We start from the raw sequence: 72,089 nt of genomic DNA, 5'->3' as shown, positions 1-72,089 counted from the left end.
CTAGCAGGGCCTCAAAAATTCCCGATGCAACAGTGTACTCTGTAATCAGGGGACTTTATCATCAATAAAGTTTTTTATTTTCAAAGGCATTCAGACTCTTGACTTTCAGCTGACCTCGATTTGATTGGACTTGAAGTCAGCACGCTTACTCGACTTAGGGTGACCACTATACCCTACTAACGTAGCAATCGGCTAAAGTCGGCGATGACTTGAGTCGGTGCGACATGCTCACGCTAACTCGACTTAGGGTGATCACTATACCCTACCAACGGAGCAATCGGCTTAAGTCGGTGATGACTTGAGTCGGTGCGACATGCTCACGCTTACTCGAGTTAGGGTGACCACTATACCCTACTAACGGAGCAATCGGCTTAAGTCGGTGCAACATGCTCACACTAACTCGGCTTAGGGTGACCACTGTACCCTACTAACGGAACAATCGGCTTAAGTCGGCAATGACTTAAGTCGGTGCGGTATGTTCACATCCACTTACCTTAGGGTGACCACTATGCCCTACCAGCCAGGCGATTGGTTTAAATCGGAAAACAACCTGAAACCAGCATAACACTTTTACTTTTACAACTGTTCAGGGTGACTGCTATACCCTAACAACAAAACAATTAGAACTCCAGGAATAAAAAGAACGTTTTACTTGTTGGCATCATGGGCACTTTCTAGCGCCCTGCTCACAGAATATTCGAGTTATAACATAACCATCATGTCCACATAGAATTCATATTACATCAATTGTTGTGCAGGACATCACTGCATCGAAACATCTTTGTTAGCAATGTCTTTCACAGGAGCGACAGAAGAGGAAGGACGACTCGAAGCATCGGGCGCAGCCTTGTCATCAGTGACAATATCCTCAGGCTTTGTCCATAGCCTTGTCGCGCTGAGCCTTCAAGATAGCGCAATTGTCCTCTGAAGCTTTGATAGCCAGTCGAGCGGCCTCTAGTTCCTGAGCGACAAGCTTCTTGGAAACACGCAAATCCCTGATGATGGAATCCTTGGTCGATAGCAGCTGTCTGAGTCACAAAACTTCATCTTGGGATACTTGCAGCTCACGACGATGATGATCCAGGTCTGACATAGTGAAGCGGTGGCTCCTTTCCAAAATAGTCAAGGAGTTACTGGCGTCACGGTATAACTTGTCCAGATTGTCATGAGAGGTCGCGAGTGCTCGTTTCTCGTCCTACGAGCAAGAAGCAACATTCAGCATCCAGTCAACAATAAGCATGGCAAAGTCAACCAAGGAAGTTTACCTCATGTGCCGTCCTTTCAGAGTCAAGCTGGGAATTGAGGGAGGAATTCAAAGAATGCGTGACATCCAAAGAAGCAGAGGTTTGGGCCAAGTCGACTCGACTTTGAGAATACTTCTCCTCAAGGTCAGAGCACCGTTGGGTCAACTCGGTCCGACTTCGAGAATACTTTTCCTCAAGGTCAGAGCACCGCTGGGCCATATCCGACAACGCAGCTGAAAAGGGATGCATGACTAAGAACAAGTTGATCAATAAAAACAACTAAGGAAGCTGTAAGGTCACTAATCAGCGTTTGTTGCCTTCAAGTCAGCAATCTATTTCTGGAGCAACAATGGGTTCCACTGCATTAGAGACAGAGCTTGCTCTAGAACAGTGGCACCGCAGGATCTCAGCTGGGCAGACACTCCATCAACAAAAGCCTGTGATCATAAACAGTTGAGCAGAAGAAAGATAATTCACTGATATGAACAATGAAAGGCAAGAAGTTGACTCACCTAAAGATTGGATAGGAACAATGGTAGACCCAAGGCATGAGGAGATGTATCATGGCTCGATGGGGGAAGGTCAGCAGGAACAATCTGAAGGGCATTATCAGGGGTGATCTCAGCCCCACCAGCAGACAGCAGGCTCCTCGCATCTAGTTCGCCAACCTCTAAGGTGACTTGTCTGGTTAAAACCGTGGAAGCACGTACCGTCGTCGCCCCATCGGAACGAGGTGGGGACGACCCAACATGGACGTCCATGGAGATGTGGCAAGGAGAGCCCACCTGAACACCCTCGGGGGCTGGGTTGCAGTTTGCGCTACCCACCAGAGCCGGATCACTACCGGCAATACCCTTGGGGGCTGGGTAACTGCTAGCACCACCCTCGGGGGATGGGTCTTCTGCAGTAGCCACCTTCATGGGAGTCGGGTGACTCAGACCAGCGTCTCAGCATTGAAGACTGCCCTCCAAAGTCGACGATGCACGAGACACCGCTCGGGTTACCCCCTGCCCACCGTCTAGGACCTCTGAATAGAAAGTCGGGACATCATCGGCAGTTGGCTCTGACAGCATATCTTCGAGGACGACTTACTCTAGTGCTTGATCAAAATCTGATATTGAAAGTCCCTAAAGACTGACAAGAGTTGACAGAGCTGGAGAAGGAATATCACTACCCCCCTTGCTACCTCTATAGTGTCGGCTGTTCTTGCGGATCAGCGGGATTTCTTCTTCTTCCTCCTCTTCGTCTTCATCAAATATGAAAACAGTAGTCTGTGCACGATCACAACCCTTGGCATCAACCTCAGGAAGGCCCTCTGCCGGTACCTCATCATGAACCGAAGAAGAAGGACCTGCACCCTGGTCCAAGCATGATAGTCGCCGAAGCCGCCTCTTTTTTCTCTTTTCCTCAACAGGTGCAGTCGGCCGGCTCACTCGGTGTGTACGCTTTGGGCGAGCACCATCGGGCTTCCGAGTCTCCACCGCTTCACCAAGTTCTTGTCCAGTTGTGATAGCCATTGGCTCGGTATGGGTCGAGTCAGATGATTCCCCAGCCAACAAACTAAGCACAGCATCTATCTCCGCGTCGTCAGTGCTAGCTGGCATCTCAAAATGAGTCTGCCTCTCATCCTTTGGAAGACTCCGAAGTGGGGCAATCAGAGCCTCAATGTCCTCAGAAGAGGGTCGCACTCTAAGACCCAGACTACCATCACGAGCAGGAAGGTTGGACACAAACTCGAAAAATGGCCTATGTGGTGGCAGGTTCCAGGTAGAATAGGCAACAGGAGCACCGACGTTTGAAACTCTGCCCCTCAGGATCATATCCAGTCGGCTCATCACATCTTCAGTGGGGATTCTCTTGTTCATAACCCGGGTAGAATCGTTGATGCCACTGTACAAATAAGCAGGGTATGCCATGTCCTTTAAAGGCTAGATGTTCTTGAAAACGAAATCAGCGGCCACAGCCTCAACAATCAGACCTCTGTCCTTCAGCAAGCAAACCTCGGCAAGCAGTACTTTAGCCTCTATTGTCTCCGAAGGGGTCAGAGATTCTACCCAACTCGGTGTGCGGACATCTGGCTGGCTCCCAGACCGAGGGGGGAGGGACTTGCAGTGGTTCTCCATAATGGACCACTCGAGACGCCACCCCTTGATGCTATCCTTGAGGGGGATGTTGAGGTACTCTGTTTTCCTCCCGCGATGAAGCTCCAGACTCGCGCCGCCAATGAGCTGGTGTTGTCCCCCAGCCATCCTCGGCCGACAATGATACAGGTACTTCCAGAGACCGAAATGGGGGAGAATACCGAGATAGGCCTCACACAGATGTACAAAAATGGAAACTTGCAAGATGGAATTAGGGTTTAGATGGGTCAAGTTCAGTTTGTAGAAATCAAGGAGGGCGCAGAAAAAGGGAGAAACGGGAAGAGCAAGGCCATGAATAAGAAAGGGAACGTAAACGACAGATTTGTGGGTATCCTCTGTCGGAACAGTGACCCCGCGGCAAATTCACCAAGAGTAGAGCTCTTTTGGAAGTAAAACCCCAACATTGACAAGGTGAAGAAGGTCAGATTCTAAAATAACAGACATGTGGTTATCCGCGAATGGCAACTAGCTGTTGGGGTCGATGGGCGGGATGATTGCCGCAATGGAGCTTTGTCTCTTCCATTTCGGCACCATCATAATCTTGCAGTGGAACGAACAAGAGCGAGATCTCAGGGAAGCGGAGGAGTGGTTCGAGGCGGAAATGTGAAGTTAGGGCTCGAAAATCAAAACTGCATGTCGGCGCGAGTATAAATGGGGTTTCCCGGGTCGGGCACTATTTCTAAAAAGTGCCAAGTCATTACTCGGGAAAAGCTAAGTTCCAAGCGTCAGATATGACTTGGCGGTTATCTCTAAAGCGCCAGCAGTGTCAGCCATCGCTCGATAGTTACCTCCAAAACGCCTACAACATCAGATATGACTCGACAGTTATCTCCAAAGCGCCAGCAGTGTCAGCCATTGCTCGGCAATTACCTCCAAAACGTCGGCAGCATCAGATATGACTCGGTGGCTACCTCTAAAGCGCCAACAGTGTCAGCATGAACAATGTGCGCCAAATGTTGGAACTTGCTCTCCTGGGCAAGTAGATCCAACGGGGGAGCGGAAAGAGTGCAAGTCAGGTTTAACTCGAGATGGCAATTGCTCTGTTAATCCGACCTCTAAAGGGCACTGTACGGGGGTATTTATAGGTGCCCGAGTGTCCAACGTCCTAATGTAAGGACGTTTATGCCCTTGGGCACCTGGACTATCCCCAGAATATTCCCATAAGGGAGGGTTACAGACCGTCATTACAGAAAAGCTATTACAAATCAGGCCCGTAACACGCTTCTCCGTGCGGGGCCTATTACAGTAGGCCGAATCCCACGTGGGCCTCCAGGTCGGGTGAGGACGTAGGATGGAGAGACTTCGTCGTAGGCCTTCGTCTTGCAGTGAGGAGGATGAAGGGTGGGTCGCGCCAGTCATCTTGCCTCCAACGATGGCGAGGTGATGAAGGCCTGAGCGAAGGGTAGCGTCTTCGCCTTCGCCCCAACATTTGCCCTCTGAGGGACCAGTTCGACTGAGTCATCTGGTGCCGAAGATGTCGCTAGATGGTGGAGACGCTGCCCTCTCTCCAAGTGGTTCCGCGGGGGTTTTTGATGTGACCGTTGATGGACGTGGTACTGTTGGACTGTGGGCTTCCCGAAACGTCGCGTCCTGTGTATAAAAAGGGGGCGGCGTGGCTCAGGCTCTCTTACCTTTCTGTGCACCGCAAAACCCTAGAATTTTGAAACCGTTCGCCCGCTTGCCTGCCCTCCTTGTTCCTCTTCATCAGAGATCTGGCCCGCGTTAAGTAGACCGCGCGCCGCCGTCGACGGTACGTTGCAATGTCGTCTTTTTCTTCATCCGCTGTGAATACGTCGTTGGGCGAATCGTCGTCCGAGGATACCTTCAGCGATTTGGCGGTGGTGGAGTTACACCCGAGCCACACGGTGGAGTTCGGCGTTTCGAGGATCTCCTCGGTTCGCATGCAAGACATGCAGCAGTTGGGGTATTTTGGGAATGGAGTTGGATGAATTCCGGGGGCGGAAGAGATTCCTGAGCTGGAGGTTGAGATAGTTGTGTTCGACGCATTCTTTACCGTCGGCCTTCGCCTACCTGCGCATCATTCTGTGGCGGAGGTCTTGCAGAGGTATGACGTGCAGATCCATCAATTGACACCTAATGTCGTGGTGGCCCTGGCGAAGTATGTCTGGGCAGTGACTTCGTATGGCGGTCAGCCCTCCGTAGAGGTCTTCGCCAAGAATTATTGTCTGCACTGGCAGAAGATAAAAATTGGAAACAAGATTGCACAGTTTGGATCGTGCACCTTTACGCCGAGGACTGGGAAGACTTCGGCGGAAGTTGTGGAACTAGTTCCCTGCGTCCGCAACAAGTGGGGAAACTGGTATGATTATTGGTTTTATGTGTCGAGAGGCGAAGTCGAAGACCTCCCAGGACTCCCGGCGGCCGTGATGTGCTCCCACTGTTATATGGCGTTCCCGTCGTTTGAGGTGGCGGAGGATGATAGGGACGAAGGGGCCCTTCGGTGCGCTGTCCGCATGAGTAGCGGGCGCGATTTGGTTGAGGAATTTATCGGTTATGGGGTGTGGCCCTTGGCGCATGGCTGGGCGCTGGGCGAAGTATGCCCTCGCTAGATGCCCTCCCTAGGCAAGCAGCAAGTGTGAAGTCCAGCCTTCACGTTGGATCTGCGCGGCCAGGATCCAGCCGCATTCATGCGTGAAGTGGAGGACGGAGTTGTGAGGATTGTGGGGTGGTATGTGCCTAGGACGGAGGCTTTGCAGAGTTGGGATATTCATGGATCCAAAGTTTGCCTAAATAGGGTCTTCGAGTTGTATCGTTTTCCATACGACGGTTATCCCGGGGATTACGCTGTCGTGGCCATCGACCGCCGCGGGAAGAAACCAGTGGTCGTGGCTGAGGAAGGTACTACAGTGGAGGGATTGCGGGTCTCTTATCGTTTTGCTGTGGAGTTGATGGGGACTTGCGCGGCCCTCGGGGGAAGGATGTCTTCGCCCGAGCTTCGGGAGTCTTCGGCGCGAATGCTGAAGGTTACCGGGGGTCGATGGCCAAGGAACGTTCCGATCCCCCGCGCGGCCGGCGAAGACATATTTACATCACGTATGGCTCGTGAGTTGAAGATTTTTCCTTATGGGCGAAATATTGTTGTTGTTGTATCGGCAGTGATGGAGAGGGATCGTCAAGACGCGGCGCGGAAGCGCTGGGCGGTCACTAGGGTCGGGGACCCTTTCCGTGAAGCGAAGAAGGCGCGGGGGGGGGGGGGCGAAGTATGCCACCCCTGGCAGCAGCAAACCACCACCGGCCGCCAAGCCGACCGCCCCCGGGCCCAACAAGTCTTCAGCGGGTGCGAGGGTTGCTGCTTCTGGCGCGGGCAAGCTGCCCTCGGCCGAGGCCGCGAAGGAGTGAAGGCCGTCGTCGCCGGCGCGCACTGACGTGGCAGCGGCGCGTGTTGCCGACTTTGACACGGACATCTGCGTGGGGGATTACCTTGTTGGTAAGTTTTTTTTACGATGACTAGGCCTGAAATAAGATCATGGTGAAGGGTTGGATGCGGGGCAGCTGGCTGTTGTCCCGACTGGGTGAAGGCCACTTCGCCAACGACGGCGGATGGAGCGAAGGGTTCTTCATAGGACCCGTGGTCCGCCTTCTGCGCGAGCGGCGAGATTTTGTCGGCCGCCGCCGCTAAAGATGTGGCGGGCTCTGTGTCTCATCAGCTGAGGCATGCGTCACAACAGTTGAAGCATGTAAGTCGTGTTGGACTTCGATGGTTCATTGTTTTTATGTGATTGCGAATCTCATGGGTTTTTGTGGCAGGCGACTGACTTCTCCGACCATGTTGCGTCGGGTGCTCTGACTTTGGAGTTTGCTGCCAAAATTGAGCATCTCCAGGCGCAGCATACGGATGTTGTTCGGAAGAAGTCGGCTGCAGAAAACAAAAGCCGCAGGCTGACGGAGAGGTTGGCTGCTGCGAAGGCCGAGAAGGGGGATCTCCGGCGCCAGTTGGTGGTGGAGAGGAGGGACGCGAACAAGGCCATTGCCGATGCGCAGGCCGCTCAAGCCGAAGCCAAACTCGCGCGGGCGGAGGCCAGTCTCGCCGGCGAACGGGCCGAGGAGCTGGAGGCAAGGCTCAACAGCCTGCACAATCGCATGGACAAAACCGAGGCCTCGACGCGCGCGGAGGTCGAGAGGACGCATGCGCAGCTCGTGGACGCGTAACGAGAGCTGGGTGCGCGGACCGCCGCCTTCGAAGTACCCGGCCAAGAGGTGGGCCTTCGCTTCCTTGAGTGGCTGCTGGAGGAGCTGGGGGTGCTACCGACAATTGTGACGGGCCTCATGTCCTTTGCCTCCCTCGTCACCTGCGAGGGGGCCGTGAATGCTTTGTCCTGCGAGGGGTGCAGGCATTTCGAGGTCTTCGACCAGTCGGACGAAGGCTTCGAACGCGAAATCTTCCAGGTCGAGGACCCATTGCTTAAGCGGTCGGCGGGGGCTCTCTTCGACAGGATGTGGGGTCCTCACGGCCGAGAGACGGTCCGGGAGAGGTCCGACCGGGTAATGGATCAGGTAAAGGCTCATTTTGTGTGGTTATATGTGTGGGTATGTGTGGTTTTGCTGAACGAATGTGCTATTGCTGCAGATGGCGCATGACGAGGAGGTGGAGGACCTTGGCGATCTAGATGGAACGCTGCCCGACAACACGCTGCCGGAGGCCTTGGGGGTGGAGCTGGCGCCACCGCCCGATGCGGGCAAGGGCCCCTCGGCGACCCCCGCGCCGACTGGAGCTGGCGAAGACCCCGCGCCAGCCCCTGCGCTGGCGGGTGAGGACGCGTCGAAGGCAGTGGTCGAACCAGCTGTCGAAGACCCCGCGGCGGTGTCTGGGCCTTCGCAAGTGGCGGAATAGGGGTTAGGGATTGTAAGTGTAAACTTTTGTCTGTGTGATACTGAACCTCGGTTGCTGCGCAGGTTCCGACGTTTGGGCCTGCGCAAGTAACCGCTACTGACAATACTGATTTTGCGGCGGAGACTTCAACCGTAGTGCCTGCCGATGATAGTTTGTTTGGTTCTGTCTGAATGTTTTGAGTCTGATGGTGAATCTGGGAGCTCGTTTCCTTGGACGGAGGAGTCCTTGGATGAAGGCTTGGATTATTTTGTTGCGTTGGATGTGGCTGCGGCAGAGACTTCGCCACGTGTGGAGGGTGTTGGGGATCTTCCTGGTGTGAGTACTGGGTGTAGGCAGTGAAGGATGGTGGGAAAACATAGTGTGGGTGAATTTTTGCGAAGTGGCAGGCGCCGTCGTATGGGGATGGAGCGTGGCCGTCTCCGAGTAGACCGGGTTGGTAAACGAGAATTGTTGCCCTCGCCGACTGGGGCGAGCATAGGCGAGGGGGATCTTCGGAAGCTTTTTGAGGGTGAGGAATTGAGGATAATGCTGTTTAATTACAGGGAGATGGGTATCATCCCGAAGGTTGAGCCGATGTAATATGTGATGCCCTCGTCGTGTGTATGTAATTGTAATTTGTATGGTGATGTGGCCTGTTGGCCGTATTGATACGCTTGTGTTGGTTCGGCTGCGCCCGTGGGCGACTCTGTGCAGAGTGTCTTTTTAATGAGAGACTTTGATTAACGCTGTTCTAGCTACACCCTTAGGCGACTGTTGCGCGGAGTGTCTTTTAAATAAAAGACTTCGATTAACGCTCTTGTTGTGCTATTCAGGCTGCACCCTTAGGCAACTTTTGCGCGAAGTGTCTGTTAAATAAAAGACTTCAATTAACGCACATGTTGTGCTATTCCGGCTGCACCCTTAGGTGACTTTTGCACAGAGTGTCTTTTAAATAAAAGACTTCGATTAACGCACTTGTTGTGCTATTCCGGCTGCACCCTTAGGCGACTTTTGCGTGGAGTGTCTTTTAAATAAAAGACTTCGATTAACGCACTTGTTGTGCTATTTCGGCTGCACCCTTAGGCGACTTTTGTGCGGAGTGTCGCACGCGAGGGTAGTCTGCGCTGCCTCTCGCGGTGACTTCGGAGTGGTCGAATGTCGAAGACCGTCGATGCGGTCTTTTTCTACATGTTGCATCTTAGTTTTTGCGGGGGATTTTTGCAGGTATATTACATGGCTCTGCCTCGTTAAAAACCTCACCCCCGGGAGGAAAAGAGTGTGGGCCGGAATAATACTATTTGGTGGATTACAAGGGCGCGTGGGCCCTGAGGGTTTAAACAAAAAATTTGCGAAGATTGTCAATATTCCAGGAATGCTCTAGGTCTTCGCCTGATGGCGTTGTTAGCCTGTACGCGCTGGGGGATGCCTTCGACTTGACAATTAATGGACCCTCCCACTTCGGCTCCAGCTTGCCCCGTGACTCTGTCCGGGTGGTTTGGACGAGTACGAGGTCTCCTTCATTGAACACTCTTGGGACGACTGCGTGGTCGCGCCAGGACTTCGTTTGAGCTTGGTATTTGTTGAGGGCTTGCAGGGCGAAGACGCGGTCTCCGTCGATGAGGTCTTTAGATGTTGGTTCGTCTACGTCGGGGACGGCTGATGTGCTTGTTCGGGGTGACCCATGCTTTATTTCCTGCGGGGTCATGGCCTCCGATCCATATAGTAGACGAAAAGGAGTGAATCCAGTTGCCCGGCATTCGGTCGTGTTTAGTGCCCAGACTACTTCAGGTAGCTGGTCGGCCCATTTACCCTTCCTGTCATCGAGAAGCCTTTTCTTGATGGCAGTGAAAATCTTGCCGTTGGCGCGCTCGACGACGCCGTTAGATTGCGGGTGGTATACCGAGGCGAAGGCAAGCTTGGTGCCGATGGAGAAGCAGAAGTCCCTGAAGTCCTGGCTGTCAAACTGTTTGCCATTGTCGACTGTGAGCTCGGATGGGACTCCGAATCGGCAAACAATGTTTTGCCAGAAGAACTTCTGGGTCGTCTTCGACGTTATTGTGGATACTGTCCTTGCCTCGATCCACTTGGTAAAATATTCGACGGCGACGAAGGTGAACTTGAGGTTCCATTGAGCTGTAGGTAGTGGCCCGACAATATCCAGCCCATAGCGTTGAAGTGGCCATGTGTGGGCAATCAGCTTGGTGAACTGCGAAGGGTTGCCCGAGCAGGGAGAAAACTTCTGGCAAGCTTCGCACGACCTCGTGACTCGATTCGTGGCGCAAATTATAGCGGGCCAGTAAAATCCTTGACGAATCACCTTGGCAGCGAGGGCCCTTGGCCCTGAGTGAGAGCCGCAAGTTCCGCTGTGGACTTCGCGCAGGATCTGGATGTCTTCGGTTTCGGTGACGCATTTAAGCATGGGTTGACTGACCCCCTTCTTGTATAGCTGGCCCTCAATAAGTGTGAAGTCCCGGCTTCGGTGCTTGAGGCGCTTGGCCTCGTTGACGTCACTTGGGTGATAATATCCTTGCAGGAACAGGGTTATTGGGGTCCGCCAATCTTCAGTCATGATGAGGTTGATGATTCGATGGCCCTCGGCGTCGTTGGTTATTTGTAGACCCTCTGGATTGTGGACGGCTGGTGTGCCAATAACATGGTAGAACACGTCGGAGGGCAAGGCTTCGCCTCTGGCCGCTGCTTTGGCCAATGCGTCGGCCTCTTTGTTCCTGGCGCGGTCCACATGCTGCAAGGTGAAACCCTTGAATTGTCTCTCAAGACTGGAAACAGCCGTAAGATACTGCATGAGTGCGGGGTCTTTTGCTGAATATTCTTTTTCGACCTGGCCAACAACGACTTTGGAGTCTGTCTTGACTATGCAGGTGGTGACGCCGAGTGCTTTCAGCTTGCGAAGGCCTAGGATGACGGCTTTGTACTCTGCTATGTTGTTGATGCACCTGTCGGACTCCAGAGCGAAGCTAAGGCGTGCTGCGTATCTGTGCTTAACACCGGTGGGTGAGGTGATAATTGCAGCCGCGCCTGCCCCCGCATGGCACCATGTGCCGTCACAGTGGATGGTCCACACCTTCTCTGAGGGCTCTTCTTGTTGCCGTGTCGGCCCTGTCCAGTCGACGATGAAGTCTGCGAGGACTTGCGACATGATTGCAGTCCTGGGCTCAAAGGTGATATGGTACCCAGAGAGTTTGGCTGCCCATTTGGCGATTCGGACAGACGCCTCTGGGTTTCTGAATAGTTCGCCCAGTCCCCTGTCCGAGGTGACCCGCACCTTAAATGCCTCGAAATAATGGCGCAACTTGCGCGATGCCATGACGACTGCGTAAGAATTTTTTTCTAATTCCGTCATGTTGCATTTGGAAGTCGTGAGGACTTCGGAGACGTAGTAGACTGGACACTAACGGGTTGTGCCCTCTCTATCTTGCTCTTGGACCAACGCCGCGCTGACTGTATGTGGCGAGGCTGCGACGTAGAGCAGCAGAGGCAGCGAGGAGTCGGGACTAGTAAGAATTGCCAATTCTGACGGGTGCTGATTAAGTGACGCGAAGGCTGCCGCTTGTTCTGGTCCCCATGCGAAGTCTTTCGCGCCACACAGTGTCTTGAGGAAAGGTAGACTCCGCTCTGCAGACTTGGAGATGAATCTGTTCAGAGCGGCTAATCTGCCTGTCAGACGCTGGACGTCCCTGGTTGACTGCGGGGGTGTCATGTTGGTGATTGCTTGAATCTTGGTCGGGTTAGCCTCGATCCCATGGTGCGACACAAGGTAGCCCAGTATCTTCCCCTGACGAACTCCGAAGACGCACTTCTCGGGGTTGAGGCGAAGTCGTGCGTCCCGCATATTTGTGAATGTCTCTGCGAGGTCGGCCAGGTGATCCTCTTTATTTTTGCTGGCGACGACGATGTCGTCCACATACGTGAAAATGTTCTGGCCTACTGGGCTCTCGAGCACTGTCTTGGTGAGGCGAGAGAAGGTTGACCCAGCATTCTTCAGTCCCTCCGGCATCCTGATGAAGTAGTACGTGCCGAAGGGTGTGATGAAACTGGTACTGGCCTTGTCTTCCTCCTTCATGTATATTTGGTGATAGCCGAAGAAGCAGTCGAGAAGTGACATGACTTCGCATCTGGCTGCACTATCGACTATCTTGTCGATCCGTGGCAGCGAGAAATTATCCTTGGGGCAGGCCTTGTTGAGGCTGGTGAAATCGATGCACATCCGCCACTTGCCGCTTTTCTTTTGCACCATGACTACGTTGGCGAGCCACGTTGGGTACGCAACTGGTTCGATGAAATTGGCCTCCAGCAGGTGGTGTACTTCGGCTTTGGCGGCTTCTGTTTTTTCATCGGACATTTTGCGCAACTGCTGCTTTTTCGGGCGCACCGAAGGGTCGATGCCCAGACTGTGCTCGATGACGGAGCGACTGACTCCAACCAGGTCGAGGGCAGATCAGGCGAAGATGTCCTTATTTCTGGAGAGACAGGAGATGAGTTTCTCCTCGTCTTGCGAAGTCAGGTCTTCGCTAATGATGACTGTTTGCTTGGGCGTTGCTGGGTCAAGGGGAACTGTCTTCGTTCCGTTGTTGCTCTGCAGCTGTGCCTTTTCATGTTCGTTGGCGGCTGGGCGGGTAGCCTAGGAGACTTCACGCTGTGTCGTAAGGCAGTGTATGTTCCGTTGTCCTAGAATGAAGTCTCTCTCAATGTTACGCGCAGTCGGCTGGTTACCGTAAACCGTTACTGCGCCTTGTGGACCCGGAATTTTCATGCAGAGGTATAATCCGTGAATGGCCGCTTCAAATTTATTGATAGAGCCCCGACCCATTATGGCGTTGTAGGGATAGACCATGTCGACGATGTCAAAGGTGACCTGTTCGCTTCGCGCATTAGGTGCTACGCCGAAGGACAGGGGTACCTCTATCTTGCCCACAGGGAAGGTGCCCTTGCCGCCGAAGCCATATAGGGGATTGTCCGAAGGCTTGAGTAAGCTATGGCTGATGCCCATGCGGTCGAAGGTGTGGAGGAAGATGATGTCCGCCTGGCTGTCGTTGTCAACGAGGACTTTGTGCAGGTCCCAACCTGCCACACTGCAGTTGATTACCATGGCGTCGATGTGGGGTGCGCTGTGCAGATTAACATCTCTAGCGTCGAAGGTTAGTGGCACATGTGACCACTTCGTTTGCAAGACTAGGTCGGTGATGGCGACGTGGTTGACGCTTCGGTAGTGATCCCTCTTTTGCCGCTTCGTGTCGAAGTCGACGCTGGACCCTCCGGTGATCATGTGAATGACTCTGCGATACGGCTGATCGGCGAAGTCTTCTTGTTTTGGTGCTTGGGTGATTTTGGTGGTGTAGGTTTGGTTGATGCGGAGGCGGGAGTGGGGGTGGTACGACTTGTACCTCCTGATGGTGCTGATATGTGTGATTGGGTATATGCTGGGCGTGGTCGTGGTTGTATGGTTGTGGGTGGTGGTGTTGATATGTGTGCGCGACAACTCTTTGGTTGTCGGCGGGCTGTGCCCGAGACATCCTGTCCCTGGTGACCTTCATTTCCGGGCAATCCCTCGTTGGGTGCGCGCAGTCTTCGCCGTGAAACAGGCAGTAATATCTGTGCGGTTGTTGCGCCCGTCCCCGGCCCCGGCCACACGTGCCATTGCCGCGGCCCTGGGGGGATAATCTTGATGGTGAGCGGGCTCGCCGACGGGGTGCTGGTTGGCTATGTTATGCACCTGCTGCTGACTGCGGTTGTCCCGACCGGAGTCTGACTGCGAAGGCCTTGTCCAGGTTCGGCTGGACTGTGGAGGGTCCTTGGGCTTTCACTGAGACTCAACCTGGCGCTGATGGAGCTCTTCGGATTTGGCGTACTTCTCAAACAACTGATAGAGCTCTGGGAAGTTTTTGGGTGGGTCCCTGATGCGGTGACTGTATAGGACGCCAGCCCGAAGGCCACTGATGGCGTAGTGTATGGCAATTTGGTCGTCGACCGAAGGCAGTTGTGACTTGAGAGTCAGGAACTTGCGGTAGTATTCCCGTAGGGTTTCCTTCTCTTGCTGTTTGCAGAGCGGTAGCTTGGCCAAGGCATTGGTGTCTGGGCGGTACCCTTGGAAGTTAAGCAGAAACTTGTCTCGGAGACTTCTCCAGGAGTCGATAGACAATGGGGGCAACCTGGTGTACCAGGTCAAGGACGGACCCTCGAGGGAGATGATGAAGGACTTGGCCATTGTGGCGTCGTCCCCTCCGGATGATGCGATGGCGACTTGATAGCTCATGATGTATTGTGCTGGGTCGATGCTGCCGTTGTATTTGGGGTAGGTCCCTGCCCTGAAGTTGGCGGGCCATGGTGACACTTGGAGTTGCGGCGTCAGGGGGCTTCGCTCAGCAAGGTAGTTGATGCCTTGGAAAGTTGCGGCGTGCGGGATGAAGGGTCCGCGTTGGGGAATGAGTAAGTCTCCGGCTGGCGCGCGCTGTTGGAGGGGCGAGCCGTGCTGCAGATCGTGTTGGCCTTCGCGCTGCATGAGCGCAATCTTACTCGAGTTCCCGAGCCCTCTGCTCCTCGTCTCGTATCATCTGGCGCACCTTGGCTTGCGTGGAGACACATTGGCGCTTGGCCTCGAGGATTTCTTTTTGCTTTTGGAGGTTGCGGTTCTTGATGCGCAGGGCCCGTAGCTGTAGTCGTTCTTCTGCTGAGACACCGATGACTTCACCGTCCTCTGTTGCGTCCTCGCCCTCTAGTGGAGCAAAGCCTGGGGGTGGTGCTTGTGGTTGTCCTCCGAAGCTGCAGGTGTGGAGGGTGCCTGCGGGAGTGGGTTGATCGTTGCGTTGTCTCTTGCTGAGTTCTTCGTCTTTGCAGACTTCTTGGTGGGTGTTGTCTGCGAGGGCCTTGCCCTTTTTCTCAGCTAGCAGTGCTGCCTTCGCTGCTTCGTCGAAGGATGGGGCTGCCTTCGAACTAGCTCTCTTGGGTGCCATCGCGGGTGGTTTGTTCGTAGCACGAACGGTGGGCGCCAAATGTTGGAACTTGCTCTCCTGGGAAAGTAGATCCAACGGGGGAGCGGAAAGAGTGCAAGCAAGGTTTAACTCGAGATGGCAATTGCTCTGTTAATCCGGCCTCTAAAGGGCACTGTACGGGGGTATTTATAGGTGCCCGAGTGTCCAACGTCCTAATGTAAGGACGTTTATGCCCTTGGGCACCTGGACTATCCCCAGAATATTCCCATAAGGGAGGGTTACAGACCGTCATTACAGAAAAGCTATTACAAATCAGGCCCGTAACACGCTTCTCCGTGCGGGGCCTGTTATAGTGGGCCGAATCCCACGTGGGCCTCTAGGTCGGGTGAGGACGTGGGATGGAGAGACTTCGTCGTAGGCCTTCGTCTTGCAGTGAGGAGGACGAATGGTGGGCCACGCCGGTCATCTTGCCTCCGACGATGGCGAGGTGACGAAGGTTTGAGCGAAGGGTAGCGTCTTCGCCTTCGCCCCAACAATTACACAAACTCAAAGATTGACTCATTATGAGCCGGTCTTTTTCCCCTATCTTCTACTACATTACATTACCCTATGTTACATTACTACACTACTTACACCATACTATACTACTAACTACCACTACATTATTCTACTACTACTACTGCTGCTACTACTAATTATCTATACTAATGTTTAAGCCAGTGGCGCTTTGCCATTGGCCTTGCTGCCGCTGCCGCCGCCCTTGCTGCCATCGTCGCTCCTGTCGTCGCCACTGCCTCCACCACTGCCCTTGCCATCGCCGTTGCCGCCATCACCTCCACCGCTGTCGTCGCCACTGCCGTCACCTTCGTCGTCGTCGTCGCCGCCGCTCCCTTCCTCGGACGAGTCGGAAGAGTTCTCCTCGTCCGAGGAGACCTCCGACTCATCCGAGCCCTCGAGCCTGACACGCTCTATGGATCGGATGTACGTCCACACCTCGATGGCTATCCTCTAGGAGTCGTCCAAGTCATCGGACGACGCTGTGGGGGGAAGCGTAGACCGGCGACCCCTCGGACCCGGAGGAAACCTCCTCCTCCGAGTACTTAGAGTCATCGAAGTCCTCCGAGGGAGGACTTGGTTCGCGCTTCCGCTTGTCGCCGGAGCGACGTGGCGAACCTCGACCCTTTTTGTCCTTACCCATGGTCAGATGGAGGAGAAGAGGGAGTTAGAATAGAAGCAACAGATGATCGAAGGATAAGTGAAGAGAACAACGGTGCAAGCAGGCTATTTATAGAGGTCGGAAGCGATTGTTCATTTCCTACCACGCTCACCAAACAGTCGCAAGTATTCAATAAGCAATTCAAGCCACCTAAAATGAGTCAGGCAACAGATGCCGCTTCGCGTAACATGACGCCATTTGGACTAAGGTCAACTGCTCGGGCGATATGATTACACCCCGTGGTCACATCAAGTTACTACTCTAGGACAATGTGCTAAACGCTCTGTGTACCAAGACGTCCCTTGGCCACACCCATTGGGGGGACGGCTAGGAAATTTCAATAGATTTTCTGAACAAGTCATATCCATATTGTATACGCAATGAATGTATTGAGACAGAAGGAAGAGATCGATAGGGATCAAAGGAAATCCAAATATAGCTACTGAACTGCAAGTCTAGTCAGCAGAAGCATTGAAGCACAGAGCGAGGTGAAGACCAGCCAAGAGCCATCTACCAGAGGTCCAATCTATCACCGATCAAATAAATTTCAAACCTAACAAGGCATGGACAGACCACATTGTTTGAATTCGCAAGAAGCATGAAAAAGGCAAAATGTTGATTTCTAAAGCATGAGATGAAGATAAAATGTTGATTTCTAAAGCATAAGATAAAGATATTTGAGTGCATTATTTTAAAAAATCCACTCAAAGCTCGGGGGCTACACCCATTGGGTGCACCTCCGGTGCACCCAATATATTCTTAACTCTAAAAGACAGAATGTTGGTTTCTAAAGCATAGGCTGATGACAGAGCGTCGATTTCTGAGGCATGAGATGAAGACCTTTGAATGCACCAAAGGAGGACCCTTGAAGATTGTTTTTTACTGAGTCACTCAGAGTTCAGAAGCAACATTCAATAGGTGCACCTTTGGAGCGCCCATCACCAAAATGAAAATCAAGCCATAGAATCGCAAGATGTACCTAGAATCTTTGGGCTGATTATTTTAAAATCAACTTAAAGATTGGGGGCTTGTGGGGGAAGGATATCCCCCGGGTCCACTAGAAGGCAAGAAGGCCTCGCGAAAGGTTTTGGGCCTATTGTCTCGCAAGACCATCTCTTCGTGGGCCATGGGAGAACTGCTGGTGGAATGGGCCGACGCAGGGAAGGAGCAGACTCAGGCCTAGGCGGCTCGTTGGACTTAAGCGCTATCCACAGTGTCGATCCGACCTTCCCGCGTGGGACGACCTTAAATGACGGAACAGACTAAGGATAAGTCGGATGGATTATAGGAATATAAGTTCAGTCGGTTCACTATTACTTAGGTACACATCGTTATCATACACGCATGTAATGCCCCACGGTCAAGTATATAAGGCCTAGGGGGTACCCCATCAGATTCATCGACCATCTACTCAGCTCACTAGCTTTCTCCATACTGGAGACTTCCCTTGTAACCCACTACATAAAGATCCACACCAGGAAGTAGGGTGTTACGCATCTCAAAGCGACCCGAACCTGTAGAAAATCGCCTACCGTCTCTCGTGCGTCTCGCACGAACCATTGAGTTACAGTCAACAACATCGTCCTACCCAAAAGCACCTCGAGGGGTAACCCCAGGTGCGCTATCGGGCTCCAAACACCGACAACATGACAACTCAATTTACTTATGTATATATATGTGCTCAGTCTCTAAATGACTTCATCCATTTTGTAGTTTTAATTAAAGTATGGAAAAATTGCTGCTTCTTGGTATGTGTCATGAATTTATGCCCACCTATGCTGCATCTATCCTATAATGCATCGCCTTTTAGCTTGACATATACTAGATCTGCATGACACACATCATTTTTCTTGTTTTGTACGACATAAAACATCTGAGGGTTGTTTTTTGTCTGAATTAGAATTTATCTCAGCTATCAAATGATATGTGCATCATTGGCTGTGAAACCTTGTTTGATTTCACAATCACTCATGTATTCAATTTGTGTAGTGAACAATGAATGCCTTTCTATACTCAGGATGATATTCAGTCTCAATCACTGAATTATGAGTTGGTTCTAGGTGGATGGTACATATCAGCTCAATTTGGAGGAGTTTATTCCAAGAATCTGCAAGTTTTCTTGAATAGTAAGGGTCAAAGAGAAGGCTAATGCATTCCGTACAACATCTCCTCAGTCCCTCTCTGCTTTGGTAAGTCTTTTGCACAGTATGATGAACAAGTTACATATATGTAAGTGTTGCCATTCAGATGCTACAATGTAACTTCTTGAGGTAACATGTGTGTGCCTTATTGTGCCATGCACACTTAGTAACGTCCTCTGAGGCCAAATATAGCTGCTTGGAGTATTTGTACAACTGTGGGTTACAAGGAGTTGGTAATAAGCCCCTCAAGCCTAGATACCACTTTTTAAGCTAGATCTCTCTTTCTGTACATGATTGTAGGATATATGACACCGGCTAGAGGGGGTGAATAGACGGTTTTGACTAAAATAAATAACACTAGAGAAATTTACTCAAAACAACAAGAGGTATAAATTTTCTAGCCTTGATAGGTCAACAGAATATGATGAGCAATTTATGCTAACACTACAAAAGATAGACAATACATAAATTACTAACTACTTGCAAGTAAAGAGTAAAAGGTGAGAGAATGGTGCCAAAATTTATCACGTGGTATCGGTGATTTGTCGATCACCCCTAATCCACATTGAGGTGGAATTCAAGCTCTCACTTGCTCCTCTATCAAGACACGGCTTGATCTTTGAGCCAAGTGGACAAAAACTCACTCAATACCTCGATTCCACTAGCGTCGCCTTTGTCGCTCCGGCGAGGTGGGCACGAACCCCTCACAATCAACATCGTGGCTCCTCCACAATCTTCACGGAGAGCTCTACAGAGACAACACCCGAGTCGTCTAGGAGGCGACAGCCTCCAAGAGTAACAAGTCGATGACGCTTGCCTGGTGTACCACCTAGTGCCTCAAAAGATCACAAATAATGCAAATGCACTAGAACCTCTCAATCACTCACTAGAACGCGATCTCAAGCAACGAGTGTGAGAGTTTGAGTTAGAGGATCACAAATGAGGTCAATGTATGCTATGAGTGGTTAAGAGAGCCCTCACACATGAGCTCCGTTTCTATTTGTAGCCCACAACTCAAACCTAGCCGTTATGTGCAACTAGCACATGTTCTGTGCCCCATGACCGGACGGTCCGCCGTACGAGTAACTGAAAGGGAAATGGGCTCAATCATTTCCTATAATCGATTTTGGTGTTTGATGTCCATCACAAACCACATGGACTAACTAGTTTGCCTAGTTATCATTTATCTCAGGTGCATAAAGTTCAACATAAACCAACGAAGAAAATAAGTTGGGGAACTCATCAAAGTTTGGAGCAAATACAAGCATTGGTGCTGCCAGTGGCGCACCGGACGCTGTCCGGTGCCCAGGCTGAGCACCCCACGAACTGCCCACTCTCGGGTTTTTTCCAGAGTCACTCCGCTATAATTCACCGGACTATCCGGTGTGCACCGAACATGTCCGGTGAGCTAATGGAGCAACGGTCAACTGCGCCCAATGGTCGACTGCAATGTTAGATGAACAGTGAACAGTGCGCAAGTCAAAGTCAGAGCTACGAAGTTAGGACGCACCGGACTGTCCAGTGCGGCAAGAAGACAAAGGACTTCAACGGTCAACCGCTCCAAACCTCAACTGGCAGCCGACGTGGCACGCACCGGACAATGAACAGTGTCATGTCAAGTGCACCGTCGGACTGTCCGGTGTGCCCATCGACAACAACGACTAGAATAGTGGTTGGGTCTATAAATACCCCTAAGCACCACCATTCAAGCCATCCAAGTTTTCTGAACTCCACATTCAATACAAGAGCAAAAGCCTACACTCCAAGACACAGTCAAAATATCAAATCCTCTCCAAGCCTCAAAATCAACTCAATTGCTTAGTGACTTGAGAGAGGGTGTTTAGTGTTTCTTTTGTTGCCCTTGTTGCTTGTATTGCTTTCTCCTTCCCATATAATTCTTCTAAGTGCTTTGTAAAGCTAGAAAGAGACACCTAAGTGTGTGGTGATCCTTGCGGGGTATTAGTGACCCAAGTGATTAAGGAGAAGCACTCGACCGGTCTGTATGACCGATTGAGAGAGGGAAAGGGTTGGAATAGACCCGGCCTTTATGGCCTCCTCAATGGGGACTAGGTTCTTTGGAACCGAACCTTGGTAAACAAATCACCGTGTTCATTTGTGTTGATCATCACTTGATTTGTTTCCCCTCTTTCCTCTCTCTAAAAGTTCCCTTGCTAATATTGATTTGAGTTTGCTCCCAAGGTTATCCACATTGATTGAGCAACTCTTGACAAGGAGAACTATCTTCTGCACTACGAATTATTTCTAACATTAACCCCGAGCATAGCGTGTGTTCAAAGTTTATAATTTTTAGGTTTTGTCTATTCACCCCCTCTAGGCGACTTTTCAGTAACGGCTATAAATAATGTTTGAAACCTATCAGTGCTGTTAGAAAAAGTCAAGCCCGGATGGTCCGCCCGCCGGGGCTGGATGGTCCGAGACCTGTCAAAATGGAATACCAGAGCACTAGCCAGTTAAAACAACCCGGGCGGACTATAGTGCAAAGACTCAAAAACACACTATCCCTGCCCAAACTCAAATTGGCTTATGCGGACGGTCCGACATCCTGGCCCAGACAGTCCGCACAGGGAGACAGAGACAGGGCGCCAGCAGACTTCTCTACCAGAGTCACGGACGGTCCGACCTCCTGGTCGGACGGTCCACCGACCACAGAGTTGTTATTTTGCGCTTTTACAAAAGACTTCGTATTTTGAAAAACAAAACGATGTTAGCCCTCGTGCAAATGCAACAATTTATGCTCTACGAGGTACTAAGTTTTACACCGATCAAGTTCATTGACCCCTCTTAATAGTACGACTGTCTATCATATTAATCCGATCAATTTCTCCTCTAAACTCCCGATGACCGGCAAAAACAAAACCTACATTTTACCTTTGCCTTTACTTGATCCACAATCAATAGTTATAAGTCTAAAAAACTTTACTGTTTCCTGTGGTCCAATCCTGCATTCTTATTTCTCCAAGAATTAGGCCCTGTTCCAATCTCGCGAGATAAACTTTAGCAGCTTATTTTTAGCTACTTTTAGCCATTTATAATCTAAACAGGAGAGCTAATGGTGATAATTTAAGCTAAACTTTAGCACTTCAATTCATATAGCTAAAGTTTAGCAGGAAGCTAAAGTTTATCCCGTGAGATTGAAACGGGGCCTTATTAGTCCACAATCAGTTGTCATTAATTACCAAAACACCACTAAGGGGCCTAGATGATTCACAATGATGTCATTGTTTCCAGACATATAGTGTTGGTGAGAAAAAAATGTAAATTGCAGACTTACAAAACTAAATGACTTGCACATTGCTAAACCCATACCAGGGCAAGTGAGCGCTCTCCATCTTTCTCTATGGATTATGGACATCATGCATATGATGGATTTTTCATTTATCCCTGGTGATAGGTAGAAACGTGTAATAGGACACTTTTCCTGGAGATAGGCAGAAGTGTGAATGAGTTTTCATTTAGCTAACCGTACCTTGCTTTAGCTATCTGATTAGATTGCACATGAATCTAAGAACTAGGTGTATCGGGTTGAGGAAAAGTCCATAAAGAATGGGCAAATACTGAAGAACCCAATCTGCACATTTTTGTTGCTTGTAGTTTGAAGCTAAAGCCACATTTCATAGGTTTTACCATTTCATGGGTGTGATACATGGCTTGTACATTTTTGTGTTTTTGCTATTTTGACGAACATCCATGTTAGTGAATATCTGTAATCAACCTGTATTGTATTTACTTTGGATTTCACTAATTATGACTACCATCCATCCTTGTGAAATGAGACAGTACCAGTGTTCAATATCCAACCATATTATTGGTTTGACTCAGGTCACTATAGAATAACTTAATATCAGGTGAAATTCTTCCAGATATAGGGAAGCTGATCAATCTGAAAGTTCTTAACCTTTTTAGTAACGAGTGAATTGGTGATATCCCAAGTTCATTAGGGAAATTGACTCGACCAAATTATCCGTGAGTTGATTTCAGAAAAGTTTCCTAAGTTTACAACACAGAATAACTTGTATAGGCCAATCCCAACAGATGTTGTTAGTCTTCGAGGTCTCACATTCATGTATGTTTCTTTCTCATTTCCTTTTTGTTTTTCACATAAGTGAGTTGTAACTATTGTCTACTTGGATATGTTTTAATGGCTTATTAACAATTTAAGTGGTCCAATTCCAAAAAAACTATGAAAATGATTGTACGTAACTTTTGGGGTGTATGTATAAGCTCTTACGTCTCTTTCTTCATTTATTTTTAAGCATATTTTGGTGACGCATATAGATTAGTGAGAACATGAACACAGAGGACACTAGAAGATGACCATGGTATTCACGATGTTAATTTGTACAAAGAATAATGTATGGAATGTTTTGTGTGTTGTTTATTAGAAGATGATGAAGAAAGGGAGTGATAATAAATAGAAAAAAGGATAGAAAGGGTAATTTGCACATGCCTTGTATGTCTATTTTTTATTACAAATTCTATACGTTATTTTGTTGAATATTTTGTATGTTGTTGCAATGCACAGGACACCTAACATATTCTATCAAATCATACCTCAATTGTTTGTTGCTTGTTTTATAACGTATCATGTAGTAGCTCTTCGTCCTCGTACATCTAAAGCATTGACCCCATGGTAAGATACACAAACCTTCAACCGAAATTAGTAAGCAAACAAATGTTGTACTAGAATCCATATAAGCGAATAATAGTGTCTACATGTTTGGACTCGACAAAACTCTACAAAATGGGTATGCTGACTCATATATGTTATATATGAAGAACATGAAGTTTGAACATCACAACTGTTGAGCTGATATCCAAACTTTCTACCAACTTTGTTTGGATGGCATAGTAAGTGCCACCTTTTACTTTTCCCACCCTACTTTTTATGGAGTTTGAAGCTAATGTCTTGAATTAGCAGACTCAAGGAAATTATAGATGAACTATGAAATGGATACAACCTAATTTGTTGTTGCAACTTTGAAGCTCCTTGCATATGTTAGAATACATATTCTAATGGGATAAATAAACAGTGCCCAAAATCCTAGCTTGTACTACCTAGCACATCGAGGTGTGCTCTGATCGGATTTGCTTGTACCGTATGGAATGCTGAGTCATAAGGTCTGTCGTCGCCGTCTACGCCCTCTGTGCCTACAAGTCTCCCAAGCATGAAGCTAATAGTAAATACGACGGTGAAGTACCAAATCCGGCTACTCGTTCACATCCTCTGCGAAAACGACATCCATACACGACACATGTACGAATGTACCTTGCACCTTGTTGGTTGTTCGTCGTTGCGGTCGCCAGGCACCAGGTTTGGGAAGGTGATGATTCTTCGGGCTACTGACAATGCACTGGATATGAAGAACACCCTCTAGCGGAGCGTAGTCAGAGAGGTGCAAGGCTCCACATCAGAGAACGCGGGGTGGGGAGAAGCTTCAAAGACAACGGGACTCCGGTGAGCTTCAACAATGGTGGGTGGTGGCGGTTCGTAGACATGGCACGCAAGCGACCAGTCACCTAGAAGGGAGCACGAAAGAAAGCTACTCCCTAAATTGTTGTGGGTCCCACCATACCCTATTGCCAAAAATGTGGATAGGGATCATTTTGCAAGAGTTGGTCTAACAGAACACACATATGGTCGTGTAAAACACTGTTTTGTACAGTAGACTGCACTATTTACATAGTCGAGTTTAAAATAAGGGGTGAGATAGAAAGAATGCAGGAGACAACCTAAAGCTATAGCCAACATATTGTGCATATGGTTGTGCAAAACACTATTTTGTATGTAGATTGCACTGATTTTAAACTGAAGTTCGAAATAGCAGGTGGGATAAATAAGACTGCGAGCCTATTTGTTTCGACTTTTTCGTGACGAGATTTTTTATGAGAATCTAGCGGTGAGGAGAATCTAGCTGTAGGGAGAACTTGAGTATCGTAGGGATTACATGTAGAGAAAGATTAAGTAGTCCATAGAATTTAGAATCTAGAAAGTGATGAACTTCTTCTATCACGACGATTCGACTGATTGTGTGTCCACCTTGATTTTATACGGTTTTCATCAAAGTGTTTCTCGTATAAATGACTAAAAATTTAAACGTTTGACAGTTTACGACAACTCTCAGAAAAAGCTAAAATAAATAGACCCTACTTAGGATAGTCCAAATGGCTTGTCTACTCGTCCGAATTTTTTGCATTTTTGGTCCTTCATCAGAAAAAATTCACGTTTGGACCCTAAAAAATTTTAATGTCATTTTTGGACCCTTTACTCGGCGCCGTAGCCTGTGGCGCCGAGGTAACACAACTCGGCGCCATAGGCTATAGCGCCAAGGTACGTGCTGCGTTGGCACAAACGGACGTCGTGGCGCCGACGTGGTACCGAGCTCGGCTCCATAGATCTTGGCGCCGAGCTCCGTTCTATATAGAAAACTTGTCTAGCTCAGTTGGTAAAATACAAGGCTCTTAACCTTGTGGTCGCGGGTTTGAGCCCCATGATGGGTGTTTTTAATACTTTTTGTCTTTGTCACTTATTTATTTTTTTGTTGTCCATATTTTTTGTTTATGTCGCTGATGTGTTTGTCCTGATTTATTTCTTATCCAGTTTTATTTTTGTGACTGATTTGTTTATTCGTCCAGATTTTTTTATCCGGCGAGCACAACAGCTGTGTGCCACAGTGCTCACAAGCCGTCAACTTCTCCCCTTGTTTGCTGAGCTAACCACAATAAAAATCAAATGAGAACACTCTTACTTCAATCGTGATCAAATACAAATATTATATTTTCATTGAGTTCTTTTGAACATAAATTTTAAATACATAATAACATATTCCCAGTAAGAAGAAGCACACATATTCATCTTTTTTTCTTCTGCACTAAATAAAAGTATACTCCATTATATACTTGTCTTATGGATGATATATTTTAGAATTTACTGCATATACAGCTGTTGTGCTCGCCGGATAAAAAAATCTGGATGAATAAACAAATCAGTCACAAAAATAAAACTGGATGAGAAATAAATCAGGACGGACAAATCAGCGACATGAACGAAAAACATGGACAACAAAAAAAATAAATAAGTGACAAAGACAAAAGTATTAAAAAACACCCACCGTGGGGCTCGAACCCACAATCACAAGGTTTTTAACCTTGTATTTTACCAACTGAGCTAGACAAATTTTCTGTACAGAACAAAGCTCGGCGCCAAAATTTATGGCGCCGAGCTCGGTACCACGTCGGTGTCACAGCGTCCGTTTGTGCCAACACAACACGTACCTCGGCGCCATAGCCTATGGCGTCGAGCTGTGTTACCTCGGCGCCATAGTCTACGGCGCTGAGTAAAAGATCCAAAAATAACATTAAAATTTTCTAGGGTCTAAACGTGATTTTTTTTTCGACGAAGGACCAAAATGCAAAAAATTCGGTCTACTCGTTTGGCATGCATCTGTCGATACGGATGAGCACAGCTACCTGTCACGGCTCGGCCTATTCTCCGGTCTCAAAATTAGTGGTTCCATATCAATTATCTTTTTAAAGTTAACTAGACTTAAATAGATTTATAAAAAATATTATAAAATTAATTACGTAGATGAAAACTAAAATACAAAACGAATTTATTAAATGTAAATAAATCTATATTTAATACTTATAATTAATATTTAAATATTTGATGTGACATAAATTAAATTTTAGTAAGGGAAACCAAACATCCTTTTAAAAATAATTATTAATATAGGTTTAAAGATCTATCTAACTAGTTATCATAATATAACATAAATATTAGACGCTGTTTGGTTCACATATTTGTACTTGATTAGTAATTAATAACATTAAACCATGTTTGTTTAAGACCAACCGTAATCGGATACCACAATAGAAACTACTACCTATTTATTTAAACTTATTACTTATCGGTGGTACTCGAGTGTATATTATTACTATTGATATTTACGTTACATCTCGTGAACCAAATTGTATCTAAGAGCATCTCCAAGAGACTATTTAAATAGCTCGCCAAGCTAAATTTTGGCTACTCAACACCAAAATAAATCTCCAACAGACTAGCTATCTGACTCGCCAAGCTATCCGACTCTCCAAATCAGTCTGTCACTAGCAAAATTTGGCTAGCCACATGACTAGCAAAACTAGATAGATAATCTGTTGAAATGAGATGCTACATAAAAAGTACAATTTTTATGAAAAAGTAAATAAAGAGTCAAATAGAGAGCTAAAAATAAATAGTCTCTTGGAGATGCTCTAAAAATTTTAAAGCAAAATGTAGTTAAAGTAAAAAATTAAAAGCAAACTGTAATAACTGTTTTGAAACGGAAGGAGAGTACACATTTCCATCCGGCCTGGCGCCCTGGCCAGCCCTTCGGTTACCTTCCTTTTCCTTCCGGCATCACGCGGATCGGACCACCGGAAACCAGGAACCAAACTACCCCAAAGAAAAGAAAACCTTTTTATTTCACCTTTTTCCTCAAAAAAGAGAGGGAAATCATATTCCAGGGCCGCCCGCGCCGGAACCGACCACTTCGCCGGCAGCGAGCCGGAGACTACGCGGAGCCCCTATCCCCGCGCCGGCGTGGGCGGAGGGAGGAGAAGGAGCAGCAGCAGCAGCAGAAGGATAAAGGGGGGCTTTGGGAGCCTCTGAGAAGAAGATTCTAGAAGCTACCTGAGGCGAGGCGAGCGCGCCGCGGCACGAGTGATCTCGGTGGAATAAGTCGCGCGGGGCCGGCGCCGTGGGGGATGCGCCTCTGGATGCCGACACGCTCCGGGATTTGAATGGTAGCCAGATCTCGAGGGGGAGGGGAGCTTCTCGAAGCGGGGTAAGGCGCGCGGTCTGGTTGGCCGGCGGTTAGGGTTTGGCGGGAGCGGGATGGTGGGGAGCTCGGTGGAGGGAGGAGCAGACGGAGATGGGGGCTGCTGCGGCGTCGGGGACACCTCGCCCGGGACCATCGTGTGGGTGCGGCGGAGGAACGGGTCCTGGTGGCCCGGCAGGATCCTGGGCCCTGAGGAACTCCCACCGTCGCAGATCATGTCGCCGAGGTCCGGTACGCCGGTCAAGCTCCTCGGCCGGGAAGACGCAAGCGTGTAAGGTCCCCACTCCCTTGTTTTGTTAGTTTTTCTACCCGAGCCCTGTGCTGTTTTTACATCTCAGATTACTTGTTATTGTCAATAGGATGACGCCCTTGTTTTGTTAGTCAAGCTCATTGCTAGTTTCTTTCTTAGACCTTGCAAAATTTAGAAGAGCTGTTGTTCATAGGATATGTAGCACGGTGGGAACATGGAACGATGCCATTCCTCGTCCCTGGAATGAACGATGCCACATTCCTCATTCTTCGTCCCTGGAATGTTGCTCCTGTTCCGGGAACGCCGGAACAATATTGTCCCTGCCTTGACAACACTTTTTTCAAGTACCTTACAACGTTCCTTAATAACATTCCTCGACTCCACTGACCCGGGAACTTGGTGGCTGTGATGTGATGTGTAGTGGGTATGTTTCCTTTCTAACTTTGAAACCAGTAATTGTCTTCTTCCTTTGCCTGGAAATCATTCCCAGGCAGTTTCATGGTCGTGACTCATGATATTCTTTGCTTGGATACTTGGATGCTAGTGTAAACAATTTGATGTACGGAAGTTTTAGAACTGGGAAACAATAGAAAATTCAGGATACATAGTGGAAACGATAGGATATGTTCTAGAATCATGGTGCCTTTGTGGTTTTGTGCCCTTGCTTTGTGAAGAATCTGAAATCCCTTAGCACATGTATTGTAGGGTTGCTAACATCTCGATTACATTATTTTATGTAGATTTTATGCTGCACAAAGAATTGTTTCCTTTTGGTATCCAGACGGATTGTAGATAAGGTTACAGTTTTATACTTGCTCTGTATGACTGTATCAGCAAGTAGACATTTATGTCCCCTATTGTGCCATAATATTCTAAGCTACTATATTTGTTGGTAGATATGACGCAGACAGAATAACACTTCATGTAGTTAACGTATTTTGTCTGTGAGATAGGACAGATAAAATATAGCAGGTTCCTTTTAGGAAAAATTCCTGGTATGCCATCAGATTTTATACTCTTTGTGTGCCACTGAGTGGCATGTAGGTACATTTTTTGTGTGTGTATGACATGTGGGGCCAGTGGCACACAAAGAACGAGTATATTTTCCAATGGCATACAGGGAATTGGCCCCTGCTTTTATCCTGATTGGAGACTTAGTGTAGTCCCTCTGTTCCAAATTGTAGGTCGTTTTAGACTTCTAATTTCCTATTATGTGAAACTTCTCTAGCTGGTGGATTTGAGGAACATAGCTTGACATTTGTAGATGTTGGTGCATTTGTTTATATAGTTGGTCAAAAGTAATAAGTTTGATTTAAGACAAAACTAAAATGACTTGCATTTTTCGAATGGATGGAGTACTTCCCTAGGAGTCAAAGGCACATGTCTGAGGATGACGCCATCCAAGATTTTTCTCTTGTGTGAATTTTTCCTTGTCAGTTATTCTGGAATATACAGCTGATAATAGTACTGATAAATGCATTTTTAAAAAGAGAATTAAAATCTTAGAATTATTGTTATGCAAGGTGATTAGATCTTAGTGATTCAAGAAGTTGCTGCATATCCTTGATCATATCCATTCTTTTATTTTTCTTAGTTTATTATGAAGATCACATTATTACATCTGATGTTCCACTGTCAAAACTTCCTCTCCTGTGAATCTGTGTTTTTAAATTTTTATCAGCTAATTTCAACCATATCTATTCAGATTTATTCCAATTATTTTTATAGTAACCCCAGCCATTTTGGTGCATCTTGTAAGATTCGTTTTGCTTTATAAAAGTAGGGTTTACCTTTGTCAAAAAATATATTTTGCTAGCCAATATCCTGGAATAGTAGGTGGGTATATATTGCATTTTTTTCATATCCAATTTTATCATTTAGAAGTACTACAATAAAACATTAGCCCCAAGCAAGTTGGGTAGAGTAGGAATGAAAACCGACAAGTTCAGACAAATGAAAGAAGGGTTAATAATAGGAACAATAATTTGTTTTTTTGGTGATGATTCTGGCATATAGAACAATAATTTTCACACACTCCTGTCCAGAAATGATTCTTTGGGACAGTCAGAGTTACTGGGTCAATGGGGTTTGAGAAATGTGATCGAGGAACAGGGTATGCTATTTGAAAAAGGTTTTGACAAGGCTGGGACAAGATCGTACCCATACTTCCAGAATGGAAATGATGGCATTCCTGGAACGAGGAACGATACATGGTTTCACATTCCCTGTGATGCTTTGGATAGTTCCCATTCCTTCAAGTTCATTCCTAACTACCTGGAATAATTATATTTTCTGAAAATTGAAGTTCCTCACATTCTGTGTGTATTTACTTTTCCTTTTGTTTCTTAGGGATTGGTACAACCTTGAGAAATCAAAACGTGTTAAAGCATTCAGGTGTGGAGAGTTTGATGCCTGTATTGAGAAGGCAGAGGCTACGCAAGGGACTCTTGTGAAGAAAAGAGAGAAATATGCACGGAGAGAAGATGCTGTTCTTCATGCACTTGAATTGGAGAGGAAACAGTTTGCATCGAAGTATCAGATTCAAGGTTTCAGACCTGGACCATCTGGTAATATTTCTGGTAAGTTTAGGTGACAGTGAAACATTGTTTTCAAATCATCTAGTTGACCCTAGTCGCCTTAGGGGCGATAAGGTCGAATAAGACGACTAGTCGATGACTAGTCACCTCTAGTCGACCCTAGCCAGCTGTTAGTCGTCCTACCTCCTCCAGGGCCGATATATATATATACATATACATATATACACACACATACTTATATAGTGTATAATTGTATAATAGCACGCAATTTAAAATTGCTAGTGCTTTGTGAGTTTTGATGGAAATAAAGGTGTTGTTGCTGGCTGTCCCACTCCCAATGTTTTGTTGAGCTGCAGCTCTTGTACGGTTGTACCTGAAACAAGGATTAAATGAGCAAGAAAGAAGTGGCAGTGCAGCAACCAAGTAATGAAGCAAAAATAGATAATTGAACCATATGACCAAGCAGCCAAGTAAAAAAGGATTAAACCATATGACCAAGCAGCCAACAGCCAAGTAAATTGGTCTATAACTCCAGATTACATAATTGAACCATATCTAGAACAGCAACAACTTGAGTTCAAATGCATCAAAATGACAAAGAGAATAGGATATTTATAAATTTCAGATTTGAAGCATCTAGTAAACACATCACCATCCAATTGGAAGCCTTCTCTTCCATCTCCAGCTGCTGCTGCAGTAGATAGCACAGCTGCAACAGGTGCTTCTTCCTCCATCTCATTATAATCATATTTTCCTCCATGTGCTTTTTTTTTAATACACAGGAGAGCTGCGTATTAATTATATTAAGAAGAAAGAACCACAGGTACAAAGAGATATTTTCCTCCATGTGCTGCTGGTTCATTTTCCTCCATGTGCTGCTGGTTCATTTTCCTCCATCTTCTTATTGTCCTCTTCAACAATATCTAGACCTGCAACTATAGTGTTCCTTGCACGCTTCTGAACCCTATTGGGTCTAGGCCAAAATTTCTCAAGGGGCTGTCCCCAGAGCCCATGACATCACGCATCGGGCTAGTCGCTGGCCACCCTAGTCGGATGACTAGTCGCCGACTAGTCAAGCAACTAGGTTTTTAGTTGACCTAATCACGTTGGGGAGCCTTATCGAGTCCATAGGACTAATAAGGCCGACTAATCGTGATTAATCGGACAACTTGAAAACATTCCAGTGAAGAGTTTTGTTAGTTGTTTAAGTTATTTCTTGTATGTTATCTATGAGATTCAAGCATTTTGCATCTAAACTGAGATGTCTTCATGAAATAAAGCTGAGCTGTGTTCATGAAATGCAGCTTGCACAAAACACCGCAAAGACCTTGGAAGTACTCGATACAAGAGTAAAAAGAGCAAGAATTGCAAAGATGTATCTGTTCCTCCTGACGTAAAAAAAGAAGTGGGACAATGTTTCCTACATGCTGGTTCAAAGAGAAACTTTTCAGAATCTCTTACTCAAGGAAATGTTGTCAGTAATCACATGGGTAATTTCTCTCATTTGAGCCATTCTCATGGAGGTGACACTTTAGAGAACAAGGAGAGTACAATTGTGAAGAAAAATAGATCGGATGGAAGTGATTTTGAAGACTCTCTTGTTTCAAAATCAGATAGACGCAGACCGATTTCTCAAGTATTGCAGAGTAGTGAAAACTTGCTTCCTCACTTAAAGCAAAACAATGATTTTGGGGCTTTGTTAATCAAGGAGAATAATAATCCTTCACTTGCCACCTCCCGGTCCAGAAGAAATAAATATACATACATGGCTAGTGATTCTGGTGAAACTCAGAGTCATAGTGATTTACCTTCTATAAAGATGACTGCTACTGGAGCTGATTTTGAGAATGAAAGCTATCTTCGGCATACTGGTTATTTTTCTGAGGAGCAGACTTCTTCTGACTTCGTTGAGAAGCAAGTAACTGAGTCTTCAGAGAGGGAATGCTCAGAAAGTGAGACTGAAGAGGATGCTGAACTTCTGCAAAGTATGTGTATACACCTCGGTTTTCTTCTTTCCGATGGTTTGAATTCATGTTACATTGTCACAGAATGCTGGCTATATCATAGCACAACATACTAAAACATTAGTATTAGCAGCACACTTGAGATTTAGTAATGCAAATATTAAGAGATGAAAACTAAGTTTCACTTTAGACAAACATGCCTCAGATTGCATTCCTGACTTACCCATATACAGCATGATTGATGATTTACTATACATACACAAGAGCCCTTGTATCATTTGTAACTATGTACATGCTCAGGGTTAGGGGTGATGAAGAACTAAATTGCTAATAATTAATCTCTACATGTGATTTTGGTCATTTGTTCAAACCATGGAGAAGGCTTGTTGGAAGGTGTTGAGGGTTATGTTAAGAAGAAAGAACAGTTGTAGGTATGAGATATGTAATGACATTGTCTTATACTCTTATTGTTATGTATTATAGGGTATATAAGGTGGAGAAATCAAATACAAGGAAACACATTCATACTTATAGAACTATGAGACTTCAGAGATGCAATAATTAGTCATTATGCATATTATGGATCATTTGCATTTTCATAAAGTAAATCCATCTATTGTGCATTTAGTTTAGAGGTGAAATAATAGGATCAGATCTATTGCTTGTTACGATTTCAGCATCTCTGGCTTGCATTCTCTTTTCCCCTGGGGTTTTGTATCACAGTCGGAATTTAACTGTGTCAATATGATTTTGAAAAAAATCATGCAAAACAAGGAATCCGGGAATCCCAGAGCCTGATTCAATAACAAACAGATTTCCATACAGCCATGAATAATTCCTTGAGATATTTACTGTGTACCTTTGTCCTGCTTTTTTGTTTTGCCGGAAACTTCCATGACTGCAATTTTATAGTCTGTTACTAATGCCATTTCTTGCATCCGTCTTCTGTAGATTTTATTGATAAGTTTTTTATGGCGATCTTTTTGCAGATGCAAGTGTGATTCTACCTATAGAATCACATGCTCCTGATCCGTATTCTGTTCCAATATATGAGAAGTTCAAGCATGTGGATTATGGTGACAATGAGGTGGCCTATTCTAATTATATGCCCCAGTTGAATGAATCTGAGGAAGAGGATGGTTCTTCTGAGCTGGGTGTCTCTCAGTGGCACATGAAAGGTAAACGTAACAATCGTAATGCCACAAAGAGATCAGTGGACATGAGAGATGGAAATACATGGTTAAAAAACTACAATGGGTCATTAAAAGGGTCTTTGCATAACACAAATGATGGGAATCCCAGAAAAGAAGGTATGCACACATCTGGTGAAAAGTTTTTTGAGGAAAGCATTTACCAAATTAAAGAGGAACCCAGTTATGATGATTCTGATGAAACTAATGTATTTGAGGACACGAGCCATTCAGAGGCTAACTTGTACTATGGTAAAAGATGCACTTCATTCTTGAGAACCACAAGAGATCTTAGTCGAAGATACAGTTACTTTAATGACTATGAGAATGACTCTTCAAATGTTTCTCCCCTAAATAAGGACACTGAACAGATGTACCATGTTGATCGGAATGCGTATTGGGATGGACCTTCATTTTACCAAACGAAGTTGACTTCACGTTTTGGTGGCATGAGGCCAATGTTGTTCAATGTTAACCTCAAAGTTCAGGCTAGCTACCAAGGAGAGCATGTCCCTCTTGTCTCTTTAATGAGCAGACTTAATGGCAAAGCAATTGTTGGACACCCTATCCAAATTGAAATAGTTGAAGATGGTTCCACAGATCATCTGATATTATGTGGTGACAGTGGTATGCAAGAGAGCTCAGCTGCTCCACCTGCTTGGCCAACAGGTAGAAGGACTGCCATGCAAAGAGTTCCCCGTTCAAATCCATCAGGAGCACTGTTGGATGGCGATAATGAAGGTGGTCTTGTGTATTCTGATTATGAGATGAAACCAACCAAGTTGTACACTTCTTCCAATCATCAGGTTAAGGTGAATAAGAAAAGCAGTTCAAATACTAGGAGGTCAGTAGCTAAGTCCCAAAAGAAGTCATCCAAGAAAACAAACCTCTCAAGCCAGAAACGTAGAGTTCTCTCTTCCATTTCCACTGCAAAAAAACATCATGGAGAAGGTGGCCGAGCAAAGGCACATTGGCGTAATGACATATTGGGTGGTTTAATCAGATCAGAAGGAGTTCCTCTAGTGACATGTGTCCCAACGAAGGTTGTGTTCACTAGGATATTGGAAGCAGTTGGCAGGCCACCTCTATCTGTCGTTCACCGTGTTAGAATGACTAGTCCTTCAGTGCGAGATCCTCCGTAGGCTTCAACTGTAGTGCTATATATGGTTATATGTTGCCAGCCATTGACATGCAAGTTTGATGTACATTCTGTTAATTGAAGAGGCAGACCATTCAATCATCCGGTAGCACCTGTGAAGAGTCAGATTGATATGGTTGCTCTAAAATAACTTGGAACAGCTGAGCTCTTATTAGCAGTGGTAACCTGTAAAAATCAATAACGCTTGTGTATTTCTGACTGGAGACTGATCATGAATGCTTCAGAGCAGCTTGTGTATTTCTGACTGGAGACAGATCATGAATGATTCAGAGCAGCTGAGCCGTTGATACCATGAAGGGGTACTCTTTGATGTAGCTAGGAGTCTAGGACTGGTGGCTGTCTTTTGGTTTCGTCACAACTGTTTACTGTAAAGTACTAACTTAAGCATTTTAGGTGTCAATTTAGTTAAAACATTTGTGTCATCATATATAGCAATAGGTCATAGGTTTTCTAATGACATGTATAATCCCCCAATTATATCCTGATGTATCTGTTATTTGTTGTCGAGATGTAGTTGATTCAGCTGTATGTTTAGAAGCATGTGTATCTAGTCGATGTAATATATCAGAGCAAGTACTCCAACATCCAAATGGTGTAACAACCTAGTCATCCATGTGAAGATTCCTCCATAGACATTGTGAACAAAAAGATCATTCCATAAAATGCTGCGCTGAGCTACCGTTTACTCTGATTTTAACACTGCTGAAGCTGCAAATATGCACTGTTGCTACAGTATATATATATAATCTTATACATCCAGTTGCTGCGCTGCAGAAGCAAGCTGTGGAACGGCTTGATCTTCTCTCAATAAAATGCTGCATGACAGATTTTTATATAGTGATGCTTGTAACTAAGGAAACCTCCTAATGCTCCCCTTATTTTGATATTAATCTTGTTTAAGTTCAGTAATATGATAATAATGAGTATTATAGCGGTTGTCATTCAAAATTTCTGAATAAAATTTGAGGTTTGGATATTTCAAGTTCGAGTATCAAGTTACATGTTTTTTTCCGAGCCCTACCTACGGGGACAAGGATGGTGAGCCATTTTTCAACGGAGAATTCCCTGGTGCAATCCTAAGGAGTACTAATAGTCGTCACCGTAGAATTGTTAGGATCCACAAGTGTCATGGAGTAGGTTGGGCATGAAAGGAATGGGTGATTTAGAAATCAAATTTTGGTATAATCTATGCCCTTTATTTCTCTTAATCAAACATTTGATATGACAGGGACTAAACTTCAGTTGAGTGGAACTAAACAGCTCGTTAAACGGCCCCGGGGAGAGGAAGGGAAGGGGCAGGCGATGGCGACGCGAGTGAGGGGAGAAGGGAGGGGAAGGCAAGGATTACTGTGCGTGTGTGTGACGAGGAAGAAATGATGATCCAAATAACATTGATCATTTGATTTAAGTGAGTAAAAGAGAAGAAAATTATCTAGCGATTTGAATCGTTAGTTGAGTGTGTGTAGGTGTAATTCGTTCGATGAATTTAGAGGATGTTATGGGTGTAGAAGTGATTGTCCATCTCCAGCAGCTTACCTATATTCATACCCATATTCAAACTACACTCTACAAACAGTGTAATCTACAATATAAAATGATGCAAAACAGTGTTTTAGTGACCATATAGGTGTAATGTACAATAGTTCATCTATATAGTAAAAAACACTTTTTACACAGTAGATTGTATTGTTTGTAGAGTATATTTTGAATAGGGATACGGTTATGGATGGTCTGTCCCGCAGCTTAGTAAAAAAATTCTCTGTCCACGGCTCGCTGTCGCTGGAGCCTGGAGCGTCAGGGTCAGACAGAAGACTGGACTGTGGATAGTGGATATCCGCTGTTCAATCTCCACCGTCCGTTCCCCAGCCCGCCGCGTGACTCCCGCACCCCAAATTCAAATTTCGAATTCTAGGACCGTTGGCAGCACAGAGCCCTTGGGCTTAGGTAAACGAAAAATTGCTATTTTGTCACTCCTAGTTTAGACTCTATTCTATTATGTTATCTAGTATTCATCACGTGTGAGACCATATGTATTTATGATTTATGAGTGTGATAGTAAACTAAATAAGCTCACAACTAAGGCTGACAAAATAGCAAAATAGCTCTCGATAAACCCCCCAACCCCATCCCCCAACTCCGCACGCATCCGACTTGAAAGTTGAAACCCTAGTGCAGGCACACGACCTCCGTGTGCAACGCGTCGCCGCCATGGCGGCCCCCCTGCACTCCAGCTCCGGCCACAACGCCGCCGCAGGCGGCGGGGCCAAGACCATCGAGGAGATGTACCAGAAGAAAACGCAGCTGGAGCACATCCTGCTGCGCCCTGACACCTACATCGGCTCCGTGGAGAAGCACACCCAGGCGCTTTGGATATACGAGGACGGTGCCATGGTGAACCGCTCGGTCACCTACGTCCCTGGACTCTACAAGATCTTCGACGAGATCCTCGTCAACGCCGCCGACAACAAGCAGCGGGATCCCAAGATGGACGCGCTCCGCGTCGAGATTGACGTCGACAGCTGCTGCATCTCCGTATACAACAACGGCGACGGGATCCCCGTCGAGGTCCACCAGGAGGAGGGCGTCTACGTGCCAGAGATGATATTGGGCCACCTCCTCACCAGTAGCAACTACAACGACAACGAGAAGAAGACCACCGGCGGGAGGAACGGATACGGCGCCAAACTCACTAACATCTTCTCCACTGAGTTCGTCATCGAGACCGCCGATGGGCGTCGCCAGAAGAAGTACAAGCAGGTGACAAGTTTTGGCTGTCTCTTGGGCGCTCTTCAAATGGGCGTTTTACCCTTTTGGTTTGTTATATTTCCTGTGTGGATGTGTATTGAAATGGGGTAGATCTGTCAGAACAAATTCGCAACTAGAATGTTTTGCTTTGGGTTCCATAGTCCTGTTGACCAGACAAATGATTATTAGAACTAAGTGCCTTGTGTTGTCAGTTTCGAATCTGGTGGATAAAGCATTCGAGTGTAGGTTGGGATTTAATAATTCTACTAGGCGTGCACATTTTTTCAGCAGTTCAGTATATCTGCTCTTTGTTGTTTAGGAGTGAATCGATTCATAGATTTTGTCCTAAGAACACTTAAGATTCCTTTTCAATTTAATACTGATCTCTAATTGTTTTTGTGATACGCGCTATTTTTTTTACGGAATTTCATCTTAAATTGTTGTAGCATTGGTGAGTAAGGTTATGGCTCAATTGGTCACTAGTTTAAAGCAACATTTATAGGGTCCAGATGGCATGGTCAATATGAATTGATCTGCACATGTTAGGGGATAACCATTCTAGATGTCAAGATACAGAGTGTGAAGTTTCTTCTTGAATTCAAATCCAGGTTTTCTATGAGAACATGGGGAAGAAGTCAGAGCCCCAGATTACCAAGTGCAAGCAGGGCGAGAACTGGACCAGGGTCACTTTCAAGCCTGATCTTGCCAAGTTCAACATGACCCATCTCGAAGATGATGTTGTAGCCCTCATGAGGAAGAGAGTTGTTGATATGGCAGGCACTCTCGGCAAAACGGTGAAGGTCGAGTTGGATGGCCAGAGGGTGCCCATAAAGAGCTTCTGTGACTATGTCGACCTGTATATGAAGAGTGCTAACTGCGACAGACCTGATAATTTCAAAAGGTTTGTATTAATTTTCTACAGACAAAAACTTTTGGTAGTGGGCACACAAAAAAATGTGGGTTGTACTTGTATCTGATCATTCACACTGGGTTTATTCTTTCAGGATTTATGAGCAAGTAAATGATCGGTGGGAAGTGTGTGTTAGTCAAAGTGAAGGGCAATTTCAGCAGGTAATAATGGGTTATGTGTTATGCTAGAGCAGCTTCTTAAGTTGTGGTTACACTTGCATCCTAATCTGCTATGCCACTGCAGGTCAGCTTTGTCAACAGAATTGCAACCATACGAGGTGGAAGTCATGTTGATTATGTTACCAACCAAATTGCCAACCATGTGGTGGCCATTGTGAATAAGAAAAACAAGAATGCAAACATGAAGCTGCACAACGTGAAGAGCCATCTATGGGTCTTTGTTAATGCGCTCATTGACAATCCGGCTTTTGATTCACAAACCAAGGAGACCTTGACCACTCGTCAGGGAAGCTTTGGGTCAAAGTGTGAGCTTTCTAGTGATTTCCTCAAGAAAGGTATGTGACACAGAACAGTATAGTTGCTTGCATCAGATTTGTACTGCTCAGCTAATGGTAATGCTATCTTTGTAATTTGTATGATTGCAGTTGAGAAATCTGGTGTAATTGAGAATGTCCTCTCTTGGGCTGATTTCAAACTTAGCAAAGAATTAAAGAAGACTGATGGAAGCAAAAAGTCAAGAATTTCTGGCATCCCTAAGCTTGAGGATGCAAATGAAGCTGGTGGGAAGGACTCTGACAAGTGCACTTTGATCCTGACTGAAGGCGACTCCGCAAAAGCACTTGCTGTGAGTAATTTATACTTTTTTATTTTATGTAACATTGTGTACTTCAACTTTTAAATTGAAATGCTGAGATCCGCCCCTGCAGATGTCTGGCATAGCTGTCGTAGGGAGAGATTACTATGGCGTATTTCCTCTCAGGGGAAAACTGTTGAATGTCAGAGAGGCAAACCACAAGCAAATAATGGACAACGCTGAAATTCAGCACATAAAGCAAATACTTGGTTTGCAGCATGGAAAGCAGTATGAGAGCACCAAAGGTTTGAGATATGGTCATCTCATGATAATGACAGATCAGGTTTGGCAGGCAACATCTCCAATTTTATATCAACTAATGAAACTCAAGTTTTGTTTGCTCATGCTTTGACACCAAAATTTAGGATCATGATGGCTCCCACATTAAAGGGTTGCTGATCAACTTCATCCACTCATTCTGGCCGTCTCTTCTTAAAGTTCCATCTTTTTTGGTTGAGTTCATTACTCCAATCATCAAGGTAGATTACTGTACGATTTTATCTATTGACATATTTTTATGTATTTTCAAATTTTATTCTTGATAGTATACCATTTTGCACCAAAGGGATTTCCCCCTGCTAGATATGTATTTTTTTTGTAAACAATTTGTTTTGACTGCCATGATGGATTCACTTGTCTAGGCAACCAGAGGTCAAACTACGAAATCATTTTACACAATGCCAGAGTATGAAGAATGGAGAAAGAATTTAGGAGCAAGTGCAAGTTCGTGGACTATAAAATACTACAAGGTCTGCATTTGTTTGCTTTCCTGATTTTCCATTGCCTACCTTTGTCATTTAAATGGGTCATTATTATGTTGTTAATCATTTAAGTTGTTCATTATTGGTACAGGGGTTGGGGACAAGCACAGCCAAAGAAGGCCGGAAGTACTTTGAAGATATTATTGATCACAAAAAGGATTTTGTCTGGGTAGATGACCAAGATGGCAACCATATTGAGTTAGCATTCAGCAAGAAACGGATTGCTGATAGGAAACAGTGGCTTACAAATTTTCAGGTTAGCTCTCACTTGCTCCCTTCCAAATCGTAAGACATTTTCATTTCTAGAATCATGTTTTTTACTATGTATCTAGACATAACATATATCTAGATACGTAGCAAAAGCAATGAATCTAGAAAAGACAAAATATCTTGTAAGTTGGAACCGAGGGAGTACATATTTTCCCAGTTTGGCATGCTTTGTATATGCAGGATCAACACTAAATGTGCAAACTGATTTTCAGCCTGGAACATACATAGACCAACGTGAGAAACAAGTCAAGTATAGTGATTTCATCAACAAAGAGCTGATACTCTTCTCAATGGCGGACCTGCAGCGATCAATACCTTCAATGGTTGATGGCCTTAAACCAGGCCAGAGGAAGATTCTGTTTTGTTCATTCAAGAGGAATTTTGTCAAGGAAGCTAAGGTGCGTCTTTTTTTTACCTATCTTTACATTACAGATTACCTGGGGTTTATTTATTTATCTTTGCTGCTATTTCTGTTGGCCACAGGTGGCTCAGTTCTCTGGTTATGTGTCAGAACACTCCGCATACCACCATGGTGAGCAGAGTTTAGCAAGTACAATTATTGGCATGGCCCAGAATTTTGTTGGCAGCAATAACATCAACCTTATGTCCCCTAATGGTCAGTTTGGCACAAGAGCTCAGGTGCGATAACAGTGCAAACTTATGAGGTGTTTGTTATGGTACAACACTGCCAATTTATAGTCACAAGTGTCTTACATGTTTGTATATCATTTCAGGGAGGCAAGGACGCTGCAAGTCCTCGGTATATCTTCACCAAGCTGTCTAATATTACACGTTCAATTTTCCCGAAGGATGACGATATTCTTCTTAATTATCTGAATGAGGATGGGCAGTCAATTGAACCCACCTGGTAATGTTATTGTTTCGCATGATCTGTCCTTGTTATAATCACGTATTCATAGTGTAGCTAATGACAAGCCGTCTTTTTCTTAGGTATATGCCAATCCTTCCCATGGTATTGGTCAATGGAAGTGAAGGAATTGGAACTGGATGGAGCACATATATTCCAAACTACAATCCAAGAGACATTGTTGCTAACGTCAGGCGGTTGTTGAATGAAGAGTCTACTGTACCAATGCATCCTTGGTATAGGGGATTCAAGGTTAGTATTATGAGTTGACTTTTGCAGTTGCACCCAGGAATAATTTTGTAAATATAACTCTAGAAACTATTGGTTGTACTAAAGCAACTTTCTATGCTCAAATTGCAGGGGTCTATAGAGAAGACAGTCAATACGAAGGTAGCTGGTTCCACGTATACCGTCACCGGAATCATTGAGGTTGTTGACAACACTACACTGAGGATCACTGAGCTGCCAATCCGCCGATGGACTCAGGATTACAAAGATTTTCTCGAAAGTTTAGCTCCAGATCCTAAGAACAAGGACAAAGTAACATTCATAGAGGTAGTTGACAACCTAAACCACCTTCAATTGTGTTCATAATGTTTCCACTATCATAAACGCTTTTCCTCAATTGCAATTACTTTACAGGATGTCACATCACAAGGTGATAATGAAGACGTCTACATTCAACTCAAATTAAGTGAGGCAAATGTGAATGTAGCTAAGGAAGAAGGACTAGTGAAGAAGTTTAAGTTGACAACAACAATTGGTACAACAAACATGCACTTGTTTGATTCAGATGGTAAAATTCGGAAATATGACACTCCTGAGCAAAGTAAGTGATGTATCGTATTATGTGTTGCTACAGACCCCTGTTTTCTTGTTATTTAATAACTGAGTGTGATATTTTTGCAGTACTTGAGGAATTCTTTCAATTAAGGCTTGAATTCTATTGTAAGAGAAAGGTACATGTGATGAACTTTGTCATTTTTAGAATATTAACTGAAAGCCATATTAACCAATTTATTTGTGCAGGAAGCATTGTTGAAGAATATCAAGCTGGACTTAAAGAAGCTTGAAAACAAAGTTAGGTTTATCCGCTGTGTTGTTGATAATGAAATTATAGTTAACAACAGGAAAAGGGCAGATCTATTTTTGGAGCTCCGGCACAAGAATTTTGACCCTTTCCCAAAGAAAAAAAAGAAGGCTGAACCAACTGCTGTAGGTGCTATAGAAGAGGAGGAAAATGAAGAGTCTCCTGAAACTGCAGCAGGAGTGGATCCTAGTGACTATGAGTATCTCCTCTCCATGTCAATTGGTACCTTGACTTTGGAGAAGATACAAGAGCTCAATGCTGAGAAACAAAAGTTGGTGGACGATGTTGTGGAACTGATGAACACATCGCCAAAATCACTTTGGTTGAAAGATCTTGATGCTTTTGAGAAAGAACTGGATGTAAGCAATGCCATTTTATGATATTCTGGTCACATGTTTGTTCTGCACCCTTACTTTCGAACTCAATTGCAGGTGCTTGATCAAATGGATCTAGCAGAGGAGGTGCAAAGGGAAAAGAGGATAAAGGAAGGCAAAAAAGGCGGATCAAAAGCTGCACCCAAGAAACAACCTAAAAAGGCTGCACCTATAAAGCTGGAAAGCAGTACAGAAGGTATCTGTTAATCCTCCACTGCAGAACCGTCTCCATGTGAAAATGGTTAGATCTGTATGAACTCTGAACTAATCCTTAAACTCTGATCGTCTGTCACAGACAATGCTGCTGAACCAGTAGTCGCAAAGCGTGGAGCTCAACAGAAGAAAGCACCCAAAAAGGTTAGAATCTGACATAGTAATCCTTAAGTTGCTTAAGTACGTTTTAGTTTCATTTTGCTGATAAAATTGTTAATACATTGTAAGGCAAATGGTTCTGGGTCTGATGAAGACTAATCCTTATGCAGCTGAGAATTCAAAACGTGAACAACAACAGAAACAATCTAATAAAGTCAAATCCTTCATTAACATTTTTTATTGGTTTTATTTAATTAATTTATATGCAAAACATTTTTATTGGTTTTATTTACAATTCAAAGTAAAAATCTCACAGGCTCCCGTGGACGAAGAGGAAGTTGATATGCCTTCACTGAAAGACCGTCTTGCTGCCTTTAATATAAATGACTCATCTCCTCCTGATCACTCTGGTAATGACAAAGTACATTTTATCCATTTGTTGTATTTGAACGATAGAAAGGAGAATTCTTGGTTTTAAAAAATTGAGCTAATGGACAAACAACATTTTGCAGCTATGGAAACTGAAACAACAGAACAGCCGGCTCAGAAGAAAGGGAGAGGAAAGAAGCCTGCCGCCGCCGCTGTGAAGCCGAAGGCTCCTGCCGCCAGGAAAAGGGCGCCGACTCAAGGGGGCAAGGCAACGCAGAAGAAAATAGATGAGATGCTCAAGGTCACTGAGGATAACACCAGCAGTGCTTTGTCCCCTGAGAAGAAGGTCCGGAAGATGAGGCCCTCTCCCTTCAACAAGAAGAGTGGCTCAATCTTACAGAGAGGCTCGACTGCCGCTTCTGCAAGCTCTGAAACTATCGCTGAAGCTTCACCACCCTCTGGTAGCTCTGAAGAGCCAGTTGCTGCAGCAAAACCTAGAAGGACAGCCAGGGCTACGAAGAAACATGTCTATATTAGTGAAAGCGATCCTGAGGATGAAGTGGTGGAGTTGAGTGATGATTCGGACTTTGATTTGGATGCTGACTCTGACTAGTGAGGGTAACTGTCATCCGTAGCATGTGCTACCTTTATTGATGATGCATTTCTTGTGCATGTGCTACTTTAATTGACGAGTGCGGGTAACTGTCAATCTGTCATCCGTGTTGTTCTGTTGACTGTTGTATGTGTGTTTTCTGTTGACTGTTGTCGGGAACCCAAGACATTGTCTGGTTAACTGATTTGTCTGTCTATAATTTTGGCATTCAAGTGTGCTTGTGGTATGCTCTGCAGCAGTACAGTGGACATACTCTATCCTGAGTTCTGATGGACACGAATGGTCTCTGCCCTCTGGACCATCATTGGTAGGATTGCTATTTAGTGTATGTTTGGGAGGGTTTTACTTTAAAATTTTGGGTTCAATATAGCTTCTTTCGGCCAAATAGATCAAGCTCCATGAGCTTTAGTTTAAAAACTAGTTAAAAAAATTGAAACTAGAGGCTAGTTTCATGGAATTCATGAATTTGATCTCCACGAGCTTTAGTTTAAAAACTAGTTAAAAAAAATCAAAACTAGAGGCTAGTTTCATGGTATTCATGAATCTGATTAAAGGGTGCTTCACAATATTATTTTCATACCTCATGAAGTTACATGAAAATTACCCCCACATCAGTAGTTACACAAAGTTTCAGTTTTCTAGTGACAACACTAATCATCAAAGGTAATCAAGAAAACTCACACAAATTAATTGTATTACATAAGATGGAGCCCTTGTGCAAGTCAAACACTTCTCGAACCAACTTCAACAATTTGTTGAATTTATTTTATAATAAAGCTAGAAAAACGAAGTTGAAAATTTTAAAGTGAAGCCATTCCAAACAGGATCTTACTCTGGCTTCCGTAGTGTAGCTGAAATAAGAAAAAAACAATTGGATCAGAGGAGAAAAGGAGAACCTAGGTGTCTCGATAGTTGTAGCAGTTGGCAAATAGCGAGATTGCAGGTTTTTATCCTTGTCTTCTCACCTTTAGGCCTTCGCTAGGTGTGAGCTATAAATTTATTTAAATTCCACGCTGTAGATATGAAATTCGTTGTTTGGTACAACTTCCCTTCCTATGTGAGTGTGCGATCCAATATAGCTTACTTGGGTCCTACGCATCGGTTCGTTCCATCCACTATAGGTGGTAATTACAACATAAAAATAGTTTGTACGATCTTACAAAATACAAGTCTCTCCCAGTACAACTAATACAGTGACACACACAAGTGACAAAAAAGAGGTATACCTCATTTCTTATCATTGGGCCCACTAGAGCAAACACAAAGTGGTCTAGCTATTTTTTTCTTTCACGGCTTCACCGCCGTCGCTCTTGAGCCCGAGCGACAACCGAGTGGTTCGTCAGCTGGCGCACCACCTCTGCCCATGGTCTCGAGCGTTGGGGTCATGGTATGTGACAGCGAGACCGTCTGACGACGACATCAGTCGCGAGCGCTCACGCTCGCCCCTTCGCTGTCTCCCCTGAAGCACGTCTTCTATGCACGGTGTTGCGGCCGCGGTGTGGCCCCCGCGTGTGTGCAACGGTGAGACGCGTCCTCGACTGGCCCGTGACAGCATGAGCGCGCGACCCAACGCGGGCATGGCCTCGGCGCGAGAGCATGGCTCTGGCAGCGCGACCTTGGCCAGGACGCAGTGGCGCAACCTTGCCTGACCTCGGACAAGGACACAACGATGTGTTTTGGGGAAGCGACGACTGGGACATGCGGTTAGGGTTTTAAACCCTAACCACCGCGCTAGATGGGCTGTCTAGGCCAATGGCCACACCCACGACGGCCCCCTCTCCCTGATGGGCTGGCCGCTGCCAATCCCGATCCACTTAGAGCCTAGTTATCTCTTTTCCCTTCTAATTTAGTTATTTCTAACTTTGGTTTAGTTAATGATGTTTAGAAATTTAAGATTTAGTTCTTAAATTCCCCAATAGCAACTTGTGTCAGGGATATTTCTAAAAGTTTTAGTAATTGGAAATTATGTCAATAAATATTTCCTTTAAATATAATATTATTGCCTTGTGTTATATTTTGTATTCGTTAATATGCATACTTAAAAATTATATTCATCTCAATTATACGTGTAATGGTCTAATACGAGCAAAATTAATTTTTGATAGAACATATAGAATAATTAATATTCATTTTCAACAGTTTATTTAACCTTAATTGATGTTATCCACATATTCATCTAATTAAGTTACTACTTGTACTTAATTTCATTTGAACATTTCATATTCTATATGCTACATCATTAACATCATAATGAAAATTTTGATCTCATGCATCACTTTGCAATCGAGATCTTAAATTATCATTACTGTATACAATATTGCATTTTATTGCATCTTATTCATCTCAATTGGGTTTTTTCTTAAATCCAATACGAGCAATAATGCATATATATTGTGAACACCACATATATTACAACATACCCATGATGATTTCCTAAAGAAAATCTCTGGTTGCTTATGTAGGATCATGGCCCACGAGTTCGAAGAACTTGCTCTATATGGACACAACTATCCTACTTGGGTGTTGGATATCAAGATCAACTTAGCCTCATAGAATATTCTAAGTGCATTACTCCTCCTAATGAGAGGGTTGAGCCACTACATGATGGTTATAAGTACAACGCTTTTGAAAGTCGCCTAGAGGGGATGTGAATAGGCGAAACCTGAAATTTATAACTTTAAAACACACACTAAAGGCCAGGGTTAACGTTAGAATTAAATTCAAGTCCGAAAGATTATTTCTCTTGCTAGAAGTTGCTCAAGGAGTGCGGATGACGTATGGGAGCAATCTCAAATTAATACTAGCAAGGAGATATTAGAGAGAGGAAAGATGGCAAACAAATCAAGCGAGAATCAAAGCGAGTAGACACGATGATTTGTTTTACCAAGGTTCGGTTCCAAAGAACCTAGTCCCCGTTGAGGAGGCCACAAAGGCTAGGTCTATTTCAACCCTTTCCCTCTCTCAAACGGTCACTTAGACCGAGTGAGCCTTTTTCTTAATCTCACGGGTCACTTAGACCCCGCAAGGACCACCACACACTTGGTGTTTCTTGCTTAGCTTTACAAATCACTTGAGAAAGGAAGTGAGAAAGGAAGAAGACAATCCAAGCAACAAGAGCAACAAAAGAACACAAAACACCCTCTCTCAAGTCCCTAATGGAATTGAGTTGATTTGAAGGCTTGGAGAGGATTTGATCTATTGAATGTGTCTTGGAGTGTTGAACTTTGCTCTTGCAATGAATGAGAATTTAGAAATGCTTGGGTGCCAATGAATGTGGTGATTGGAAGGTATTTATAGCCCCCAACCACTTCCTAGCCGTTAGCAAGGGCTGCTGGCGATGGACGCACCGGACAATCACTGTGCACTGTCTGATGCGCGCCACGTCAGCGCAACCGTTAGGGTTCGGAGCAGTTGACCGTTGATGTCGCTTGTCGTCTTGCTGCACCGGACAGTCCGGTGCCCTCAGCGCTCTGACTTCTGCCGTGACACTGTTCAGCACTGTAGCGCTGCATAGTCGACTGTTGGCGCGCAGGGAGCCGTTGCTCCGCTGGCTCACCGGACAGTCCGATGAATTATAGCAGAGCGCCCCCCTGGAATTCCCGAGAGTGGCTGGTTCATCTGTTGTACGGCCTGAGGCACCAGACACTGTCCGGTGCGCCAAAATTCAGCACACTCTAGTTCTTTGCTCCAATTTTGATTGTGTCCCTAACTGGATTTCTTTTTTGGTTTGTGTTGAACCTTATGCACCTGTAGTAGATGATATCTAGACAAACTAGTTAGTCCATGTGGTTTGTGTTGGATGTCAACCACCAAAATCGATTATAGGAAATAGTTAGCCCTATTTCCCTTTCAGCTTTGTACATTATAAGACATCACCTCCATCCTGATCTAAAAGCGGAATACGTGATGGAAGAAGAGTGAAAGGGAAATGACATCAACATTTTCTATAATCGATTTTGGTGTTTGACGTCCATCACAAACCATGTGGACTAACTAGTTTGTCTAGTTGATATTTTACTTAGGTGCATAAAGTTCATATACACATAGAAAGAAAATGACCGCGGGACAATTCTACAAGTTTGGAGCAAACAGACTTGCTGCAGCCAGTGGCGCACCGGACAGTGAACCGTGCCCTGGCTGAAGCACTCCGTGAATTGGCTGCTCTCGGGTTTTCACAGCGCTCGTCCACTAAAAATCATCGGACAGTCCAGTGTACCACCGGACTGTCCGGTGAGACCACAGAGCAACAATCAACTTTGCCAATGGTCGACTTCGCAACAGTCTGACCGTAAGAAGACAGTCTGTGATGTCAGATCACACCGGACTGTCTGGTGTGCCACCGGACTGTCCGGTGCACCAAAAGGACAGAGGTCTTCAACGGTCAACAGCTCCAAACCCCAACTGTCGGCTGAACAGTGGCGTGTCCGGTGCACCACGGACTGTCCGGTGTGCCCATCAACAGAGCAGTCGGCCAACAGATATAATAGTGGTTGGGGCTATAAATACCTCCATCCATCACCATTCAAGCCATCCAAGCATTCCACTCTCTTCATTCAATACAATAGCAAAGAATACACTCCAAAGACACATTCAAAGCCTTCAATCCTCTCCAAGTTCCAAAATCAAGTCAAGTGTTCAAAAGTGTTTAGTGACTTAGAGAGAGGGTGACTTGTGTTTCTTTTGTTGCTTGGTTGCTTTCTTCATCTCTTCTTCTAATCTTTCCAAGTGTTTTGTAAAGAAAGCAAGAGACACCTAATTGTGTGGTGATCCTTGCGGGGTCTTAGTGACCCAAGTGATTAAGAAGAAGCACTCGACTGGTCTAGGTGATTGATTGAGAGAGGAAAAGGGTTGAAATAGGCCCGGCCTTTGTGTCCTCCTCTACTAGGAGTAGGTTCTTTGGAACTGAACCTCGGGAAACAAATCACCACGTCCACTCATGTTGATCTTCACCATTCGATTTGTTTCTCCCCTCTCCTCTCTCTCTAAAGTTCTCTTGCTCACATTGTTTTGAGTTTGCTCCTAAGTTATCTGCATTGATTGAGCAACTCATAGCAAGAAGAACTATCTTCCGCACTCCGAATTCACAATTATTTATTTCTAACCCTAACCCCGGGTGAAGTGCGTGTTCAAAGTTTATAATTTTCAGGTTTCGCCTATTCACCCCCCTCTAGGCGACTTTCAAAGAGCCAAACATATTATGGTTATCTCTTAAAAAGAAATATGAGCAACAAAAGGCTATAATCTTACCTGAGGCGAAACATGAATGGAGCCATATTTGTCTACAAGACTATAAGATCTGTGCTCGCTTGCGTTTCTGCGGCAAAGAACCATCAGATGCACATAAGATTGAAAAGACACTTCAAACTACGATCCCATCTGATAGGGTCCTGCAACATCAGTACCGTGCTCACAATTATCAAACTTACTCTGAACTCATACATGATCTACTTTAGGCAAAAAAACATGATGAGCTTACGATGAAAAATCATAAGCAACGTCGTGTTGGAGCTACTCCTATGCCTAAAATACATCATGCTATGAAGGATTAGAAGAAAGGTGATGGCTCTAAAAACCATCCCAAGAACTCTGATAATTCAACGAAGCGCAAACACAACAAGTGTAAGAATAAGCAAAATACAAAGGCTCAGAGGAAAGTCACCCCCATTTCCAAACAAGAGAAGTGTAAGAAGTGTGGATGCTTCAACCATCCCACCACACCAATAAGTGTTGTATTCATCATCACTTATTGGCATTGTACCATCAATCTCTTTAGGGCAAAACCCTTGAAGGGCATGGATATGAAGCCCACTTCACTACCCCATCCAACTTGAAGAATGAAGTTGGTTGCTCTAGCATGGCTCCAATGGAATCAAGCCCTACCAACGCTCCGCTCCTGACCAACATTGAATACATGGACTTGGTGTCACACCCGGGTTTTTGGGACCCGGGCGTGAAATAATCATCAGGTGTGCTAGGATCAAGTCTTACACATATGATTACTCATGGTACAGAAACGAATGTCACATCTTTACTATATAATAGAAGTTATGAACAAAAATAATTAAATAAGTACATCATACGAAGACAACGATCCAACAACCCAAAGTTGACTAGGAGACGATGACCTAGACCTCTCACGAACTCATCACAGCATCCTCCATGTGCCTCATGCTGTGGTACCTGTTCTTGACCTGTGTGGGGGTGTGAGACAGCAAGGGTGAGCTCACATACGTTCATCGCTCAACAAGTTGTGGGGAATAATGTGCATGAACTCGCAAAAGGTGGGAGCTCATGTGAAGTTCAATGCTTACCAAAGAGGATGGTTGAAGCTAAGCATTGCTTTTAAAGTTGGTCAAAATTTTATTAGCAATTACTAAGTATAAGTAGATACCAACCCAAATAAGTAGTAGATCAAAATTGATAACAACACCCGCGACGCAATGCATATGACAAATTGAATTTAGTTCCATAAATTAATCATGCAAGAGTCTTGAGCTGCTCATGACCGTGAGCTCGGCTAGTATACCAGTTTTACACTCTGTAGAGGTGGTACCCTTTACCCACAAGTCATGTTACCCATTTGCCATGGGGTTGTATGGGCCCCATACACCTCTACCAAAGAAGCGAGGCAGGGTAACACTACGAGGCCTTTACAAAGTTCCACTAGCTTTATAAAACCCGCTACAGTTTCTAGGAAGAGCAATGCAGGAATCCCCGTCTGACCGCCATCGCAGCAAAATCAACTCGGGGACCTCCCTACACGCCTACTCCCCTACTGCCCTTGCCCCTTTCGGGTAAGGTAGTCCTTCACTAGCTTTCCTAATTAGTCAGTCAAGGGCGTCCCATTCCACCCTTGTGGCAGCACATGTTTCTCAAGTTAAGCTCGATGTTCTAATTAATATAATGATCTTGTCATGAACAATAAGTAAAACAACAATATAATTGGAACATGATCATAATGTAATATTAATCCCAAAACCATATAGAGCAATAGCAAAGACTATCCAAAAGTTCAGGGATAAACAAGGTGTAATGATGACCAAACTAGGGTGACCTATTGGGTCCCATCAAAATTAAGCCTATGTATACCATAGTGATTAATAGAGAACATTATTGGGTAAATAAAAGTGATCAAGGGCACAACTTGCCTAGGACTCAAGATTCCAGGTACCAACTTGCTCTTCAGGTGACTCGTAACCTCACTGCTAAACATAGCAATACAAACAAACATGGTATAGGCAAAATTAACCTTACACCTAACATAAGAACAAACTGCAAAATAATAATCTATGTGTCGCTATGAGATCACGGGTTTGAGAACTACTAAAATTGGAGTTACACCTAAGGAGTTATGGTATTTGGAAGGCCTACGTGATGAAGTAATTAAACTAGGTCTTGAGTTGATAATCTAAAGAAATAATCAATTCAACTTTAATCTTAATTATGACTTGGCTAGAGATTATATTTTAATCAATTTATAGTTTTGGACATGTTAGCTTTGATTTAGAAGAATTAATCTGGTAGACATAGGATAAATAAATATCTAACTATAAAAGTATGTGACAAGGTATAATTAATGTTGTTACTACGTAGAAAATATTTTTATGAAGATAATACAACTGGAATGGGTCAATTCGGAGTTAAAATGAATTAAACAAGGTTCTAGAATTATTTTTGTACTAAAAAGTCATTTTAAATATAAATTAACTATTTTCTGGTACACTATGGACTGCGGAAACAAAAACCAAGAACCTTAGGGTTGATTTCGTAAATTCCAGGGCATAAATAAAATTAATTTGCACAAGGGTGGAAGGCGGGTTGATAACCAAAATGGACAGGGGTTCATAAGCAAATTACCACTGCGAAGGGGTTCGCTTCAATGGTGGCCGCTGGATCAACCACAACGGTCAAGATTAGATCCTCGCCAGCATGATGTATAGGCGGTTGGATCATGATCCTATGCTCAGGATTAAATGGAGGCGAGATCTTTTCCTAGCCAACGGATTCGAGATCAATGTTGATGGCCAAATGTGGTGACGAGTGCAAGCCATGCTTTAATCTCCACCGCACATCACACCACCAATGACCCCTATCCCAACCCTTCATCCCGATGGGCTGACGGCGACGCCGTGATGGTCGACGGGCGCAGAGGAGATGGCACCGTCAACGCGCACAGGAGGCGACAACGAGATGCAGGAAATAGAAAACGACGTAGAAGCCAGGGCGAGCTCCACGGTCGGGAGTTGAGGGCGAGCTCGCCATGGGGAAGGAGCAGGGCGGCTGGAGGTGAGGGCTTGGCGAGCGCCATGGTAGACGAGGTGAGGGGGCCCGAGCTGTGGAGGACACCGGCGTTGGTTCGTCGAGATGGTTCTTGACAATGGTGGACGACAGGGGCAAAGTGAAAGGGAATTAGGCTTACACCTATTTCCTAAATGATTTTGGTGGTTGAATTGCCCAACACAAATAAATTGGACTAACTAGTTTGCTCTAGTATATAATTTATACAGGTGCAAAAGGTTCACAAAAAGCCAATAAAAAGACCAAGAAAAGGGTTCAATAAAAAGGAGCAAGGGACAACCGAAGGCTGCCCTGGTCTGGCACACCGGACTGTCCGGTGTGCCACCGGACAGTGTCCGGTGTACCAGGGGACTCCAAGCCAAACTTCGCACCTTCGGGAATTTTCAGAGGCGCTTCGCTATAATTCACCGGACTGTCCGGTGCACCACCGGACAGTGTCCGATGCTCCAGAGGAGAGCGACTCTGAACTCGTCAGCTTCGGGAATCCGCTCCGCTATAATTCACCGGACATGTCCGGTGCACATCGGACTGTCCGGTGAGCCAGCGGAGCAACGACTACTTCGCGCCAACGGTCGTCTGCAACGCATTTAATGCGCGCCAGCGCGCGCAGAGGAGCAGAGCACGCGCGGGTGGCACACCGGACAGTCTACAGGACTTGTCCGGTGCACCACCGGACAGCCAGGCGGGCCCACACGTCAGAGCTCCAACGGTCGGAACCCAACGGCCTGGTGATGTGGCTGGCGCACCGGACACTGTCCGGTGGCGCACCGGACTGTCCGGTGCGCCATGCGACAGTAGCCTCCACCAAACGGCTAGTTTGGTGGTTGGGGTTATAAATACCCCAACCACCCCACATTCAAGTCATCCAAGTTTTCCACCTTTCAACCACTTACAAGAGTTAGGCATTCAATACAAGACACACCCAAGTGATCAAATCCTCTCCCAATTCCACAAAGGCTTTAGTGTTAAGTGAGAGTGATTTGTTGTGTTCTTTTGAGCTCTTGCGCTTGGATTGCTTCCTTTCTCATTCTTTCTTGAGATCAAACTCACTTGTAATTGAGGCAAGAGACACCAATCGTGTGGTGATCCTTGTGGGAACTTTGTGTTCCAAGTGATTGAGAAGAAAAGCTCACTCGGTCCGAGGGACCGTTTGAGAGAGGGAAAGGGTTGAAAGAGACCCAGTCTTTGTGACCACCTCAACAGGGAGTAGGTTTGCGAGAACCGAACCTCGGTAAAACAAATCCGCGTGTCACACTCTTTGTTCGCTTGCGATTTGTTTTGCACCCTCTCTCGCGGACTCGATTATATTTCTAACGCTAACCCGGCTTGTAGTTGTGATTAATTTTGTGAATTTCAGTTTCGCCCTATTCACCCCCCCTCTAGGCGACTTTCAATTGGTATCAGAGCCCAGTGCTTCATTAGAGCCTAACTGCTCGAAGTGAAGTCGGGAGATCACGCCAAGAGGGAGATGGAGACCGGCGACAAGCCCATCGGCGACAAGCCCACTACAAGTCATGGGAAGGCTTCATCGGAAGAGTCCCGCAACAAAAAGAAAGGGAAGGAAAAGAAATCCTCTTCCCACAAGTCGCGTCGGAGTGGCGACAAGAAAAAGAAGATAAGGAAACTGGTCTACTACGAGACCGACACTTCATCACCTTCTACATCCGGCTCCGACGCGCCATCCATCACTTCTAAGCGCCATGAGCGCAAGAAGTTTAGTAAGATCCCCCTATGCTATCCTTGCATTCCTAAACATACGCCTTTACTTTCCGTCCCATTAGGCAAACCACCAACATTTGATGGTGAAGACTATGCTAGGTGGAGTGATTTAATGCGATTTCATCTAACCTCACTCCACAAAAGTATATGGGATGTTGTTGAGTTTGGTGTACAGGTACCTTCCATAGGGGATGAGGATTATGATGAGGACAAGGTGGCCCAAATCGAGCACTTCAACTCCCAAGCCACAACTATACTCCTCGCCTCTCTAAGTCGAGAGGAGTATAACAAGGTGCAAGGATTAAAGAGCGCCAAGGAAGTTTGGGACGTGCTCAAGACCGCGCACGAGGGAGATGAACTAACCAAGATCACCAAGCGGGAAATGAACGAGGGGGAGCTCGGTCGCTTCCGGCTTCGCAAAGGAGAAGAGCCATAAGACATGTACAATCGGCTCAAAACCTTGGTGAACCAAGTGCGGAACCTCGGGAGCAAAAAGTGGGATGACCACGAGATGGTTAAGGTTATTCTTAGATCACTTATTTTCCTTAACCCTACTCAAGTTCAATTAATTCGTGGTAATCCTAGATATACACTAATGACTCCCGAGGAAGTAATCGAGAATTTTGTGAGCTTTGAGTATATGAACAAGGGCTCAAAGAAAATCAATGAGCTAGATGATCCCTCCACATCCGAAGCACAACCGGTTGCATTCAAGGCACCGGAGGAGAAGGAGGAGTCTACATCAAGTAGACAACCAATCGACGCCTCAAAGCTCGACAATGAGGAAATGGCGCTCGTCATCAAGAGCTTCCGCCAAATCCTCAAGCAAAGGGGAGGAAAAGATTACAAGCCCCGCTCCAAGAAGGTTTGCTACAAGTGTGGTAAGCCCGGTCACTTTATAGCAAAATGCCCTATTTCTAGTGACAGTGACAGGGGCGACGACAAGAAGGGGAGAAGAAAGGAAAAGAAGAAATACTACAAGAAGAAGGGTGGCGACGCCCATGTATGCCGCGAATGGGACTCGGACGAGAGCTCCTCCGACTCCTCCTCCGACGAGGACGCCGCCAACATCTCCATCAACAAGGGCCTTCTCTTCCCCAACGTCGGCCACAAGTGCCTCATGGCAAAGGACGGCAAAAAGAAGAAGGTCAAATCCAAATCCTCCACTAGATATGAGTCCTCTAGCGATGATAATGCTAGTGATGAGGAAGATAATTTGCGTACTCTTTTTGCTAACCTCAACATGCAACAAAAGGAAAAACTAAATGAACTAATTAGTGCTATCCATGAAAAGGATGATCTCTTGGACTCCTAAGAGGACTTCCTTATTAAAGAAAACAAAAAACATGTTAAGGTTAAGAATGCTTACGCTCTAGAAGTAGAAAATTGTGAAAAACTATCTAGTGAGCTAAGCACATGCCATGAGACTATAGACAACCTTAGAAATGAGAATGCTAATTTGCTAGCTAAGGTTGATGCAAATGTTTGTGATGTTTCAATTCCCAATCTTAGAAATGATAATGTTGATTTGCTTGCTAAGATTGAAGAATTAAACATTTCTCTTGCTAGCCTTAGGATTAAGAATGAAAAATTACTTGCTAAGGCTAAAGAACTAGATGTTTGCAATGTTACAATTTCTAACCTTAGAAGTGAAAATGATATATTGCATGCTAAGGTTGTAGAATTAAAATCTTGCAAACCCTCTACATCTACCGTTGAACATACTTCTACTTGCACTAGATGTAGAGATGTTGATATTAATGCTATACATGATCACATGGCTCTAATTAAACAACAAAATGATCATATAGCAAAATTAGATGCTAAAATTGCCGAGCATGAACTTGAAAATGAAAAATTTAAATTTGCTCGAAGTATGCTTTATAGTGGGAGAGACGCCCTGGCATTAAGGATGGCATTGGCTTCCAACAAGGAGGCAATGTCAAACTTAATGCTCCTCCTAAGAAATTGTCTAATTTTGTTAAGGGCAAGGCTCCCATGCCTCAAGATAACGAGGGTTACATTTTGTACCCTGCCGGTTATCCTGAGAGCAAAATTAGGAGAATTCATTCTAGGAAGTCTCACTCTGGCCCTAACCATGCATTTATGTATAAGAGTGAGACATCTAGTTCTAGGCAACCAACCCGTGCTAAGTTGCCTAAGAAGAAAACTCCTAGTGCATCAAATGATCATGGCATTTCATTCAAAACTTTTGATGCATCATATGTGTTAACTAACAAATCCGGCAAGGTAGTTGCCAAATATGTTGGGGGCAAACACAAGGGATCAAAAACTTGTGTTTGGGTACCAAAAGTTCTTGTATCTAATGCCAAAGGACCCAAAACCATTTGGGTACCTAAAGTGAAGAACTAAACTTGTTTTGTAGGTTTATGCATCCGGGGGCTCAAGTTGGGTAATCGACAGCGGGTGCACAAACCACATGACAGGGGAGAAGAAGATGTTCTCCTCCTACGAGAAAAACCAAGATCCCCAACGAGCTATTACATTCGGGGATGGAAATCAAGGTTTGGTCAAAGGATTGGGTAAAATTTCTATATCACCTGACCATTCTATTTCCAATGTTTTTCTTGTAGATTCATTATATTACAATTTGCTTTCCGTTTCTCAATTATGCAAAATGGGCTACAACTGTCTATTTACTGATGTAGGTGTCACTGTCTTTAGAAGAAGTGATGATTCAATAGCATTTAAGGGAGTGTTAGAGGGTCAGCTATACTTAGTAAATTTGGATAGAGCTGAACTCGACACTTGCTTAATTGCTAAGACTAACATGGGCTGGCTCTGGCATCGCCGACTAGCACATGTTGGGATGAAGAATCTTCATAAGCTTCTAAAGGGAGAACACATTTTAGGATTAACAAATGTTCATTTTGAGAAAGACAGGATTTGTAGCGCATGCCAAGCAGGGAAGCAAGTTGGAACCCATCATCCACACAAGAACATCATGACGACCGACAAGCCACTGGAGCTCCTACACATGGATCTATTCGGCCCGATTGCTTACATAAGCATCGGCGGGAGTAAGTATTGTCTAGTTATTGTGGATGATTATTCTCGCTTCACTTGGGTGTTCTTTTTGCAGGAAAAATCTCACACCCAAGAGACCTTAAAGGGATTCTTGAGACGGGCTCAATTTGAGTTCGGCTTGAGGATCAAGAAAATTAGAAGCGACAACGGGACGGAGTTCAAGAACTCTCAAATTGAAGGCTTCCTTGAGAAGGAGGGAATCAAGCATGAGTTCTCTTCTCCCTACACGCCACAACAAAATGGTGTAGTGGAGAGGAAGAATAGAACTCTATTGGACATGGCAAGAACCATGCTTGATGAGTACAAGACTTCGGATCAGTTTTGGGCCGAGGCAGTCAACACCGCCTGCTACGCCATCAACCGGTTGTATCTACACCGAATCCTCAAGAAGACATCATACGAACTCCTAATCGGTAAAAAGCCCAATATTTCATATTTTAGAGTCTTTGGTAGCAAATGCTTTATACTTGTTAAAAGAGGTAGAAAATCTAAATTTGCTGCTAAGACTGTAGAATGCTTTTTACTAGGATATGATTCAAACACAAGGGCATATAGAGTCTTTAACAAATCCTCTGGACAAGTTGAAGTTTCTTGTGACGTTGTGTTTGATGAGACTAACGGCTCTTAAGTAGAGCAAGTTGATCTTGATGAGATAGGTAATGAAGAGGCTCCGTGCATCACGCTAAGGAACATGTCCATTGGGGATGTGTGTCCTAAGGAATCCAAAGAGCCTCCAAATGCACAAGATCAACCATCCTCCTCCACGCAAGCATCTCCACCAACTCAAAATGAGGATGAGGCTCAAGTTGATGAAGGAGAAGATCAAGCAAATGAGCCACCTCAAGATGACGACAATGATCAAGGGGGAGATGCAAATGATCAAGACAAGGAGGATGAATAACCAAGACCGCCACACCCAAGAGTCCACCAAGCAATCCAACGAGATCACCCCGTCGACACCATCCTCGGCGATATACATAAGGGGGTAACCACTAGATCTCGTGTTGCACATTTTTGTGAGCATTACTCTTTTGTTTCCTCTATTGAGCCACACAGGGTAGAGGAAGCACTACAAGATTCGGATTGGGTGGTGGCAATGCAAGAGGAGCTCAACAACTTCACTAGGAATGAGGTATGGCATTTGGTTCCACGTCCTAAACAAAATGTTGTAGGAACCAAGTGGGTTTTCCGCAACAAGCAAGACGAGCATGGTGTGGTGACAAGGAACAAAGCTCGACTTGTGGCCAAATGATACTCCCAAGTCAAAGGTTTGGATTTCGGTGAAACCAATGCACCCGTAGCTAGGCTTGAGTCAATTCGTATATTATTGGCCTATGCTACTTACCATGGCTTCAAGCTTTATCAAATGGACGTGAAAAGTGCCTTCCTCAATGGACCGATCAAGGAAGAGGTCTATGTTGAGCAACCTCCCGACTTTGAAGATAGTGAGTACCCTAATCATGTTTATAAACTCTCTATGGCGCTTTATGGGCTCAAGCAAGCCCCAAGAGCATGGTATGAATGCCTAAGAGATTTCCTTATCACTAATGGATTCAAAGTCAGAAAAGCCGATCCCACACTCTTCACTAAAACTCTTGAAAATGACTTGTTTGTATGCCAAATTTATGTTGATGATATTATATTTGGGTCTACTAACGAGTCTACATGTGAAGAATTTAGTAGGATCATGACACAGAAATTCGAGATGTCAATGATGGGGGAGTTGAAGTACTTCTTGGGATTTCAAGTGAAGCAACTCCAAGAAGGCACCTTCCTAAGCCAAACGAAGTACACTCAAGATATTCTAAACAAGTTTGGGATGAAGGATGCCAAGCCCATCAAGACACACATGGGAACCAATGGGCATCTCGACCTCGACACAGAAGGTAAGTCCGTGGATCAAAAGGTATACCGGTCAATGATAGGCTCTCTACTATATTTATGTGCATCTCGACCGGATATTATGCTTTCCGTATGCATGTGTGCAAGATTCCAAGCCGACCCTAAGGAAGCTCGGCCGTAAAACAAATCTTGAGATATTTAGTTTATACTCCTAAGTTTGGGCTTTGGTATCCTAGGGGATCCACATTTGATTTGATTGGTTATTCGGACGCCGATTGGGCGGGGTGTAAAATTAATAGAAAGAGCACATCGGGGACTTGCCAGTTCTTGGGAAGATCCTTGGTGTCTTGGGCTTCAAAGAAGCAAAATTCCGTAGCTCTTTCTACCGCCGAAGCCGAGTACATTGCCGCAGGCCATTGTTGCGCGCAACTACTTTGGATGAGGCAAACCCTTAGGGACTACGGTTACAAATTAACCAAAGTTCCTCTTCTATGTGATAATGAGAGTGCAATCCGCATGGCAGATAATCCCGTTGAGCATAGCCGCACTAAACACATAGCCATTCGGTATCACTTTCTAAGGGATCACCAACAAAAGGGAGATATCGAAATTGCATATATTAACACTAAAGATCAATTAGCCGATATCTTTACCAAGCCACTTGATGAACAAACTTTTAACAAACTTAGGCATGAGCTAAATATTCTTGATTCTAGGAACTTCTTTTGTTGATTTGCACACATAGCTCATTCATATATCTTTGATCATGACTCTTTCATGTGCTATGACTAATATGTTTTCAAGAGAATTTCAAACCAAGTCATAGGTATATTGAAAGGAAATTGGAGTCTTCGGCGAAGACAAAGGCTTCCACTCCATAACTCATCCTCCGCCGTCGCTCCGAGCATCTCTCCGGCTTTGATATAATCTTCACTCATATGTTCTATTTACCACAGGGGAGAAAGTAGTTATAAAAGGGCTCTAATGATTCCGTTTTTGGCGATTTATGCCAAAGGGGGAGAGAGCATGAGCTCAAAGCAAAAGGACCGCACCACCACCTAATTTTTTAAAAAAAGTTTTTTCAATTGGTATGATTTTTCAAATTGGTATCTCATTGTGTTCAAAAAGGGGAGAGAGTAGTATTTTCAAAATCAATATCTTAAAACCCTCTTGAACACTAAGAGGAGGATTTCATCTAGGGGGAGTTTTGTTTAGTCAAAAGAAAAGCTTTTGAAACAGGGGTAGAAATTTTCAAATCTTGAAAATGCTTCTCATAATCTTATTCATTTACCTTTGACTATTTGCAAAAGGACTTTAAAAAGAATTTACAAAAGAATTTGCAAAAACAAAACAAGTGGTGCAAGCGTGGTCCAAAATGCTAAAAATGAAGAAACAATCCATGCGTATCTTATAAGTATTTATATTGGCTCAATTCCAAGCAACCTTTGCACTTACATTATGCAAACTAGTTCAAATATGCACTTCTATATCTGCTTTGGTTTGTGTTGGCATCAATCACCAAAAAGGGGGAGATTGAAAGGGAATTAGGCTTACACCTATTTCCTAAATGATTTTGGTGGTTGAATTACCCAACACAAATAAATTGGACTAACTAGTTTGCTCTAGTCTATAAGTTATACAGGTGCAAAAGGTTCACAAAAAGCCAATAAAAAGACCAAGAAAAGGGTTCAATAAAAAGGAGCAAGGGACAACCAAAGGCTGCCCTGGTCTGGCGCACCGGACTGTCCGGTGCACCACCGGACAGTGTCCGGTGTACCAGGGGACTCCAAGCCAAACTTCGCACCTTCGGGAATTTTCAGAGGCGCTTCGCTATAATTCACCGGACTGTCCGGTGCACCACCGAACAGTGTCCGATGCTCCAGAGGAGAGCGACTCTGAACTCGCCAGCTTCGGGAATCCGCTCCGCTATAATTCACCGGACATGTCCGGTGCACACCGGACTGTCCGGTGAGCCAGCGGAGCAACGACTACTTCGCGACAACGGTCATCTACAACGCATTTAATGCGCGCCAGCGCGCGCAGAGGAGCAGAGCACGCGCGGGTGGCACACCGGACAGTCTACAGGACTTGTCCGGTGCACCACCGGACAGCCAAGCGGGCCCACACGTCAGAGCTCCAACGGTCGGAACCCAACGGTCTGGTGACGTGGCTGGCGCACCGGACACTGTCCGGTGCGCCATGCGACAGTAGACTCCACCAAACGGCTAGTTTGGTGGTTGGGGTTATAAATACCCCAACCACCCCACATTCAAGTCATCCAAATTTTCCACCTTTCAACCACTTACAAGAGCTAGGCATTCAATACAAGACACACCCAAGTGATCAAATCCTCTCCCAATTCCACAAAGGCTTTAGTGTTAAGTGAGAGTGATTTGTTGTGTTCTTTTGAGCTCTTGCGCTTGGATTGCTTCCTTTCTCATTTTTTCTTGAGATCAAACTCACTTGTAATTGAGGCAAGAGACACCAATCGTGTGGTGATCCTTGTGAGAACTTTGTGTTCCAAGTGATTGAGAAGAAAAGCTCACTCGGTCCGAGGGACCGTTTGAGAGAGGGAAAGGGTTGAAAGAGACCCGGTCTTTGTGACCACCTCAACGGGGAGTAGGTTTGCGAGAACCGAACCTCGGTAAAACAAATCCGCGTGTCACACTCTTTGTTCGCTTGCGATTTGTTTTGCACCCTCTCTCGCGGACTCGATTATATTTCTAACGCTAACCCAGCTTGTAGTTGTGATTAATTTTGTGAATTTCAGTTTCGCCCTATTCACCCCCCCCTCTAGGCGACTTTCACAAAGAGAGGTGCCCAACATATATACCCTTGGCCCCAGGGTAAGGAACGCGTCCAACCTAACGGCTACGACGAGCTCCAAGACGGCAACCACGGCATGCAACTGGATGCTCTCGAGGATACGTTCGACTCCGACTTGATGGCCCAGCTAGGTCGGATCGGAGGGGAGGAGTGGATTCGGTCGCGGGTTCGCAACCGAATTTGTTGGCCGGCTTCAACAGAACTCCCGGATTGCGCGACCGAGGGGCCGCCTTCTGTTACGACGGCCGCAAGGAAGATTATGAGGGAGGGTGAAAAATCTGACAGGTGGGGCCCGCACAGAAGTGACCAAAACAAAAGAAAAAGGGAAGAGAATGGAGTGGGCCGTGCGGGTGCAAATGCTCATTTGGGCCGACAGGGAAGGGGGAGAATTGGGTCGGCTTTCGGTGGTTTGGCCCAAACGCAGTTTTGCAATTTTTTTCCTTTTTCCTTTTATCTTTTCATATTTTTTTCAGATTTAATTTAAATTCGAATTCACATCAAAGTTTGAGTTCAACTTTAAATGCATATACAATACTCCAAGCATGAGTGCAAAGTTTTTTTTACTTCTTTATGTATTACTTACTTTAATTAATGCCTCTAAATAAAATATTGATGAAGGGTGTATTTTCTCAAATAAATAGAAAATTCCCCAATTTATTTATTTTCTAAGTTTTAAAATAAATTTTAAAAGTCCCGCCTAGATTTGAGTCATCTAAATTTAATACTATTCTTATATATCAATACTCATTTAAATAAATGCTTATAGTGTTTCATTTAATGAAATGAATAATCATTTACTTGAATAGAAAACCTTTATATTACTTTTTTTCTAAATTATTTTTTGGTTTCGAAATTCAGTCCTCAAAATTCAAAGCTCAAGTATAATTTGAGATATCTGAATTTACTATTTTATTTCTTTCTTTATTTATTTTATTATTTTTCCCTTATACAAATTTTGGGCTTTACACTTGGACAATGCCATCATCGAATATGCTTCGAGTGATGTGTTTGGAGACCTCAATTGGGATCCATATGCTCTAGTAGATATGAGCTATCTACAGCCTAAGAGTGTGTGCAACAAGTGTTTTGTAATAAGTATCTAGACCTTGATATTTGTGTGTGTACTACATACTCTAATGTTTAATTATGTATGTACTTCTATGTATAATTAATTGAGTTCTTGCAATTCTTGATTATATAGATTATGAGGAAGTCAATTCGGTGGAAGAAGAATTATGCCTAGTAGATAGTGGTACCACCAACTCTATTCTTTGGGAAATAAAATATTTATATACTCTTACAAAGAGGCAAGGAAATGTTTTGACAATCGCTGGACGCGATGCGACAATAGGCTCTGGACGAGCGACTATCATGCTTCCAATGGGTACACAAGTCACAATAAAGGATGCTTTATTGTATCTCGATTCAACTTGTACCTTACCGAGTTTTCGAGATATTCAGAAAAATTTTCTACATATTTCTACTCATACAAAAAATAATGAGGAATTTCTCCTCATCTCCAAACCTTCTCATATGGCTCTAACATTCTGGAAAGAATACCTTCACTTCCGTGTGGATTATACTACACGTATATAAAACCAATACCTCATGCTACATACAAAGTGTTTTTTTCAGAATGTCGATGCATTCAAGACTTGGCATGCACGCCTTGGTCACCCAGGATAGGGATGATGTGGAAAATCACAGGTAATTGCATTGTTCATGATTTAAGGCCTGCTAAATTCCCTAAATCATTCGATTTCATATGTACATCATGCGCAACAGGAAATCTAATCTTAATACCATCCCCTCTTAAGATTCACGCTGAACCACTCAAGTTCCTTGAACGAATTCAAGGTGACATTTTGTGGACCCATACAACCGTTATCTGGACCGTTCAGATACTCCATGGTTTTAATTGACGCATCTACACGATGGTCACACGTGTAACCATGTTTTTTGCTAAAATCTTGACGCAAGTCATTCGATTGAAAGCACATCATCCTGAACATCAAATCTAGAAAATCCGCCTTGATAATGTAGCTGAATTCTCTTCTAGAGCATTCAATGTTTATTGTATGGCCCAAGGAATACACAATGAACATTATGTTCCTTATGTACATACCCAAAATGGTTTAATTGAATCTCTTATTAAGAGGATCAAACTCATTGCAAGACCTTTACTTCAATAATGCATTTACCTACTTCTTGTTGGGGCCATGCCATTTTACACGTTGATGACCTTATTCAACTTTGCCCAACTTCATATCATACCACATCTCCGTAGCACCTGGTACGAGGAAATCCTCCAAGTATTTCTCAACTACGGAAATTTGGATGTGCGGTCTACACCCTTGTTTCACCGCCTCAAGGAACAACTATGGGACCCCATAGGAAATTGGGCATCTATGTGGGATACCAATCCCCATTGATCGTTAAATACCTAGAGCCCCTAACAGGGGACTTGTTCATAGCCCGCTTCGCGGATCGCATCTTTAACGAGGACCATTTCCCAACATTAGGGGGAGAATTCAATTATCCTAATGAATGCCAAGAAATCAACTGATATGACAAATCCAAACTGTCCTCGTATCGTCGAACCCAGAAAACTGAACTTTAAGTTCAACAAATTATAGAATCGCAACATTTTGTAAATAATCCGCCCGATGTGTTTACTGACTATAATGTTGTCACAAAAACCTTGAATCCTGCTGTTAATATGCCTAGCCGAGTGGAGGTACCAAGAAAAACCATTCAACCATCTTCTCAATTGAAGAGGGAGAGGGCTGCTAAGCAGAATAATGCTTCTACTAAGTGTCCAAGGAAAGAGAGAAACATTTGGCCCTCTGAATCAGCAAATGAAAGTCAACCACCGGTTGATGGACACCGAGTGGATACTATACATCCACAAACCAGCACTCAAGTGCACATTTCAGATGTTGTTGGTACATTGGAACACCGTGAATCTAACCTTTCTATGAGCCAAGATGATTTTAATGGGGTACAAGAGATTCCCATTAATTATACTAGTTCTGGAAAGTTGTATGATTGTAAAAATACCGTCGTCAATTCACGCTTCTCATTAATCATAGTTGATAACCTTCTATCTAATACAAATCCTAAATCCATGGTAGAGTGTCAATAACGTTCGGACTAGAATAAATAGAAGGAAGTAATTAACTCTAAATTATCCTCACTAGCAAAAAGAAAAGTATTCACCTCAGTGATACATACACCTCCCAGAATCTATCTTGTTGAATTCAAATGAGTTTTCGCCTAGAAACAGAGTGAGAACAATGAGGTTGTGAGATATAAAGCAAGAATATTTGCTCAAGGGTTTACCCAAAGACATCACATTGACCACAATGAGACATATTCTCCTGTTATGAATGGAATAACCTTCCGATATTTAATTTCATTGGCAATACAAAAACATATATTTGTGTAGTTGATTGACGTCGTGACTGCATATCTTTATTGGTCATTAGATTTGGACATAACATGAAAGTTCCTGATGGAATACCTGTACCGAATAATGGCAAAAGTCGTAACATGTTTTGTGTTAAACTCACCAAATCTCTATTTGGCTTAAAACAACCAGGAAGAATGTGGTACAATCGACTAAAGGAATTCCTTATGGATAAGGGTTATTCTTACAGTGATGATTGTCCATGTGTCTTCATAAAGAAATCTTCCATAGGTTTCTACATCATATCAGTATATGTAGATGACTTAAACATCATCAGCCATAAATTTGATATTGATGAAGCATGCAATCTTCTAAAGATGGAATTCAAGATGAAGGATTTGGGTAAAACCAAATAATGCTTAGGTTTGCAATTTAAGCACCTTCCAACGGGCATTCTCGTCCATCAGTCTGCTTATGCCCAGAAAGTATTGAGTAAATTCAATATGGACAAAGCATATCCGTCTAAAACTCCAATGATCATCTATACCCTAGAAAGGGATAAGGATCCATTTCGACCAGATTACAAGGGAGAAGATATTTTGGGTCCTGAGTACCCATATCTTAGTGCAATTGGAGCACCTATGTATCAAGAAAAAAGATACAAGACCCGATATAGCTTTTGCAGTAAATTTTACTTGCTAGACATAGTGCATGAAAGGGAATTAGGCTTACACCTTTTTCCTAATTGATTTTGGTGGTTGAATTGCCCAACACAAATAATTGGACTAACTAGTTTGCTCTAGATTATGAGTTCTATAGGTGCCAAAGGTTCACAACGAACCAATAAAAAGATCGAGAAAGGATTCAAATATAAAGAGCTAAAGACATCCCAAAGGCACCCTGGTCTGGCGCACCGGACAGTGTCCGGTGCACCAGGAAACTTGACGTTGAACTCGCTACCTTCGGGAAAATGGAAGGTCGCTCCGCTATAATTCACCGGACAGTGTCCGGTGTGCCAGCGGAGCAACGACTACTTCGCGCCAACAGTCGACTACAACCGCATTAAATGCGCTACAGTGCGCGCTAGAGTCAGGGCACGCGTAGAAGGGGCACCGGACAGTCTACAGGACCTGTCCGGTGCACCACCGGACAGCCTAGAGGCCCCACCAGTCAGAGCTCCAACGGTCAGAACCCAATGGTCGGCTGACGTGGCTGGCGCACCGGACAGTGTCCGGTGGCGCACCGGACTGTCCGGTGCGCCATGCAACAGACAGCCTCCCAACGGCCACTTTTGGTGGTTGGGGCTATAAATACCCCAACCACCCCATCATTCATTGTATCCAAGTTTTCCAACTTCCTACACATTACAAGGGCTATAGCATTCAATACAAGACACACCAAAGAGATCAAATCCTCTCCCAAGTCTATAGTTCATTCCAAATCAAATAGTGACTAGTGAGAGAGTGACTTGTGTTCATTTGAGCTCTTGCGCTTGGATTGCTTCTTTTTCTCATTCTTTCTTGTGATCAACTCAATTGTAACCGAGGCAAGAGACACCAATTGTGTGGTGGTCCTTGCGGGGACTTTGTGTCCCGTTTGATTGAGAAGAGAAGCTCACTCGGTCTAAGTGACCGTTTGAGAGAGGGAAAGGGTTGAAAGAGACCCGGTCTTTGTGACCACCTCAACAGGGAGTAGGTTTGCAAGAACCGAACCTCAGTAAAACAAATCATCGTGTCTCACTCTTTATTTGCCCGTGATTTGTTTTTCACCCTCTCTCTCGGACTCATTCATATTTCTAACGCTAACCCGGCTTGTAGTTGTGCTTAAGTTTATAAATTTCAGATTCGCCCTATTCACCCCCCTCTAGGCGACTTTCAATTGGTATCAAAGCCCGGTGCTTCATTAGAGCCTAACCGCTCGAAGTAATGTCGGGAGCATCCGCCAAGAGGGAGATCGGGACCGGCGAGAAGCCCGCCACAAGCCATGGGAAGGCTCCATCCGGGGAGTCTGCCAACAAGGTGAAGGGATCCCCTTCACACGACAAGTCGCGTCGGAGCGGTGACAAGAAAAAGAAGATGAAGAAGGTGGTCTACTATGAGTCCGACTCTTCGTCGCCATCCACCTCCGGCTCCGACACGTCGTCCGTAACTTCTAAGCGCCATGAGCGCAAGAAGTTTAGTAAGATCCCCCTACGCTACCCTCGCCTTTCCAAACGTACTCCATTACTTTCTGTCCCATTAGGCAAACCACCTATGTTTGATGGTGAAGATTATAATATGTGGAGTGATAAAATGAGGCATCATCTAACCTCACTCCACACTAGCATTTGGGATGTTGTTGAGATTGGAGTACAGGTACCATCACCGGGGGATGAAGACTATGATTCGGATGAAGTCGCCCAAATCCGACACTTCAACTCCCAAGCCACCACTATACTCCTCGCCTCTCTAAGTCGATAGGAGTATAACAAGGTGCAAGGGTTAAAGAGCGGCAAGGAGATTTGGGACATGCTCAAGACCGCGCACGAAGGAGATGAGGTGGCCAAAATCACCAAGCGGGAGACGATCGAGGGGGAGCTCGGTCGGTTCCGACTCAACCAAGGCGAGGACCCTCAAGCCATGTACAACCGCTTGAAGACCTTGGTGAACCAAGTGCGCAACCTCGGGAGCACCAAATGGGATGACCATGAGATGGTCAAGGTTATTCTAAGATCCCTTGTTTTCCTTAACCCTACACAAGTTCAATTAATTCGAGGTGATCCTAGATACACGCTAATGTCTCCCGAGGAGGTCATAGGTAAATTTGTGAGCTTTGAGCTAATGATCAAAGGCTCCAAAAAGATCATTGAGCAAGGCGACTCCTCCACGCCCAAAGCACAACCCGTTGCATTCAAAGCAACGGAGGAGAAGAAAGAAGATTCTACTCCAAGTAGAATCCCCATCGACGCCTCCAAGCTCGACAATGAGGAGATGGCGCTCATCATCAAGAGCTTCTGTCAAATCCTCAAACAAAGGAAGGGGAAAGATTACAAGCCCCGTTCCAAGAAGGTGTGCTACAAGTGTGGTAAGCCCGGTCATTTCATTGCTAAATGTCCATTATCTAGTGATAGTGATAGGGGCGAAGACAAGAAGGGAAAGAGGAGAGAAAAGAAGAGATATTACAAGAAGAAGGGCGGCGATGCCCATGTGTGCCGCGAGTGGGACTCCGACGAGAGCTCCACCGACTCCTCCGATGAGGATGCCGTCAACATCGCCGTCACCAAGGGCCTCCTCTTCCCCAACGTCGGCCACAAGTGCCTCATGGCAAAGGACAGCAAAAGGAAGAAGGTAAAATCGAGATCCTCCACTAAATATGCAACCTCTAGTGATGAGGATAATTCTAGTGATGAGGAAGAAAATTTACGTACCCTTTTTGCCAACCTAAACATGCAACAAAAAGAAAAGTTAAATGAATTAATTAGTGCTATTCATGAGAAGGATGAACTCTTGGACTCCCAAGAGGACTTCCTAATTAAGGAAAACAAGAAGCATGTTAAGATTAAAAATGCTTACGCTCTAGAAGTAGAAAAATGTGAAAAACTATCTAGTGAGCTAAGCACTTGCCATGATATTATTGCCAACCTTAGAAATGAGAATGCCAGATTAATTCCTAAGGTTGATTCAAATGTTTGTGATAATTCAAATTCCAATCTTAGAGATGATAATGTTAGTTTACTTGCTAAGATTGAAGAATTGAATGTTTCTCTTGCTAGCCTTAAAAATGAGAATGAAAAATTAATTGCTAAGGCTAAAGACTTAGATGTTTGCAACGTTACCATTTCCAATCTTAGAAGTGAAAATGACATTTTACATGCTAAGATTGTTGAACTAAAATCTTGCAAACCCTCTACATCTACCGTTGAGCATGTTTCCATTTGCACTAGATGTAGAGACATTAATGTTGATGCTATTCATGATCACCTAGCTTTAATTAAGAAACAAAATGATCACATAGCTCAACTTAATGCCAAAATTAATGAGCATGACTTAGAAAATGAAAAAAATTAAATTTGCTAGAAGCATGCTCTATAGTGAGAGACGCCCTGGCATCAAGGATGGCATTGGCTTCCAAAAGGGAGACAATGTCAAACTTAATGCCCCTCCTAAAAGATTGTCTAACTTTGTTAAGGGCAAGGCTCCCATGCCTTAGGATAACGAGGGTTACATTTTGTATCCTGCCGGTTATCCCGAGCACAAAATTAGGAGAATTCACTCTAGGAAGTCTCACTCTGGCCCTAATCATGCTTTTATGTATAAGGGTGAGACATCTAGTTCTAGGCAATCAACCTGTGCTAAATTGCCTAAGAAGAAAACTCCTATTGCATCAAATGATTCTAACATTTCATTTAAAACTTTTGATGCATCTTATGTTTTAACTAACAAATCCGGCAAGGTAGTTGCCAAATATGTTGGGGGCAAACACAAGGGGTCAAAGACTTGTGTTTGGGTACCAAAAGTTCTTGTATCTAATGTCAAAGGACCCAAAACCGTTTGGGTACCTAAAATCAAGAACTAAATTTGTTTTGTAGGTTTATGCATCCGGGGGCTCAAGTTAGATCATCGATAGCGGGTGCACAAACCACATGACTGGGGAGAAGAAGATGTTCTCCTCCTATGAGAAAAACCAAGATCCCCAAAGAGCGATCACATTCGGGGATGGAAATCAAGGTTTGGTCAAAGGATTGGGTAAAATAGCTATATCACCTGACCATTCCATTTCCAATATTTTTCTTGTAGATTCTTTAGACTACAACTTGCTTTCAGTTTCACAATTATGTAAAATGGGTTACAACTGTCTTTTTACGAATATAGGTGTTACTGTCTTTAGAAGGAGTGATGATTCAGTAGCATTTAAGGGAGTGTTAGAGGGTCAGCTATACTTAGTAGATTTTGATAGAGCTGAACTCGACACTTGCTTAATTGCTAAGACTAACATGGGCTGGCTCTGGCATCACCGACTAGCACATGTTGGAATGGAGAACCTTCACAAACTTCTAAAGGGAGAACACATTTTAGGACTAACAAATGTTCATTTTGAGAAAGACAGGATTTGTAGCGCATGTCAGGCAGGGAATCAAGTTGGTGTTCATCATCCACACAAGAACATCATGACGACTAACAGGCCACTCGAGCTCCTACACATGGACCTATTCGGCCCGATTGCTTACATAAGCATCGACGGTAGTAAGTACCGTCTAGTTATTGTGGATGATTATTCTCGCTTCACTAGGGTGTTCTTTTGCAGGAAAAATCTCATACCCAAGAAACCTTGAAAGGATTCTTAAGACGAGCTCAAAACGAGTTCGGCTTAAGGATCAAGAAAATAAGAAGCGACAACGGAACGGAGTTCAAAAACTCACAAATCGAAGGCTTCCTTGAGGAGGAGGGCATCAAGCATGAGTTCTCTTCTCCCTACACACCACAACAAAATGGTGTAGTGGAGAGGAAGAATCGAACTCTATTGGACATGGCAAGAACCATGCTTGATGAGTATAAGACTTCGGATCGGTTTTGGGTTGAGGCGGTCAACACCGCGTGCTACGCCATCAACCGATTGTATCTACACTGAATCCTCAAGAAGACATCATACGAACTCCTAACCGGTAAAAAGCCCAATGTTTCATATTTTAGAGTCTTTGGTAGCAAATGCTTTATTCTTGTTAAAAGAGGTAGAAAATCTAAATTTGATCCTAAGGCTGTAGAAGGCTTTTTACTAGGATATGATTCAAACACAAGGGCATATAGAGTCTTTAACAAGTCCTCTGGACTAGTTGAAGTTTCTTGTGACATTGTGTTTGATGAGACTAACGGCTCTCAAGTAGAGCAAGTTGATCTTGATGAGCTAGATGATGAAGAGGCTCCGTGCGTCGCAGTAAGGAACATGTCCATTATGGATGTGTGTCCTAAGGAATCCGAAGAGCCACCACAAGCACAAGATCAACCATCTTCCTCCATGCAAGCATCTTGAAAGTCGCCTAGAGGGGGGGTGAATAGGGCGAAACTGAAATTTACAAATATAAACACAACTACAACCGGGGTTAGCGTTAGTAATAAAGAAACGAGTCCGCGAGAGAGGGCGCAAAACAAATCCCAAGCGAATAAGCAAGTGAGACACGGAGATTTGTTTTACCGAGGTTCGGTTCTTGCAAACCTACTCCCCGTTGAGGAGGCCACAAAGGCCGGGTCTCTTTCAACCCTTCCCTCTCTCAAACGATCCACGGATCGAGTGAGCTTTCTCTTCTCAATCACTTGGAACACACAGTTCCCACAAGGACCACCACAAGTTTGGTGTCTCTTGCCTCAGTTACAAGTGAGTTTGATTGCAAAGAAAGGATCAAGAAAGAAGAAAGCAATCCAAGCGCAAGAGCTCGAAAGAACACAAGCAAATCACTCTCTCTAATCACTATGGCGTTGTGTGGAGTTTGGAGAGGATTTGATCTCTTTGGTGTGTCTAGAATTGAATGCTAGAGCTCTTGTAGTAGTTGGGAAGTGGAAAACTTGGATACAATGAATGGTGGGGTGGTTGGGGTATTTATAGCCCCAACCACCAAAAGTGGCCGTTGGGAGGCTGTTTGCTCGATGGCGCACCGGACAGTCCGGTGCACACCGGACAGTCCGGTGCCCCCTGCCACGTCATCACTGCCGTTGGATTCTAGCCGTTGGAGCTTCTGACTTGTGGGCCCGCCTGGATGTCCGGTGCACACCGGACATCTACTGTTCCTTGTCCGGTGTGCCGGAGTGGGCGCGCCTGACATCTGCGCGCGCAGAGCGCGCATTAAATGCGCGGCAGAGAGCCGTTGGCGCGGAGATAGCCGTTGCTCCGCTGGTACACCGGACAGTCCGGTGCACACCGGACAGACCGGTGAATTATAGCGGAGCGACTGAAGTGAAATCCCGAGGCTGGTGAGTTCCTGAGGCCGCGCTTCCTTGGAGCACCGGACACTGTCCGGTGTACACCGGACAGTCCGGTGAATTATAGCGCGCCGGCCTGGAAAATTCCCGAAGGTGGAGTGTTCGCGTTGAAGTCCTCTGGTGCACCGGACACTGTCCGGTGGTGCACCGGACACTGTCCAGTGTACACCGGACAGTCCGGTGCTCCCAGACCAGAGGGCCTTCGGTTCCCACTTTTGCTCCTTTGTTGAATCCAAAACTTGGTCTTTTTATTGGCTGAGTGTGAACCTTTTACACCTGTATAACTTATGCACTAGAGCAAACTAGTTAGTCCAATTGTTTGTGTTGGACAATTCAACCACCAAAATGAATTAGGGACTAGGTGTAAGCCTAATTCCCTTTCAATCTCCCCCTTTTTGGTGATTGATGCCAA

General features: G+C 44.9%; 2 protein-coding genes across 3 annotated transcripts; both read left to right on the top strand.

The window, feature by feature from the left end:
* Window positions 1-26,923: 26,923 nt before the first annotated feature.
* Window positions 26,924-35,157, top strand: LOC103627591 (Tudor/PWWP/MBT superfamily protein). Of its 2 annotated transcripts, none has more exons than XM_008647895.4 (4): window positions 26,924-27,631; window positions 29,960-30,189; window positions 31,452-32,132; window positions 33,101-35,157. In XM_008647895.4, exons 1-4 carry the CDS (start codon window positions 27,417-27,419, stop codon window positions 34,441-34,443), a joined length of 2,469 nt encoding a protein of 822 aa, XP_008646117.1. In that variant the 5' UTR covers window positions 26,924-27,416; the 3' UTR covers window positions 34,444-35,157. The 2 variants fall into 2 exon arrangements, with proteins under 2 accessions (XP_008646117.1, XP_008646118.1); XM_008647896.3 differs by having other exon boundaries at window positions 29,960-30,177; window positions 33,101-35,091.
* A 1,453-nt stretch (window positions 35,158-36,610) lies between these two features.
* On the top strand, window positions 36,611-43,704 carry LOC100193866 (DNA topoisomerase 2). Its single transcript, NM_001359309.1, has 21 exons — window positions 36,611-37,217; window positions 37,814-38,106; window positions 38,210-38,276; window positions 38,359-38,629; window positions 38,720-38,919; window positions 39,002-39,211; window positions 39,294-39,407; window positions 39,570-39,677; window positions 39,781-39,945; window positions 40,172-40,357; window positions 40,443-40,598; window positions 40,694-40,827; window positions 40,911-41,079; window positions 41,188-41,382; window positions 41,470-41,656; window positions 41,737-41,786; window positions 41,857-42,276; window positions 42,349-42,487; window positions 42,587-42,648; window positions 42,920-43,013; window positions 43,116-43,704. The coding sequence occupies exons 1-21, from the start codon at window positions 36,669-36,671 to the stop codon at window positions 43,583-43,585; spliced, it is 4,239 nt and encodes a 1,412-aa protein (NP_001346238.1). The 5' UTR covers window positions 36,611-36,668; the 3' UTR covers window positions 43,586-43,704.
* Window positions 43,705-72,089: the final 28,385 nt, after the last annotated feature.

The sequence above is a fragment of the Zea mays genome, chromosome 5 (genome assembly GCF_902167145.1).
Source record: "Zea mays cultivar B73 chromosome 5, Zm-B73-REFERENCE-NAM-5.0, whole genome shotgun sequence".
NCBI lineage: Eukaryota > Viridiplantae > Streptophyta > Magnoliopsida > Poales > Poaceae > Zea > Zea mays.
Note: the sequence above shows the minus strand (reverse complement) of the source record. Positions and strands in the feature narration are given on the sequence as shown.

Coding starts and splice junctions, on each gene's coding strand:
- LOC103627591 (XM_008647895.4), top strand. CDS start 27,417: ATGGTGGGGAGCTCGGTGGAGGGAGGAGCAGACGGAGATGGGGGCTGC. Junction 30,190..31,451: donor ACCATCTGGTAATATTTCTG/GTAAGTTTAGGT, acceptor CATGAAATGCAG/CTTGCACAAAACACCGCAAA. Junction 32,133..33,100: donor GGATGCTGAACTTCTGCAAA/GTATGTGTATAC, acceptor ATCTTTTTGCAG/ATGCAAGTGTGATTCTACCT.
- LOC100193866 (NM_001359309.1), top strand. CDS start 36,669: ATGGCGGCCCCCCTGCACTCCAGCTCCGGCCACAACGCCGCCGCAGGC. Junction 38,920..39,001: donor ACTCCGCAAAAGCACTTGCT/GTGAGTAATTTA, acceptor CCGCCCCTGCAG/ATGTCTGGCATAGCTGTCGT. Junction 43,014..43,115: donor ATCTCCTCCTGATCACTCTG/GTAATGACAAAG, acceptor AACATTTTGCAG/CTATGGAAACTGAAACAACA.